The sequence below is a fragment of the Anguilla rostrata genome, chromosome 13 (assembly GCF_018555375.3).
Source record: "Anguilla rostrata isolate EN2019 chromosome 13, ASM1855537v3, whole genome shotgun sequence".
In the NCBI taxonomy this organism is placed as follows: Eukaryota; Metazoa; Chordata; class Actinopteri; order Anguilliformes; family Anguillidae; genus Anguilla; species Anguilla rostrata.
This window is the reverse complement of record NC_057945.1, coordinates 11,608,024-11,661,794: the sequence shown is the minus strand read 5'-3', so window position 1 is coordinate 11,661,794 and position 53,771 is coordinate 11,608,024. Positions and strand designations below refer to the sequence as shown.

General features: G+C 43.5%; 2 protein-coding genes across 4 annotated transcripts; both read left to right on the top strand.

The window, feature by feature from the left end:
- Positions 1 to 4,536: 4,536 nt before the first annotated feature.
- On the top strand, positions 4,537 to 24,149 carry dgkab (diacylglycerol kinase, alpha b). Of its 3 annotated transcripts, none has more exons than XM_064305342.1 (24): positions 4,537 to 4,642; positions 7,337 to 7,471; positions 9,654 to 9,730; positions 9,954 to 10,095; positions 10,648 to 10,722; positions 10,986 to 11,035; positions 11,544 to 11,618; positions 12,569 to 12,685; positions 13,489 to 13,606; positions 13,690 to 13,778; positions 14,161 to 14,280; positions 15,530 to 15,625; positions 15,866 to 15,955; positions 16,476 to 16,549; positions 17,244 to 17,318; positions 18,207 to 18,292; positions 18,900 to 18,989; positions 19,613 to 19,773; positions 19,870 to 19,934; positions 20,235 to 20,325; positions 20,684 to 20,858; positions 21,774 to 21,894; positions 22,422 to 22,482; positions 23,361 to 24,149. In XM_064305342.1, exons 2-24 carry the CDS (start codon positions 7,369 to 7,371, stop codon positions 23,418 to 23,420), a joined length of 2,211 nt encoding a protein of 736 aa, XP_064161412.1. In that variant the 5' UTR covers positions 4,537 to 4,642; positions 7,337 to 7,368; the 3' UTR covers positions 23,421 to 24,149. The 3 variants fall into 3 exon arrangements, with proteins under 3 accessions (XP_064161412.1, XP_064161413.1, XP_064161411.1); XM_064305343.1 differs by lacking the exon at positions 4,537 to 4,642 and adding an exon at positions 5,269 to 5,395; XM_064305341.1 differs by lacking the exon at positions 4,537 to 4,642 and adding an exon at positions 5,274 to 5,630.
- Positions 24,150 to 24,527: 378 nt separating this feature from the next.
- LOC135238182 (general receptor for phosphoinositides 1-associated scaffold protein-like) lies at positions 24,528 to 38,944 on the top strand. The gene is made up of 8 exons (XM_064305897.1): positions 24,528 to 25,420; positions 29,025 to 29,074; positions 30,367 to 30,421; positions 33,424 to 33,526; positions 35,249 to 35,342; positions 36,008 to 36,074; positions 37,336 to 37,402; positions 37,928 to 38,944. Exons 1-8 carry the CDS (start codon positions 25,154 to 25,156, stop codon positions 38,425 to 38,427), a joined length of 1,203 nt encoding a protein of 400 aa, XP_064161967.1. The 5' UTR covers positions 24,528 to 25,153; the 3' UTR covers positions 38,428 to 38,944.
- Positions 38,945 to 53,771: the final 14,827 nt, after the last annotated feature.

Below are 53,771 nucleotides of genomic sequence, written 5' to 3'. Positions count from 1 at the left end.
TGCCTGGGGAAGTGGTATGGCTCCTCACTCTGACACAGGAGTAGGAAGAGTACAACAGACCGTGCACCTGACCGAGTGCAGAGGGTGGAGAAAGGTGGTGTGCCTGTGTAACCTACAGCATGGTGCTGCCAACACGCGTTCCTCCTCAAGCTCCTCCAACCCCTTCCAGTGTACACATTGAGGTGAGGTGCTGACCATTTCTGCTTCAACGATGGATCGAAGCTCCCCAAAGCTTCAGGACAAGCTACCCTTCAGAGATGACATTGAGGACTGGGACTGCATGGACAAACACTCCAGGTCAGCAGTGGTCAAGGTTCCCACTGTGGCTTACTGTGATTGGTAGTGGATGAAGAGGAGACTCTCCTTTTTCCACTGGAACATCACAGCTCTCAGGGTAGGATTGGTAGGAGTGAAGGAGCACAAAGGAACACTTATGTTGAAGCTGATTGTGCCATGGGAAGAGAGGTTTGAGCAAGCCAATGAAAACTGAAGTACTGCTGAAGAACTGCCAATCACTTAAGGATGGGTGTATGGAGTTTGACAGTGCTTAACAATGAAAGTGGGATAAGAACTTTCTAACAGTCGATACAGGGGGAAAAAAAAAACCTATAGTAAAGAGGGCAATATACAAGACTATCTGCAAAACTGCCAAACAGGAGGAAGTAAGAGGATCATACTGAAGAGTGTGGAGTCTGGATTAGCTACTTTGCTCAGACCACAGCAATAATAAGAAAGATGTCCCCTGATGAGGGGGTGTGGTGGTGGGCAAGAAAAATAAAAGTACGAGATCATGTGTAACACAGCTGAACAGGAGGAAGAGGGCAGCACACTGGCTTTAGCTGAAGAGTGCGTAACAGTGGATTAACTACTTGGCTCAGGCCAGACTAAATATAATACAATAACAAAGATGTCCCCCAAAGAGGGGGGGTGGTGGTGGGCAAGAATAAAACCAAAACATGCCAACAAGTATTGTTGAATGGATGACTTCAGATTCAACATGGGTTGAGAATAGATTCAAATTCTTCAAAAAGCCAGTCGGAAACAGTGGCAAGGCATTGGATCAGCCATGCAGTTCATTCTGGGCCTGATAAACCCAGTCTGTACATAATTCAGAAAGTGTGTGTGATAGCACCAGAACAACTACTGATGAAAAGACCTCACCTGAGGATAAAACCAGAGGCAGAGTCATTCTGGTGTGCACATTTGAAGGGTAAATATGTAAATGTAATTTTATTAGGAGGTGAGGGCAGTTTTTTCACATTTTTGTTTATGCCCCCTGTACTAGTTTTACACAAAAATGAAGCTTTCATTTTCCAGTTGATTTTACTGCAGGAATGAAAAACTCCTGCATCACCAGGATCACAGCATTATCAAGTAAGACCCTCACACTTATTTCAGTTTTTATTGTAAGCAATTACTTGTATTACAGTGGCTGAAATGTTTTACATGTGGTATAATCTCATGACATTGCAAATTGTATATGTTTTAGCAACTCTGCTTCTACTTTGACAGCTGTTAAGTTCTTCCATGTTAATTATAAAGGACTCACTAATCTTCTGTGAAAATTCATAATTATTGTGTCACCTGTCAGATTTTATGCTTTTCTATAACGCAGTACCAATCTTGATCTTTCCACCAGAAATTATCTGTAAATGTATGTCTATTAAACATCAAATGGAGCAAATACACCAAATCTCTTAGTTTAGTTATTAATTCACATGGCTTCTCCTATCATTGTTATGCAGACAACACTCAACTCTTCTCTTTCCCCCCTCTGCCTCACAGGTTGATGATAAAATATCTTCCTGCCTGGCTGACATCTCTACCTGGATGGCCACCCACCACCTGAAGCTCAACCTCAACAAAACTGAGCTGCTGTTCTTCCCATACATGACCTCCCTACTACGTGAACTGTCAATCACGGATGCTGCCAGGTTCAAAGTCCTGACCCTCGCCTACACTGCAGCAAACGGGACGGCCCCTATCTACTTGCAGGACATGATTCGATTCTATACGCCTGCTTGACCACTCCGCTCTGCAGCAGCAGGGAGCCTTGCACCCTCTCCCACCCGAGTAAAGGAATCATGGAGCTTCTCCACCCTAGTTCCCCAGTGGTGGAACGAACTCCCTGTCCCTCTTCGAACCTTTCCCTCACTACCCATCTTCCGCCGTGGTCTTCAGACTATACCTGGACTAACTGCCACCACTCTGTAAATTTACACTTTAAATACCCCCTTTCATGACATGTTACATGTACCCCCATTCCAGCACTTTTTGTAATTTGTCCTAATTTTGTAGCTTGTTCTTCTCCCTAGTTTGCCTTGGCATAAGTTAGGTCAGAATAGTGTTCACTGTTGAACTGAACTGAGTTCCTGGCTAGAAATAGCTGTACGAAATGAGTATTGTACCTTATTGAACCTGTGTTTTGTAGTTGTCCAATGACCATGATATGCACTTTTGTACGTTGCTTTGGATAAGTGTCTGCTGAATAAATGTAATGTAATTGAAAGCAATTGAGTTCTTAAACACTGACTTGAAATAAAAAAAAAATAAAATAAAAAAAAAAACAAACATTCTAAAAACCTACTATTAAAAGGGTTAATATGGTCACCTCAAAAGCCACTGAGTGAGAAACCCCATTAAACCATTTAGCAAATATAAACACACATGCGTTTGCACAAATGTGGAAACAATATTATATTCAAATTAGATATGCATGGCTGTGGCAGGATTGTCCCTCTCTTGCCATGCTCCAGTGACCTGCTCATTTGGGCACCTGTGGACTATCTGTGCCAACGATATGAGGTGAGCCTTGACCGCTTGAGTTTGACTGCACATACACACAGTGTCATGAGCTGTTGAAGCTTTAGCTGATTTTCAACCAGGACACTGCTTTTATGACCTTGTACCTTTTATTAAGAGTTATAATCCACATTTCTTCCATGAATATCTCCTGATGTATAAAAATGACAAAGTTACTGCGAAAAAAACAAAGAATGAAATGTTGCAGCACATTTACCACTAGAAGTTTGTGCAGCAAAAACTGTAAGACCTATGAATACGATACTTCACAAGTTTGCATTTTGGCTCATATCTCAAGAACAGTGTGGCCTAAAATTCTTTCTTCATGTCAATCTCTCAAGTCATGTGCATTTTGCTCCACTAGTCTTCTGCTCTGAAAATGTCAATTTTTTTACTTTTTCTCAATTTTCTCAACCTATTTTCAACAACTCGTCAGAAACCATTGGCCCAATCGTCCCAAAACATAGTCAGGATCATTATAGACTTCACTGATCTTAAGTTGTTCAAGAAATTTTGATACGTCAATCCGTTTCCAATATACGAGCCAATCAATTTTTATCAAAATGCTACTAGTACTGTAGACGTCTTGTATCTCTTCAACGCATTGTCTAATTTTCACGAAACTTCACATGTACGATCTTTAACACATTCTGTGGAAGATCCCCAAATTTCGTACAAAGAGACCACTAGGTTTGGCTATAACTAAAAATTGGGGGGGTTTTTTCAGTGACAAATTTTGGTACAGAAAAAGTTGGTACAGTAGCTCATGGTAACATTTTCTAACTTCTGTCAAAATATTGCTTTAATAACTTAAAATTTGATTGGCTGCTGGCATTAAGTTATCAAAGCAATCAAAAAGTACGACATCGCAATTGTTAGATGTTTGTTAATAGTTATCATTCATTACCTTTATTATTCATATTTTTCTTAAGAAATGTTTACGTTGCTTGGAGCCTTCCATTATTGTTAATACAGTAAGCTAAATGTAAACGCAAATTATCTGTGGGAGTCCTGCTCTTCATATAGCCTACATTAAAGTTATGTTTTGATTCATTTGTATATTCATGTGAAAATGAGTCCGTAAAAAGTGCAAAAACTCGCTTGTTGAAGGAATGACAGCATTCATAATTGGATCATTAATAATTTACTGCAGACACAGAAACAACCCTCACCAGTTGACAGCGTTATTTATTTCAGTGCGTCTTAAATTATGAATGAGCAAAGGCAGAGCAACCACAGTATTTCGACGATTAAATTACTCGTGAATCCAGTTGAAATACCCAGAGAATACACGGTTGCAGTGTATTTCGGATGCAATCCTGGTGATGTAGTTGGTTTTGCCGTGAAGTTATTTATCTGCTCCTCAAGATAAATTAGGCATACATCTGACACAATCTTTCACTGAAGAATATATAACATATCATATTGAATGCAACACGTCGCGCAATGTTTCAGGTATTGCCATATTTGAGCATCCTCACCACAAATTCAGCCCTGTGAAGATCTTTCATTTACAGTAGAAGCAATTCAGTAGGCTACGTTTTATTGCGAAGTCAAAAATTCTTCCATCAATACTTTTCACGCCAGAATTTGCTCACGCTCTAACCTTACTGCACACCAAAGGAATATGACTGAAGGCTGGATATCTTCTTAATCTCATCTAAATAGGATGCAACTGGGGAGGTGTCGTGGCCCCTCTATTGCAGACAACTCTCAGCCTATAAATGATTCCACGTCCGCTACGGGTGGTTCAATTCCTGGCCTTTGACTTTGGTGCCAAATATAGGCTACGGTATAAATTCATGATTTTCTCTTTTTACATCTGTTTTGCCAAGTGCAGGTGAGTGGGCATGCGGGTATAGTGTAATATTTCGCAAGCATGTGTATTATTTCACAAACTGTAGCCTGGCAGCCAGCCTCCCGTAAAGGAACTCCACGCTTTGAATCGCGTGGGACGGTATGCGCATTTCCTCGAGAACACTCCCAGTCTCTCGGTCCGTTCTTGTTTATTCGTCACCCGCATGGACGAGGTGATGAAAACGGGAAGCACAAGAATGGAAAATTATGAAGATTAAGAAGAGACTCCTCTACAGGAAAAGTGTAATTTTAAATGATTTTGCTAGAACACTTGTGTTTTCGCTACTGCTTTTTCGATGGGTAGATTTCGCCCGTTGTCACCCCGAAGAAGGCAGTTGCAAACATTTTGGTAATGTCTCCAGTTCCATTAAACACAAACATTTAGTTGGGAAAAGGAGTGTTTGACTTTGCCCTTATTCGTATTTATATTGTATCATAGCATTGATTAATATGTGCAATGCATGCACTTGAAAACAAGTTTTTATATGTAGGTATGAAAAGCATGGTTTAATTTTTCTTTGAAAGGGCTCGATTTCGTGAACAGGTAACATGTGATCAAGACTGTTTAGTGATATTTTGGGTTAAACACAATCCTTCCAATATCCAGCCCACTCTCCGGTTACAGGGCGTGGAATGAAGGCGAGCACGAATACCCAGTTGATGTCATCTCCTGCAAAACAGCCAGCTGACGTTTTTTTTTTTTTTCAAACAAAACAACAGGTTGAAGTCTGCCCAGGTATGAGTCAGAGTTCTCGCAGGTACACTGCGGCGGTGGGTCCTTCTTCTGAGAGTTCTTGCGTATAGGCCGTGAGAAAAGCTGACCAAGATTCAATACAGACGCATTAACGATTTAAGAGAGGAGTAAAGTAACAAATACAGCAGAAAGGAGCTGGAAACCAACAGTGGATTCGCTGTGGCAACTGACTGCGGCCTTTCGTTCTTGCAGATTACGCAATAAGGAGGGACATCTTGTAAGTACAGGCTGAATTAATTTCCTGTGGGTCTGAATGGCCTGTCCTTGTTAAACTTTCTCACTTGCGTATCTTTGTGGTCCTGTAACGGTGAGTCTTCCCGCTGCCTGTGAGTTCCGGTGGTGCGTGTTCATGTGAACAGTTTGAAAGCAGCTCATTTTATTGGCAACAGTGTTGTGTGACACACCCAGGACGTCTCATGCTGGATCCATTTGCAAAAACGCTTCAAACCTTTCTGAGTCTTAACAGCTAAATAGAACAACATGTATGCCAATGCCATTAACTTTCTGAAAAGAAAACCGAAAGTTTCATTTCCTTATTTATCAGACATAAATGTGTATAAACGGTCAGGAAAGAAAATGCACTGGACAGTGTCAGATATTAGGTGTTAATGACTGACAAATGACTATATCAGTATTAGCACAAGGCATATTTCCCTTCATCTAAAAATATTAATATTTCACTTGTATGGTTTTGCCAGAATTTAAAATAATCTGCCGTCCATAAATCTAATCTGATTGATTGTATAACCCCAGTAAAACTTTTGTACAGAAAGGAAACAAGCTGCCTTGCCACAGTTCATTATTTTGATATCATAGATATGTTCTCAGTGTAATTAGTCAAGGAAATTCAATATAAGGTAACAGTAAATATATATATATTAGTATATTGAGCTGTAGTTGCCCAGGGTTCTATAATTTGTTGAAATCCATGTTCATTATAAGATGAATCAAATCTTATAATGATTAGATTTTTTAATCAGCTGAGAAATTAAGACATCGAGTTTTCCTTGAAAACTCACTGTAGATGATATAACTATTCCTGCACACATCAGCTGGATGAATCAAATACACAATTGCACATAAGTACTGTTGTTTCCATGACAACATAAATAGGCGGGAATAAATACACTGTACTTCCTGCGTCTGTCACCCTCCGTTTTGCATTTTGCTCCCGTACTGCCCCCAGATCCTGAGGGGTTTCGCATGCTTCCTCATAGCACCTGTGACAGGTACACCTGTTTCAGAACCAGGATAAGCCTGTTCCATAGTAATAACATAGGGGAACAGTCTTCATGGCGGTAGCCACCCTGCTCCCTCCCTCCCCAAATATGACTTTGTGTCCACTTTTCATGTTTGGGACAGTAGTCAAATGCCTAGATAGGCCCTCATTGTATCCAGTAATTAGTTCAGCTGAGTTCATCTTTCTCACCTGAACTCCCCTGGGTGTGGCAGCACTGCTGTGGTAAAACCATTTCATGTCTGTTTTTTTAATTTAATAATAATTCTAATTTTTTTCTCTCCATGTCCTTCTAATGTGTGATCTCTTTGCACTACCTGTTAAAATTTTTTAAAAAGTTTTGATACTCTGTGTTCTTTATCATATGCTACTTTTTTGTTTAACAAATTGAACATCTGAGTTGAATATCCTATGCTTCTTAAATATTGGTGTCCACAGTTAAGCTTTTGTTGACACATCATTAAATAATATGTAATGAGCTTGATAATAAGGTTAATCTTTAGTAGATGCAGTCGTAATGTTTAGAATTGTGATTTTATGCCTTATAAATGTGTTCATAGTAGTGCTGTTCTGAGTGCCAAATCGTAGACAGAAATGCTGAAGCTAAGTTAGCTGGCTTTGGCTAGCTTCTGCACCCTCAGATCCCCGTGGAGCTGAGTGAATTTGGGCTTCTCTGTTTCGTGCAGGCTAGCTCGGCGCACCTCTCGCAGGCAGTGTGATGGCAGACGGCCCCGATATGAGCACCATGTTGTCCGACAGCAACCACATGGGGAAGGACCTGAGCCCGGTGGACTTCATTCAGCTGCAGCAGTACATGGACTGTAAGCCCCGCTAGATTCCCCCGCCTTTCCGCCCGAGCCTGCGCCCGCCCTGACAACTGCAAAGAGCTTCTAAAGGGTTAAGCACGTGCATTCATTTTTTTCTTAAGTTTTTCATTTAAAAAAAAAAAAAATTCACCACAGCAAACCACTGGAATAAAGAACTGAAGAGAAGACAAATGCAGGCTAAACATGTTGCTCACTGACATCTTGTGAAAGGCGTTGATCCTTTTTTTTTCTGTTTGGTATTATTTACCAGGTGCATAATAGCCTGGTAGTTAATGTGCTGATACTGGTGTCCGGTTTTGTCTTAGCCTGTGTGAAGGTGCTCTGCCTTCTTGTGAAAGACAAATAGTGCCATATTTATCAAGGATTTGCAGGGCTTTCTTATAGACACTAAAAGGACAAATAGCATTTTTCCATATTTAGTAAGGTGCCGCACTGGAGATTTGTGCTGGTAAAATGAGAAAATGCGGCATCCCTAAAATTTGTTTGTTTGGGTTAAAGCATAATTATTTTAGGGTGTTCTGTTGTTAGACCACAAATATTTGACAGGAGAGATTGGAAATTTTTGCATATGACCTGCTACAGCTGATTTATCATGGCCCCTTACCACAAAGGTAATTGTGTCTGTTTTTTAACGCCTGCAAAAAAAAAAAAAAAGTTAACTTCTTTCTAGCACAAGATCGGCATGGCCATTCATTAAAGGAGACATCATCAGCATATTAGTGCAGGGGAGGGTCACCATAAATGCAACCGTTTTCAGGTTTTGCTCATTTATTAAGAAAATATTTAGCTACCATGCACTATGTTAACTTCAAACACCTTTGGCATGTCAGTAGTCATTAGCCGTTTCAATTACATTCATGTCAATTTACAATTCATTGTAAATTTCTATGTCTTGTCTGTGTCTGGTAACCCCCTTCTCTTGTCTTTCTTACTTTTCTGTAAACGGAAGTTTCCTCTTGGGTACTTGATGGTGTTAAAGGTTCATCACATAGAGGGGTGGTAATGAACCCTTCACAGAGAGGGAATGTCAGACATGTAATTCACCAGTTGGCCATTCTCAACCGTAGGAAGCTTCAAAGTGCTCGGCCAGCATAGCCTGGAGATAAAACAGGCCAGGAACTGGGGGGTTACTGTCTGTGGTGTGAATGTGTGTGTGTGTCAGAGGGGGTGTCCATGCCCCTACCCTCTCCTCTTTTAAACTACATAAAATAGTGAGGAATGAGGCAGTTTAATTTATTTGGCTGCGTAAACAGAGATAGTCTTTGTCAGTCAGTCTTTAATGTGTCGGTATCTGCGACCGCAGCAGAGCCGCAATACACCAAAGGTCTTTGCGCTACAACTATTTCCGTAGTTTAATCTGGTCCTGAGTCATTTATTGTTTGACTTGGCTTGGTGTGCGTTTGCAACGTTTATTTAATGGCAGGATCATTTCCCAGTTGCCGTGTGGACAAAAAGCAGTTTACCATCTGACCCTTTCTTCCTCTCCCCCTCGAGCGATTCCTGCGAAATTCCTGGTGGCTGTTTGCTTTTCCTGTTGTCATGGCTTAGTTGGAATTATGGGCTAGTGGAGCACACCCCATACCTGTACAGCACAGAGGGTTTGGCACTTTTCAGGGTTTCCCACATAAATTACCATAATGGCAACGCACTCAGTCCTTACAGACTTTAATTTCTGTGCTCTCTGATTTCTTGTAAATGCACAGAATTTGGGTGCACGCTTGCTTAACCAATACCCCAAGAAGAATACTCCAAATTTAGACGGTTTCACATTTATTCCTTATCATCTCCTTGTTCCTTAATTTTCCTGCCCATAATTGAATCTGATATGCTCCCAATACAGTCCTTCCTGACTAGATACTATCACATTCAATGAATGACAACATCTGTAGTTAATAGTCAATATTAAATGAGTGCCAAAATGAATTTAACATTTTCAGTATGAATACTAAAGTGTATTTGTATTCTTGTACTCTTAAATGTGATGAGGACAACAGCATACCTTTTCACAACCTGAATTGTCTGATTTCTTTCCAGTATTTAAAAAATAGATTTACTATCGAGGCATTTTCCCAACAGAAAACTCCTTATAATAACTCCTTATTGTATAGTTTATTTGTTTCCATTTTGTCACTCAGTATCTTCCCCCCTTCTTATAACTTCTCTGTTCTCCATGCAGACCATAGCCTGAAAGTGAAGGATGTGATGAAGGAATTAGAAACTGATGGTAAATTGTCCCAGTATAGACAGGGCGAGGTAAGTCCTGAACCCTAACCCTGAACCACTTCCCCCTAAACCCTACAGTCTACCCTAACCCTGAACCACTTCCCCTAAACCCTACACTCAGCCCTAATGCTGAACCAAAGTGTAATGTTATACACAGAATTGTTTGTCATTGTTAAGCTCGCTGTACATCAGTGTGTGTAATGCAGCGGTGTTGTGTGCTCTCACGCTTATTGCTTTGTACCTGTTTGATTAGTCTATCAATCAGGAAGGCTTCCGGCTGTTTCTGAGCACCTACTTAGAGGTGGACGACTTCCCCAACGATCTCTGCGACCGCCTCTTCTGCTACTTCCAAAACTCAGAGCCTGAGGCCGACGTGGCCGACAGTCCGACACCAAGTGAGTCTCCTGGTTCTGCGGTAAGGTCCCAGGTCATTAGTCCTCATGGTCATTACAGAAATCAGCATCCACTTCAGCAGAAATCAGAATCCACTTCCCAAATTACTGTCTGAGTACTGGTGCTGGTTTACATGGCTTTGTGGGCCAGTGAACTGAGCCTTATAGCATGTGGCACATGCTACTTATCCAACAGGCCTTGCAATAAGAATAGGGACAATTCATGCTTAGAGAACTCATTTGTTATTAAGCAAATGTTCTACTTCCTAAGATTCATTTCGGCAACTTATTATTGTCCCTTGTAGAGGACTTAACCTCAAGAACCCATATGTTCTACTATACTGAGATAATACACTACAATGGACATTCAATAAAAATAAAATAGGTAATAATTTTAAAAAAGATGTATGAACAAAAAATGCTTGAGCGGAGAATGTGACATTCAGTTAAATAAATACATGTGAGTGTGTTGCCCGTTGTCTGTCTCTGGTCCTAACGGGTTTGTCAGTGTGTAGTTGAAGGTGCCTCTATGTTCGGTGTTTCATTCTCTTTCAGAAAGCGTGTTTCTGAAGGACGTGTCCTGCTACTTCTCACTCTTGGAAGACGGACTGCCTTCCAACAAGCTGGAATGTGAGTCCCGGTGCTCCTCTCGGCCAGTCCCAGCTCTCTTGTGGTCTACTTTGTTTTGCTGGAGGCTGTCAACTCTAGTTTACCTGTTCTTATGCTGTGTGTATGCAGTCTGAAGCCAACCCTGGCCCTGGATAGCTGCAGGGTGTGCTGGTATCATTTTAAATAAAGAAAACCGGTTAGGCGAGTTATCAATGTGTTATCCACTGCTGTAGTCAATGGGTTATGTCAGTCAAACATCTGTGTGTTCTCCCTGTCACTTACAGTTGTTTTCAAACTGTACGACAAAGATGGCAATGGGTTCCTCGACAGCTCGGTAAGTGTGGCAGGTATCCGGCAGTGAAGTAGCCTCCGCTCTGCAGCTTCACACTCAAACGCCATTGGTGGGCAGGCCTTACAGGGTTCTTGGTGTGGTTTGAATGTGTTGTCCCTGGGTTACAAGTTTTTTTTTTTTTAACCAAGATCCAAACTCAGAGCTTGGTGTCGACAGCTTGCATTATTTTTGTCGTTGTTCACTCAATTTCCTTTGGTTTGAGGGTGTGCCAGACTTGTAATGCTGTGCAAGTCATTCCAAAGAGCCGTGCTTTATTGCTTATGAAGTTTAAGGGCTAAAGGGTTTTGCGGTTAGATTTGATTGGAGCGTAAGTGCGTTGCTATGGGTTTGGGTACACTTAAACTCTGCGCTACTTTGTGCTTTGTAAACCCACGTAAATCAGCCTTTCAGCATAATGCCCGACCCAGAGCTATTAACAAAACCCTTCATGTGCAAAGCCGTTGAGAGCTTGGAAGGTCTCACCTGCCAGCCAGTGGTTTTGTTTTGTCAGGAAGTGGACCGCATTATCGCCCAGATGATGAGAGCTGCAGACTACCTGGGGTGGGACGTGACCGAGCTCAGACCGGTGAGGGGCACGATAGCACCCTTCCTGCACTACACGCTGTCTAATTTCACGCTTTACCCTAAAGGGGCTCAGTAAAACTGTCTAATTTCACTCTTTACCCTAAAGAGGCTCAGTAAAATTGTCTCATTTCTGGATTCCAACAAACTCTGTCTCTCCTGTGCCGGTTTTTTTGTAGATGGGTAGATAAACTTCAAATACATATCGTAATTGTGCTTTTCAGGGTGTTCTTCAGTGCTTGTAGTTTTGAGCAGTTTATATTTTATTACTGAAGCAGATCATGTTTATTACTATAGCAGTTCAGGTTTATTATTGAAGCAGTTCATGTAAAAAGCACCCTTTTCAAGCTCCCAGTGGCTGTCTTCTTTGACTGCCTGTAACTTCTCAAATGTGTTGTTATAACCACTCCAGCACACTTTTGCCCTCCCACACCAAGCATATATAAACAAAACATTGTTAAAAATATTTTGCTCTTATAAAATACATGGAGAAGGCATATATTAGAAATACATAACAAAGAAAACCTCATATTCAAGAGGACATAAAATTTGTGACAAATACATAACAATTAGTGCCATTTCATGATCCAAAAAGGAAATATATGTTAAATGTGAGAAAATATTTGGCAATTATTTATACAGACCAATAAATTATATGTTTTCAGGATGTTTCTGGATGCTCTTGTGTGGGGAGGGGTTGGTGTGTTTTATTGTACCTCAGCAAGGCTAAAATTCCTGCATAGTATGCCTTTAAAGATGTATTTTCCTTTCTATGAAATTAAATGTAAATGTATTTTTTTTAACAAAATATATAATTTGATATATTGGAAATATAATTATTCTGGTATGGCCTAAACTGACCGGTAAACACTGCGTGAGGAGTGGGGTGTGACGTGAGAGTGGGTGGGGCCAGCAGGGAGGAAAGGGCTGTGACCTTGTGATGTCATTGGTCAGGTTCTCCAGGAAATGATGACTGCCATTGATGCGGATAGCAGCGGTACGGTGTCCCTGCAGGAGTGGGTGGAGGGCGGCATGAACAACGTGCCCCTGCTGGTGCTGCTGGGACTGGCGGTGAGGCCCCCGGGCCCGCAGGCAATGCAGCAACATACAGTATTTTTACTCAAAACACTGACAATGCACTGTGGTCAATCACAGGGCACATTTGTGGCTGTAACTTGTGAAGATGTTGCCCCCTTAGGGTTGTTGGTTGGTGCATCCCACTAATTCACTTACTATAAGCGTAATGTAGTGTAGCGTAGCATAGTATAGGCACTGAATTCTGCCCCAGTTAGTGCTGATTGAGCCTGGCTGCTCCAGGGGGGTGGGACAAAATTGACTGTAGTGTCACCCAGGTAGTTGTCGGGCCACTCCAGATATGTGGCCTTGTGGGTAAATGAGGTTCAGAATCTAATTAAATGGCACTGTGGTTTAGCTGGACTCCTAAATGTAACATTCACGTATGGGGAAAAAGAAAGAACAAGTCGGAAACAGCATGCCCCGCCCCTTTTCCAGTAGTCCTCACTCATATTATGGTCACAGCTGATGATTGACGTCTCATGTGCCAAATTAAAGGGCAGCGAGAAATTTCAAGTGATGAATTCCACCTTGATGAATGGCACAGCAGAAGCCAGGGATCTACTCATGAGGTTTGACTGCAGCCTTCATCAATAAGCTATCACCTCGATAAAATGGATCCATATATACATGACTTTCATAAAGACTTTACAAGAATTTGTTCTGCTTCCCCAGCAGAACTGTCAAATTGCATGGTGTGGCCGTTTGGAGGTTTTTTTTGAGTCTGTTCAGGAAAAGTTTTGACGTTTCTCCTTCTCACCCTCCCTCCTTTGCTTCTTCTTCATCGCTTCATTTCTCAGATGATCCAGAAGGATGGACAGCATTTGTGGAGGATGAAGAATTTCAAGAAGCCTGCTTACTGCAACGTGTGTCAGAACATGCTCCTGGGGCTGCGCAAACAGGGCTTACACTGCAAATGTAAGCACCACCTCCATCCACAAGGAGTCTCCCTTCATATGTCTGTATGCACACTCTTACTTTATTTCCGTCATTTTTCCTAGGCTGCAAATACACTGTCCATGGACGCTGTGCCAACAAGAATCCCGCCCCTTGCGCTAGCACCTTTGTCAAGTCCAAAGAAGAAACAGGGGTGAGACTGTATAGCCGAAACACCGGCTGTGTTTAATAACCAATTCTTTAATGCTTTCCTAATCGTATTCTTTAGCTCTCATTGCTACAACCTCCGCTATCGATTCTGGAAAGCGCAGACAAGCGTGCGCTCTCTTCCAAAGCATTGTGATGTCAGCTTCTTATCAAACTGCAGTCTACAAGTTTGGCTCCACCAGCGGGGGCGCTGGAGAGCAGTAGAGCGCTGTCATCCAAGGCGCCTGAATACCCTCCCTCCTTTGCCGGTGTTAGCGCCATGTAAATGTCACTTTGCGGGGCTGTCGGCCATAGTCGCCATTGGTGTGGCCCAGATTTGATTCGTCCATCCATCTGTCTGTCTGCCTTATCCCCTCCCCCCGCCTCAGGTCGCTTTTCACGATTGGGTCTCTGGGGGCTGCAACAGCGGCAAGTGTGCCAGCTGCCAGAAGAAAATCAAGAGCTACAGGAGTCTGACGGGCAAACACTGCGTGTGGTGCCATGTCAAGGTGAAGGCTCGTTTACTCCCATCCATTGGGCAGAACCCCAAATCACTAGTGGGCCAACAGGGCTTTTATCGCTGTGATTATTAATTGGCTTAGAGCATTCTAGAATGTTCATATGCATGGGCTGAAGGAATCCTTTGCTCCAAGCTAAGCTTCTTTCAAAAGTTGGATTGAGCGACCTTAAACCATAGTAAAACTAACACCACCTTTTTGGTGAGAACTCCTGATTTGCGAATATTCAAATCTGCTGGCCATCCCTGGGTTAAATGAAGCTATAAAGCCTGGGATAAAGTGAGACAAAGAAAGCTAGTTTGAGATATGCTGGATGCTAGCCCAGTGCTAAAGATAGCTTGAGGTTAAGGATAGCCCAGGGCTATGACAGTCAAGTCTAAAAATCGAAAAAGAAAATAATGTATGAATATCTCTGCTGTCCCTATTCAGTAGTTACAGTCTTAGAAATACAGCTCAGAAAAACCACAAATGCCTGTGGCTGTCTTGAACTATGCTTTCTGGTTGTGTGACATTCATTTGTTTTAACCCTTTATGGTGTAAATGCCAGTTTATAGTTAGGCAATGTGTGATCGAACCAACATTCCACCAACATTACATTATCGCTCAACGTTGGTATTGAACGCTGTTGCTCATGAAATATATAAACACGTAACCAACTAAGAACATGTCACTAAAGTGGAGTCATTAATGGAATCTTTGCAGTCCACCCGGTCGGTAGCAGACAGGCACAGAAACATTGTAACTGTGTTTATCAAACTCTCAACAATTTGTGGTCTTCCATTTTATTATAAGGTTAGGCTAGTTGATGACTTTACACTTCACTAAAGATAATTACAGGAGATGATCACATTCTATAGTAATATTGTCATGACAAGAGAGCTAGCGATGGGTTCAAAGTTCAGTACAATTTAAGTCTCAGCGATGTGGGCGCAATGATGATAGCGACGATGACAAATCGTCCATCGCTCTAGTATAAACTAAATGTCTGTCAAACGTGGTAATCACCAGTGGCAACGATCATACTTTGCCTAATAGTAAACCTGCATTTAGATCACAAATATGTGCTTGCAATCTTTTTAAGTGAATATTCTAATGCTGATGTAACAATCATCACTGGTAATCGAAAACAATGGAGTGCTAGAACACTGGCTTAGAATTTTGAAAGAACATTCCAGAAAGCCTACTCTTCAAAGGGTTGATGGAATGCCCTGTGCCCTGACACATCTCTGCCTCCTTTCAGGTTCATGACAAGTGCGTGTCCCTGTTGCCCACTGAGTGTGACTGCGGGTGTAACCGGGACCACATCTTGCCCCCCTGGGCCATCTACCCCATAAAGGTGCTTCTTACTGTGAGGTTACACTGGGGCAGAAACCCTTCATTACACACAGAGTATTGTGATATCAGTTGGCATTTAACGAATATCAGTGGTTGTTGTCTTGTTTTATAAGGAAGTGGAGCACTTTTTACAGAACTTGTAGTCCTTAGGTTTTGTCTGCTCCATAATGTTTGTGTTCTCTGTTCTGCTCTCTCTGGCTGGTCCTGTCTGCCCCGTCTCTGTCCTCTAATGATCCCAAAGGAGGATCCCATGGCTGTGAAAGCTCACTGTCCCGGTGTCTCAGAAAGCAAGGACGTGCACAACTACACTGCTGATGGCCAGCTCCTGCAGGTAAGAGCACACGCAACACGTACACCTACATGCACAAGCAAACGCGCACTCACGCACACACATGCCCACACACACACACACACGCACGGACATATGCACACTCACAAACACACACACACACACACACACACGCGCACACATACACACACATGGTAAATGGACTGCATTTATATAGCGCTTTTATCCAAAGCGCTTTACAATTGATGCCTCTTATTCACCCATTCACACACACACTCTCACACCAATGGTGAAAGGCTGCCATGCAAGGTACCAGTCAACTCATTGGGAGCAATTAGGGGTTAGGTGTCTTGCTCCGGGACACGTCGACACACCCAGGGCGGGGGATCGAACCGGCAACCCTCCGACTGCCAGACAACCGCTCTTACCTCCTGAGCTATGTCGCCCCACATACACACACATACACACACACACACACATGTGCACACACACGCTGACACAAAATGTGTGAGGCATACTTTTTTCTGTCGGTTCTGGTAACAGTTATTTCCCGTCCCTGCAGATCAGCCCAATTCCAGACACACACCCCCTCCTGGTGTTCGTTAACCCCAAGAGTGGGGGCAAACAAGGCAAGAGGTGAGTGACAGGTCTGTGGGTGGAGCTGGCTGGGGTAGGTGGGGTTTGCTGTTGTCATGGGGCAGGACTAGGGGCAGTTAGGAGAAGGAGCCAGTGTCAACCAGAAGGGGAGGGGCAGGGGTGGGGTTAGGTCAGTCATGGAGCATCTCAATGGGGCTACTGAGTACCTTATCCTACTCAGACACTGTTCCACTGTGTGGATGGGCCCCACTCTCTGGTACTGTATTCAGACTGTGCCGATTGGCTGACAGCCCTACAGGCCCATTTTCCATAGGGTCACTCAAAGAGGGAGGGTTTTTAGTCTGCTGGTTTGCCGTATGTCCACCGGCGCCCCCTTCTGGTTCATCGGACACCTGCAGTCTGTCTGCACAAGCTGCACACAAAGGGTCTGAATGTACCTTGTCTTCGTACAGACATCAAAGGTTTCATCTTTCCCTCTTCATTCAGTGCCTCTGGTTTAACATTGCAGCCAGTTTTGTCATTCTCTTCACTGACATACAGCTCAGTTCCACACATCAATAATGGCAATAGGCTTCTTTCTGAAATCCACCGCCAGTTCTTTCGCCTCACTCACATTAAGCTGTAGGATGTTCAAGTCCTGGTGCCAGAACTCTGTATTTCCTGTGTTAATGAGTCAGTAGCTGGTCCTCCCGTCTATTGCTCTGCGTTTGACATGTTGGGCTCTGCCTTCCAGGGTTCTGCGCAAATTCCAGTACCTGCTGAACCCTCGACAGGTGTACAATCTCTCCAATGGAGGGCCTGGGCCTGGGTAAGGATTGCTCTTCTAGTGTGAAACCACACTGCAGGGGCTAATATGGAGGTACTCATCCTGATCTCAGCCAGTCATTACAGCATTAGCCTGCCCAGATAAGCACAGTCTTTAATATCAGGCATTTCTGATTAATATCGATCAGATACATTTCTGTATCGATCGATTCGGTATAGTCTTACACAGTGTGCATTGGCCTGCACCCGATCATAATTCCCGGTACTCTTTTAACACCCTGACTCTGTGCTGTTACTAGTTTATGGCCTGAGGTGGAAAATCCAGGTCCAGAAAGTAAAAGTCCTCCCCAGTATTTTGTTCCAGTCACCTGGATCTGCTAATTAGTGCATTTCTTCAGCCAGGAGGTAGGACTAATTAGTGAAATCAGCTGGCTGGGTGGGTGGGAGAAACACATGGCAGGACTTTTACCTTCTGAGACCGAGACATTCCACCTCTGATTATTGCCCATTTTTTAACCCAAATTCAAATTTTGTCTGCTGTAAAGTACTTACAATTTCTGTGTAAGCAGTCTCCCCCTGGTGGTGGCTATAGAAAATGCTATGCTGGTCATTCATTTATGTGGGCTGGATTTGGGCATACTGGAGTGTCATATTATATTATTCCCTGTTATAAGAGAATACTCATGGAACCAATAGTGAATTCTCATTGAGGGACACGTTATGGAAGAAAATAATGCTTGGGCCTGTGTCCCTAAGGTTCAGTGCAAACTTTTTGGAGTGTTGGAACTCCCCTTTAATGTAAGAGCCGTATTAATCTCTGTGTGATCATTGTGCGTGTGTGTGTGTGTGTGCATGTGTGTGTGTGTGCGTGTGTGTCTGTCTGTGCATGTGTGTGTGTCTGTGTGTGTGCATGTGCATGTGCGCATGTCAGACTGAAATTCTTCAAGAACCTACAGCAATACAGGATCTTGGTGTGTGGAGGGGACGGCACTGTTGGTTGGATTCTGGATGCCATAGGTGAGAGACTCTTCCCCCCTCCTGTGAAATCCAGTGATGTTCGTGTAATCCTGTTACTCAAATCACAGCCCTCAGGGTCTAAGAACTGCTGGTTTTCCACCCTCCCTTTACCTGGAAGTCAGGTGTGAAGACAGTCTGGCCAATCAAATAGCACTAATTGAACAATTAGTTAATTACCTGGGGGGAAAGAAAACCAGGGCCAGATTTGGATTTGAGTATTTATTGTGTAAACCGTTCTTGTAATCTATGTGTCTACATGACTTGATAAACAGCCCATTCAACCAATCGTGGCCCATCATCTGTATCTAGGCTCCGCCTTTGGTATTTTGGTAACAACTACCCCTCCCTCCATTATTACTGTGTGAGACCTGCCTGTGTGTCCCTAACCCAACCACCCCTCCCTCCATTATTACTGTGTGAGACCTGCCTGTGTGTCCCTAACCCAACCACCCCTCCCTCCATTATTACTGTGTGAGACCTGCCTGTGTGTCTACCACCACCTCCCTACTATACTGGTGAGACCTCCGTTGTCCCTAACCCAACCACCCCTCCCTCCATTATTACTGTGTGAGACCTGCCTGTGTCCCCTGTCCCCCCTTCTCCCCAGACAAGGCGAAGCTGCGGGTGTCCCCCCCAGTGGCCGTGCTGCCCCTGGGCACCGGGAACGACCTGGCGCGGTCCCTGGGGTGGGGGGGAGGTGAGCCCCTGTTTCCTCTCTGCTTCCCCCTCACATTCAGCTTCACAAACTGCGCAGATATGAATAATGTCCGTTATAGAATTTATTTAGAAACAAGAGACCAGTTACTGCTCCTGGGTTTGTTTTATTCAAACACTACACATAATAATATACATATGCTAGGGGAATGATTGAAGCAACATATTGCTTAAAGTACACTGTCAAATTTACCTTTCAAAAACTGGAAAGAAAACAGAAATGAAAACTATAGGTCATATCAGCACAGTTGAAATGAACAAGAAAAAACCCACTCATTTATTTACCAGCCGTATAATCTTCATCATGCCACTCATCATCAGTAACTCAGTGACTAGCCCCTGGTATGGCTTTACCACAAAATACATGCATAAGTACAAAACAGAATTACGTTTCGGTTTTAGTAGGAGTACGTCACAAAGTTAATGTAGGTACATTCTGGAGAAACATACCATTAATTAATTTAAGTTTGTGTTTTAAAACAGCATTTTTAATGTGCTTCTTTTGGTGTGTGTGTGTGCGTGTGCGTATATGTGAATGTGCGCATGTGTGTGCGCCCATGGCTACATGCACGCCTTTGCTTACGTGTGTCTGACCTCCTCCTGTAGGCTACGAAGGAGAGGATCTGTCTCAGATCCTGAAGGAGATCGAGAGCAGCTTGCCGGTTCTGATGGATCGCTGGAGCGTGCAGGTGATCCCTGAGGACAGCCAGGTGATCGGGGATCCCGTTCCCTATGACATCATCAACAACTACTTCACCATCGGAATGGTAAGTTCATACCTTCGAAGCCTGACGTGAACCTGGAACCAGGTGAGAAGCAGACTGGCTGTGAGCCTGAGCCTGTCGAACTTTGACCTCCTGCAGGATGCCTCGATTGCCCACAGATTTCACACCATGAGAGAAAAGCACCCGCAGAAGTTCAATAGCAGGTAAACGCATCGTTCATTCAGGATTTTCTGTCGCGTTTTAAAGCCTCTGTTTGTCACATGGTCAAACATCCTCCTGAGACCCAGCAGAAAATAAAAATAAAAATACACAAACACAGATACACATACACACACGCACACAGTCACACACACGCACGCACACACACACACACACACATGCACACACACCGCACACAGTCACACACATGCGCGCGCACACACTCACGCAGATGTGCACGCACGCACACACACACGCACACACACGTGTGTTAGAATACGCTGTAACTCAAGGGAATGTTCCAGAATGAAGAACAAGCTGTGGTACTTTGAGCTGGCCACCTCTGAGACCCTCTCTGCCTCCTGCAAGAAGCTGAAGGAAAGCGTCAGCATCGAGGTGAGAACCCAGGCCCACTGACAGTCAGGTCTGTAGAGTGTGATCTTTCAGGGCCTGATTTACTAAGTCCCTTAGCACAAGCTCAACCAATAACACCACCAATGATTGGTGCAGAACAAACAACATGACCAGTCATTGGTCATGTTATTGGTTTTGCATGTGCTAAAAGCCTTTGTCAATCAGGCCTTTAGTGTTTATGTTGGGTGAGGTGCGATCATTCTCATTTCACGTGAGCAGTGCGACCCGATGACGCCCCATTTTCAAAATGTGCTGTTTTATGCGAGCATGCTTGTTGGTTTGAGTCCCCTGTCGGGATTTTAAAGGGCTGATAGTGTGTGTGGTTCTGCCCTCGGCCCAGTGCTGTGGGAAGCCGCTGGACCTGAGCAACCTCTCCCTGGAGACCATCGCCGTGCTCAACATTCACAACATCTACGGCGGCTCCAAACTGTGGGGCAAGAGGTCCCAGGGCAAGGCGGGGCAGAAGCTGCCAGAGCTCGTCACCGACCCCAGCGTTCTGAAAGAGAGCTTCCAAAGTAAGCACCAGGGCTGCACGTGTGTGTGTGTGTGTGTGTGTTTGTGTGTATGTGTGTGTGCATGGGGAGGGGGGAGCTTCTGGGTGGCACACCCAGCTAATGCACACAAACATTTTTATTTTTTATTTTTGCATTTTATGGATTTGGCAGATGCTCTTATCCAGAGCGAGTTACTGTACACAACTTACATTCTTTACCCACAATCCATTAACACAGCTGGGTGTTCACTGAAGCGGTTCAGGTTAAATACCTCACTCACTCACTCAAGGGAATCGGACCCTCACCCACAGAGGCGCGAGCACTAGTTCCCTGCACTGCACTGCCACCAGTGACGTGATGTACTGTTGCGCGTGATGCAGTGATGTGCCCTGCCATCCAGCATGTACTCCCTGACCGTGTCAATGCTGACTGTAACAGTGAGCCTCACTGATGAGATGTGATTGGCCTCAGCGTTGCCCAGGGCGTGCTTCTGTCCGCAGGGAATTCCCTCAGGTGCTATAGCGGCACCCTGTGTTCTGCTTGTCCCAATGTGCCAGCTGGCTGTGCACGTTCCAGATCGTGCACGTGTTTCAGAGTGTGCACGTGTCAGAGTGGCCATCCTTAGCTGACAGAAGGTGGAACTGGGGTTCACTTACAATTCAACATTTAAATTAGGGAACGGTTAATGAAACATGAAATTGCTTGTATAAAGATGTGCGTTTGTGTGCGTGCACGTGTGTGAACCTGAGCCTATGTTTGTGTGTGCCTGTGTAAGTGCTTGTATGTGCCTACATATTTGTGTTTGCCTGGATGTGTGTGTGTGTGGGTGTGGATGTGCGTGTGTGTGTATATGTGTGTGTGTGGGTGTGTCATTGTGTGCTTGTGTATAATCTGGGTGTACCATAGCTTGTGTGGTGTGTTCTGCCCCTTCCACAGACCTGAGTGACAAACGGTTGGAGGTGGTGGGGCTGGAGGGGGCGATGGAGATGGGACAGATCTACACTGGACTGAAGAGCGCCGCACAGAAATTGGCCATAACCTCACAGATCACAATCAGGTAGAGGAGAGCGACCCTCTAAACACAGCGCACACACACACGCACGCACGCACACACGCACGCACACACACACATGTACAGGCATGAAGGCCACACTCCGCACGCTTCTACAGTTCCCTTCCTGGCCCACGGCCTCATATCTCCTAATGCGTCGGCTCCCTCTTATTCACTCCCTGTCATCCTGAGTTAGCTAATTACAGACGAGCGTGAAATTTGATTTTAAGGCCGAATTAGCGGAGCGCATCTTCGCAGCGAGCCGCGCAAATTACACGCTGCCTCGAGCTGCTCCGGGGACGCTCTGTCAGGACGGGGGGGGCCGGGCGACTCCTCAGCAACTCCCCAACTCTCAGGAACCCACCGCATCGCAGCCGGCCACAGCGGTTACCTCAGAAGCTGACTGTGAGTGGCGTCGGAGGAGAGGCGAGGTGCAGACAATGTGTTTGTAAAACTCCTTTGCTGCTTTGCTCTTTCCCTCCCTCCCTCCCTCCCTCCATCTCGCTCTCCCCCTCTGTCTCCCCCTCTCTCAGGACGAATAAAGCACTGCCCATGCAGATCGATGGAGAGCCCTGGATGCAGCCCCCCTGCACCGTGAGTGTTGGGCTCAGCCATTACTCTGCGCCGCACCTACACCCATGCACACAGGCAGGCCCGGGATTACATCACACATTAATGCCCCCGTGCATTGTTCACCAATGAAAAGGGAATGCCACCCGCTGGCTGGTCGGGGAAAACCGTCAGCCGGGTCTGGGCCTGTTGGCCTGTTGTAAATCAGGGGCACGTGCTCGCGTTCTGTGGTGTTCTCCGTGGCTCCGGATAAGAGCGCACGCTGAATGACTGTGATGCGATGCTGTTCCCCGCGCTGGTTCCCCGCAGGCTGAGGACGAGGGCCGCCGGCTGGGGGACCCCAGTGCGGCGCGTTTTGGGGCGATGCGCTCGCTCGAGGGCGGCGATGCGCCCTTAAGCCTAGTTCAGACCAAAGATTTGCGACGCAACAAAACCGTTTTGAGTGTTCCTGAGAGGAGTTGCAGCGGTGTGAACCGCTCGCCTCAGAGCATCTGATGCCGGCGCTCGCCACTGCAGCCGATTCAAGTTGTCCAATCGCAGTTGGCCAGTTTTAGAATGTTGCAAGGAATCGCCAGTTGCAGCTGTTCGTGTCGCGAATCTTTGGTCTGAACTGGGCATTAGACCCAAGTCACATGACAAAATCCAGGGCCAGCTGGCTGTGGCTAGCAGTCCCTCTGGATGAGAAATGCAATGCCATGAAATGCATGTGCTATTTTTTTAGTACTGGCTGCACTGTTCTAAGTAGACATGGGCAGTGATTAAACCAGGTTAAGGAATGTAAACCCAATGTCCCACTTCCCTCATTCATTAATACAGTATTAATTATTCTAAATTGATTAGCTTTGTCTTTGTCATTTCACCAATGACGGTGTTTCTCGAATTGCCTTGTATTGCCCCTCCAGATACATATCACACACAGGAACCAAGCTGTTATGCTCGCAGCCCCCCAGACAAGATCCTAGCCTCGTCAGCCACGAGTAAACTCTGCCCCACATCGGAGACCCAAAGATTGACCAAGACTGAAGTACGCGAATGTGAGAGAAGCTGTTCATCAACCAGACTTTTTCAATGGGGGGGTAGGGGGGCATTCTGGGAGATGTTGGCAGTCATGATAAAACAAGTGTTAAGTAGTGGATGAGAGAATCTTGTATTTACTTTGCAAAGTTGCAGTTGTGGGATAAACTGAGTACTGTAGGTACAGCCATTTCTGACGGCACTTCAGAGCCTTGTAACCCTCAGTGTCGGAGATTTGCGCGTGTGCTGGCGTGTTCCGTTTTGCAGTCTGAATAGACTTTAAGGCTAATGAAAAGCCCTGTGTTTTGTCAGCATTTGCTTCAGTTTCAAAGCTGAAGCTGATTTCAGACTTTTATTTGTGCTTCTGCTAGACTCGGCCTGTTCTAAGGGAGGGGATGTTCAATGCTTCTACAGAAATCTATTATTTCAGCTTTCACACTATGTTATGATCTCCAAATGCTTTGCAGATATATTTGTCTATACACTTTTTCAAATAATCACTAATATAGTCATTTCTGTATTAAGTATTCAGGGTTTTTTTTATTCGTGAAAGGACTGTGGTTACTTGAGTTAGCACCCAAGAGCAACATATGCTTTAAAGTCATGTTAACACATTTTCAAAACTGTATGTTCCTGAGTGTTTTTCTAAATAAAATATGGTGAATCCTTCACTGAAACATTTTTGTCCAATTTTTTAACTTGATTATTTTTGTCATAGATCTGTGTACATGCTTTTTTTAAAGTGTATTTTCTTGCTTTTAAACATGAACTTTAAAAGCAAAATACCCTTACACCAGCCATTGTAAAGTCTACAGGTCGTAAAACCTCTCTAAGTATATAAAATATCCTTCCCCATATACAACATGCATTATAATAATATCAATATAATAAAAACACCAAAAAATGAACTATACATTCAAAGGCAAGCCATCGGAGTCTCAGCAAACATGCCTACACAGGTCCCATATGAAGCGAAGGAGCGTGCACCAGATGGCGCCCGCTTCTCCTTTTTTCCTCCCATGGCGGTTTGGACAAATGTTTCTTTTGGCAGATAGGATTGTGAGACGTTTCCGCAAAGATACTCGAAGGAACTGCTGTAGAATTTTGGTCACAGATACTGAAATGAATAGTATCGCGTACGGTCCTTTATCGCCTACTTTTCCTCAACGTTAAGTTTATACTCCTTGGGAGAATTGGGCCTGGAGTAGTGAATATCTTGTCTGTAGCCTGTACGGAATATAGACATCTGGACAGATTCGCTCTAGGACACACGTTTATGATAATGCGTCTCAATGAGGCGGCTTAAACTAAGAAGATGTCCAAATTGAAATAGTAACCTACCATATGAGGACTGTATGTATGTTTTTTTAAATTATCACACAATTTTCATAATGGTAATGCGATTTATTTATTTTTACAAGCAATGTATGAAAAGTTATGGTAAAACTCGAGTCGCGCACTTTCCATGCCTAAAACAATCACACCGCAAACAATAACCAGGAGTGTGACCGCAGAATCTCAACGAACATACAAGTCGCCCCACCCCTAGGCCAGAGCATCTTCTGTGAGATTGGTCCATAACGTTCCCGTTTTAATGGTGCGACCTACAACTGCAACTAATTGGCGTAGTAAGCACAACTTTGTCAGTGCCGTGAAAATTCCCTTCAGTTTCACGGAATAAATGTTTTTACAAGACGAGCAGCCGAGGTGCACACTTTCCACTTACCACTCGCCGGCCATGAAGAACATGTCTTTCTGGCGGCTAGAGAAGCGGAGCTCCAGCAAACCGGATCATGGGACGTCTTGCCCGAGCAGTGCCGAGACTCACTTTCCCACTTCCAAATCAGACAACTACAAAGCCATGGTCTCGATGAACAATTCTTTGGATGTTTACAATTACAAGACGCTGGCTTACTCCGGTGGAACGTTGCCGAGAAACCGCAGAAAGGTAGAAATTTCGTTTTGTTCAGTATATTTCAAACTGCTATGATATTTTCGAAGTGTGGCTGTTGTTTCGGATCCCATTCTGAACAACGATTAACATTAATATGTAGCTTAACGGATATATGCCTGAGCAGGTAGCATCTCATCCTACCACGTTTTACTTTAAATTGCACTATAGGCTACACATAAGAATAAGAACGTGAAAATAAAATTCTTATGATACATAATGCGGTTACTTAAAATGATGCACTACGCTAGTCTAATCAACTTCTTGCAGGTGATATTATAGTTGATTCCGTCTTTAAATACATTATTAACTGTGCTTTCATCGATGCATTGCATGCTAAACACGGTGTAAGCAAAACCTGTTCTATATTTAGTCCTCTACCTGTTTTATGTACATACTTGTCTGCTAACCTAGTCTTATGCGGGAGCAGAATGCGACACGTGCTGAACTGAACATCTGAAGAAAAATCCGCCCACTGTGTAGATATTGTAACATCAGCTAACAATTTGAACGGTGTAATTCAGATTAATGGCCCGAGGTTATCATGGTTGAAATGATTGAGCAACATTATAATTATTGTTAGGCAAATTAAAGTAGCCTGCCTAAACCTATCCCCCGTGCCCAAACCGATCACAGTCGTGTGTATGTGTGTACCAGTGTGCGTGTGTGTGCGTGTGTATGTGGGTATGTCTATAGGCTATGTAGCCTATAACCAATATTGCAGTCTCCGTGGTTACATGCATGGACATGTCCCTGATCAGTATTTCACACTTCGCAGGTAATGTAGCTATTGCAATATCTCGCATGTGGAATTCTTGCACGTGATTTGCATGTGTAAAGTGTTGGCACCTCGAGAAAATGGACGTAATTCCGTGGATCTTTAGCATTGCAGTGACCCAATTAAATTTTCGTGGGTGATCAGGTTGCAACAATGAAAAACGCTTCAGTGAAAGCACTGTAAAGTTCGAACATGGATCCTGCAACCACTGACATCACTGGCTTTGCGTTTCCTGTAGACTACCCGTGAAGCGGCTGCGAAATGCGACGTCGAGCTAACACACATTTTTATTGTTTAAATAACCTGAAATTTTGTGTCACTGTCCACATATAACATGATGTAGCTAAGGTCATTTCGCATGCAACAGTGACGAGCGGGAGCATGTATACACCCGTGCGCTTACCTTTAAATAATACTTCCAATGTATAATTTTAATGTATCGTTGTATATTATTTGAATACCAGTAAGAACAGTTCACATCGAAAGGAAGACGCATGGCTGTGTTATGCTGCTTTTTTCGTTCACAAGTTCAAGTTCCAAATTATTTGCATCCTGGTGTATTTTTGAAACACGTCTTTATTTAGAATTCTCGTGCAGTTGCCACTGGATTGGTATGCCCGGGACTGTAAAATCCAACCACATACAAATTACTCGAGCAATTTTTCCACTGGAAAGAGTCTAATTTACCCAAAATCATCACAGAATATAATTTATTGTCTGTGTTTTATCAATTGTCATAAAAACCTGGTGGCTGAATGAACAGTGAACTCTGAACGCACCTATGAATAACAGTGTAACTGACAGTTATTATTATGAGCCTCTGTTTACGCATATTTTGTTGTATGTCTACCCAACCCAAAGAAGGGGTCCCGAGAATGTTTCAGCATAGAGCCATGTCCCTCCCTGTTTCTGCCAGATGATGATGTCATTCATTGGAACCCTCAGTGTGATATACGGGCTCGCTTGTTCGCAGACTGACTGGGCCGGTGTTGCGCTTGTCCTCGTTTCATCACGCAATAGCGTCTCCTCCGGTTGATCGAGCTCTTGCCTCTTCCAGCTGTGCAGCAGTGTCGCTCGTCTTCGCCCGCAGACTGAACTTAGGCTATTCGGTTCTATGACGTCGCTGTGTGCACTTGGAAATAAGTTCATGAAAACAATACATTTTTGGTATTAGTGGTTGGAAGGCGAGGGACTACTGGGTTCGCCTCAAATTATCAGGACTAAGAACCTTCTCTCGCTAACTTACGTTTTGTAGGACTCTCTTGCAGCTAAGATCAGAAATTCAGAAACAATGCTGATAAAAACAATTGAAAGTGTGAACACTTCTTTTTACTGTGCTTTTATGTCATCTATATCCATCTTACAGAACTGTGCTTTGCCTGTATTTCGTCAATTATTTTGAACTGTTCAGTGGGACAACTTGGTGATTGATTGATTGATTTGTTGATTGATTGGTTGGTGGGTCAAAATGGATAAGTTGGCCACATTTTGGCCCTTGGGTCATAGTTCAGTAACCCCTGATTTAAAGTACATAAAGGCCAGATCTGATCTTCAGAATGTGTGGCTGTTTTTTGCAGATTTGCAGGCTTTATATATCGTTTCCTGCCTATATTTGTTCAGATAGGCTGTGTGTATGGATGGAACATTCCAGCTTACCAGGTCATGCGGCTGATAAACATCAAAAACGAATCAAATGTATTGATCAGAGAGCAACTTCCAAGAAGGACAGAGCAGGTATAATGAGATTAACTGGACGGATCGATTTGATTTAGCTTTTTAGCTTTTAGCTTTTTATTAAAATTACAGGGGAAAGTTAGCCAAAGAGACGTTTGCAAGTCGCTCTGTCTAAAAGCGTCTGCCAACTCTGCCGAGGGGCTAAATTGGAAATTGTAAGAGGGGGAAAAAAAGTCCAGCTTTGATGAGTGATGTGTTGCTTTTCTGCTTGTTGTCCAAGAACAGTGGGTCTACAGATGAAAGGCTTTCACTGTTAGGAGGAGAATAAAGCCTGTGTCATTTTCATGCCCACGTCCCCCACAAGCCCGCCATACAAGCCCAGCCGCGTTGCTACAAAAGACCTTTGTGAAAACCCTTATCAGAAGGCTTGTCAGTACAGTATTTGGTTATTATAATTATTTAAATGCCTCACAGGGTGAGTTCTTACGTAAAAAGTAATATGTTACCGAATTAGTTCTATTATTCTCGAAGTGAACGTGCCAATTTAGAGAACAGTGCGTTGATTCCTAAGAGTTGAAGGGGAAGGGCGTGAGCCTTTGGTGCCTTATGCATAAATAATGAAATGCTGTCCTGCTCCTCCTCTTTCTGTACCTGTGGGAAGAATCAAGGCTTTCTGCTGGCTGTAGTGTGTAACTCCACATGCTGGGGAACATGCCAATAGTGATGACTCCCAATATTTAAAAGGATGAAACCTTTGCAGAAAATGCACGTATCACATGTAATATAAATTGCTGACAATATTCGGCCAGGTCAGTATGAGGAGAAAGTACTGTACGACCGCAAGCAGCTGTGATCAGTGACCAAGCACAAAATGGCCCCCATAGAAGACCTTGAGCTTAAAAGTAAAAGTATTCCTTGGAGAGAGAACTTCTGTTGCTGTTGTTTCTGTTGTTTGAAATAGGTCAGTATGTGACAGTAAATGATAGTCATTTTTGTAGAACTGAAAAATAAAATAAAAGTTCAGCTGGTTAGTGGTTCTGATAGGAGGGCCAAACTGAGAACCAACGGCCTCTTACACAGACAGTCGGACCCTCTGCATCGCCGGTTGGCCTAGCTCCTTCTGATTGGTGCTCTCTCTGGTCCCTGCAGGTGGCGTCGCAGATGTGGAACTCCATGACGCACTCGCCTGAGCAGCACAGGTAAGCCGCCTGCGTTCTTCTGGGTATGTCCTTCAGCCCTGCTGAATTGTCTCATATTCACCAGCTGAGTTCTTGTGCGGTGGAGACCAGACTGCTGTTGGCTGCTTTCCCTTGTGTTTCTCAAACAGGGTGGAGGGAGAACATGGCTGAACTGTTTAATCTGACAGAAATCTCCAGATAATAATAAAATATTTATCAAAATCCAAAAGGAAATTTTGTCCGTGAATAAGCATTTCTTTAGCCAGTTTGTCACAAATTTGGATGCATTTGAGTTTACAGTTGCACAACTTTAATCAGGAGCGCTAGAAGGAAAGCTATATTACACCACTACAGTGCAGCAACCAGCTTATTTCAACACTGACCTATCTCCCAATAGAAAATCAAACGAGACATGTGCTGTTATCATTGATCCGGCCCTGAGCTAAGATCCCTTCCAAAAATGCAACAGGCACAGCACCGAGCTGACTTTTGCAAACTTCTCCCTGACGTGCTTTGCTTCACCCTTCTTTTCGTTTCGAGCGCCGGGTCCTCAGTACCGGGCCAACAGCTGTGTGTCCCATAGAGGGCCTTGTTATGAGCGTTGCGGTTCCTTTTTTTTAAATCGCTCAATACCGCCATTGTTTTTGTTCCTTTTTTTTGCCCGAAGCGTGACGCTAATTGTTCGGAATACATAATTAGTGACGTATATGGAAAGTTTTTTTATTTTTCATTTTTTATCCATGTGTGTTGTCTTTTTACTGTCTTGCAAAGCGAGGAAAGTTTCCCAAAGCATGAGCACCCTCCCTTTGCTCTCCTCTTACCCAGGGCTGCACACAACAGTGAGGAACAGCTGTGATCTTTTTCATTAAAGACTTGCATGAATAGAAATTTTGACTGCGCAATGCGAAAGACCCTCAAAAAACAGCCAAAATGTGGCAATCTCATGTGCTGCTGGGACACGTAATTCAGAAGGTTAGGATTGCATCACAGAGCTGAAGTAACATCAGAAGGCCTCTGGGTTTAGGGCCGTTCTTCAGACACGGAAGGCATTGCAACTGCATGTCTGCTCAGCAGGAGTTTTCCCTGGGTGCAGAGGTGGCCGCAGTGCTCACACAAGCTGCGAGATCGCGATGTCAGCGTTCTTCTGTGACTTGCAGTCGGACACCCTGGTTTCTGTGATAAATGTGTGATTTCAAAGCATCTTTTTTAAACCACGTACTAAACACTCTGTGCATAAGAATTTTTTTTGATCGGTTTTTAATGTGCCTTTGCGTCTTTGCTTACCCTTCTCCATCCTGTCTGTTTGATTCCAGGAAGGTCATTGTTTTGGAGAAAGAAGATGAGGAGGCGTTTGGCTTTGAGATCCAGGTAAGAGGATTGTCCGGTCGGGTGGAGATCCTGTGCAGTTTGGGTCGGATAACAGGGTTCCCTCCTTATCCATATTAACCCTCAGATTTAGGGCATCAGGGACAGATTACGCCGGGTTTCACTTCAGCACTTAATCTGCGCCAGTAGGAGGTCGTGGGGATCATGCAATTCTTCCGTCTGTTTGTTAAAAATCACTGACCCGTGTGTCCAGCAGGGAGACTTATAGAAGTCTAGACTTCCTCTAGTGTTATCGACTGCTGCTATTATCCGTGCTGTTTTCCCGTTGAGGTACAGAGTCATGTTAGAGTCATACTGTATGAACCCACATACCATTGAATCCACAGAAGTTCGTAAGTCAGAATTGGTAAAAAAAGATGGACAAAAAGTAATGGTGCAATGTGCAATGTGCAAAGAGAAAAAGCGATAAGAAAATGTTTCAGTCAAATTACATCAATCTGTGTGTCCAACAGACTATTATTAAAATGATTAAATTATTTAAGAAAACACTGATGACACAAGACAGCATTTATTTTCTGTATAATTTAGTGCAGTGTTATCAACCTGTGCTGGCTGGAGCAGATTTTCCTGCTTCCATGGTGATTTAACACTTTGTTAAATCTTTTTTAAATTATTATTATTATTATTATTATTATTAGTAGTAGTAGTAGCACTAATAATAATAGTAATAGTTTTAGTAACTGTGTTGGCACAATATTTGTTTCTTTGAGTTGGAAAACCCTGTGGTCATGTTTTTTCAGAAGACAGGTTGTATTTAGAATCAAAATGGCAGTCAGTTTTCTTTTTTTTTAGATTTCTTATTTATTATTTAGACAGAGAGGTCAGGGTGCAGTGTTTGTGTTTCCCGCTCACGTTTTGTTTGGACCCGTTCCACGTTGTGCTTGACCATTCGCCTGCCTCGAACATCGAGCCAGTTCCATCTCTGACATGACTGGTCACCTGCCCAATATCCACCGCATTCAACAGTATAAACCATCTACATCTTACGTCATCACATCTCTGTCAGATCTCATCTGACGTCACAGGATGTCAGTATGTAGGCCTTGCGGGTACTACAGGCCTAGAGATCTTTAACCCGTGTTAGTGAGGCAGTTTACTGCTGGCACTGTTTCAGAGGCGTTAAAACCGCGTCCACAAAATGTCAACATGCGATTTGTGGTTGTTCACGGTCAGTGTTCCGCGTTGGTTTACTGCAGCCCCTCCCTTACCTGTTTCACCTGTTTGGTGAATGAAACAGACTGAAACAGCAAAGGTGTAATTTGCATGGTTTTGTCGCTGTCAATGTTTGGAGGAAGTTCCAGCCTGAATGGTAAACTGGCAAACCGCTGAGAGGCAGCTGCCGGTGATTCAGAGATGCGGGGGAGAACGGCAGTGGCCTGGTTCTGCGTAGTCAATCGTCATGGGTCAGCCGAGATGAGCTGTCACTTTCATTCTCGGTGACGTTTTTTTTCTGAGAAGGGATTGAAGCAGGGACCTTTGAATTTCAGTGTGGAATTTACGGTGCTTTCTTCTCAATGTAATGTGGTGGGCGTTGCATGAAAGAGCAAGGGTCATTGGTTATAGCAATCATAAACAAGCAGTGAATGCGGGGTGTAACCATTTATCACAAAAATGTTTTTTTTTAAACATTTCTTAAATTATTGCTACAGAGTACTAAGCCTATGTAAATGTAATCTGTGTGAAGTGTGATTCTTTATTTTGGTGTCTGCTGTCAATAGAATTAGCTTCGCAGTTATAAACAAGTTTTGGTTTTTGTAGTTCAGCAGTCCAAAATTAAGTCAAAATGGAAGGTCAGCAATGTTAAAGCTGACAAGTGCTGGTTGAGTTGTGGCCTCGACTGCACATTGCTTTCTGGTGACGGCGGCAGGGCTGGAATCCTCTGACAGAGAGGCCTTCCTTCAGCTTGTGAGAGTGTAAAGGAAGCGCCACGAGATTAAGGTTTTCACACACACAGGGAAGACAGTGGAGGTGTCCACACACGGTTCTGTATCCGATTTTACCTTTCCTCTTGCTCTGTGTGTGTTACCCCTCTTTTTTTTTTCTCGATAAAATACAAATGTCTTGGATGACAAAACTTGTTGTACTGGAAATGTGTTATTTTGGACGTATTATTTTATTATAGTTTTATGGAATGTCCCTTGTAGTGTAGGTTTCATGGTAGAGTATATGATTCTTGAGAGTAAGATCAGAGGCTCATGTCCCCTAGAGAGGACAAAAATTAATTGCCTGTTTTTAGCATATACATAAGACATGGTTCCTTACATTGGTTCCACATATATACAGTGACAAGAGAAGACTATATATGTAATATATACATGCTTCTCTGTAGGATCCATAGAAACGCTGTTTTTATCCACTGCCAAACCTGCACACCTGTGCAGTCATTACGATTGATTTATGAGGGAAACTCCAAGGTCAGTCTCCTGGCTGTTCCGCTCCATTTATAAAACCCTTTGTTCAAGTGGAGTGCTTCTCAATATTAATCTTAGAAGCAGGTCACGGCTTTGTTGCCAAAGCCTTTGAGGGTTTATAAAATGAGGAAGGACAGCTCGGTGCAGTGTGCCAGTTTTATACACAGTGCTCTTCTTTGTGGAGAGTTCAAAATCCATTTCAAATTCCTCTAATTAAAATCTCTCCCCCATCCTCTACTTACCATGTTGTACTTTCTATTCGTTCTTCCCCTCCAGGCTAATCGCATACACTAAATTTAGAATACTTTGAACTGACTTCTATTCTATGAAGCTAATAGCAGTCTTTTCCCATCGATTCACTGCTTGCTGCAGATACACCACAGAATCGCTACTGATGGCATCAGTGTGTTTATATTGTCTATCGATTATATTAGTTTATATTTAGTCTATCGAGCTAGAGTAGCAACGCTTTCAAAGCATGTTCATTAACAACTGTAAATGAATTCCACACCCACATCTGGAAGCGATGCTCGCTGATTGGCTGCTCTAACTTTTGTCTTCATTTTGTTTCAGACCTACGGTCTCCATCACACGGACGAGACGTCGGTGGAGATGTGCACGTTCGTCTGTAAGGTGTGTCCTGGCAGCCCCGCCCATCGTGCGGGCCTCAGAGTTGGTGAGCATCTCCCCGGTTTTATTGGTCATTGTGGTTCCAGCAGGGAGCTCTGTGTGAAAGTACAGGTTTACACTCAACGCCGAGCTGAGACAGGCAGACTGCAGGCACCCCGGCAGCCAGGCGGCTGATTGGCCGGTTTATAGTGCTTTATGAGATGGGAGAAATCTGACTGGCCAGACCTGCCTCCCCAGGGGGGACTCCACGGGCAATTATTCACTGCTGTGCGTGGCTGCCGGCCAAGCCTGGCACAGTCAGCACATAATGCCAGACCTCCGGGCACCGCTACACGCTGGAGTCTGAGCGAGGAGAGGAAACTTAAAAGCGCCAAAAACAGAGGGGCGTCTGACAGCAGGCTCCAGGAGGGCGGAGCTTGATGTCAAACCCCACCCTTCGACATCCAACCCTACCCCTCCTGCATCCTGCAGTCGGGTCTACTTGCAAAAACAACAAACTTAAGACCAAAGGCCTTCTCACAAATGCACGCAGGCACACGTGCATGCTAGTAGAAATGTATAAAACATGCATTAGTATGTATGCAAATGTAAATGATTTGAAATATACAGAAAATGGTTGCCAAATGGCCACAGCAGTGACTCCGCCCATGCAGGTGGCAGGTGAGGTGAACCGATAAGCTCCTCCCCCCATCTTGTTTACCTGCTGATAGCCCGGCTGTCTGAGTGTCAATAAGACCCAAAGCTGTGTTTTTTTCTGCCGTTGAACTGTTGAGCGCACTGCAAACACAGCAGCGAGCTTCCCCATTTCCAGCCTATCAAAGCACTGGGAATATGAGCAGCTGCCGTCACCTGCAATAGCAATATTAGAGTCTGAATACCCTTAAGAAAATGCAATATACTGACAATATATGCAAATAAAGTGTATTTTTGTGATATTGCACCGTGTCAATATATAAGGGCAAATATACAACTTATTTCTGGTTTTAGATATTGCAATATATTACATTGCCCTGAAACATATTTGTTAGTGTATTTTTTAAAATTCCATATATTTACAATATATTGCAGTATATTACTTTTTTTTTGTTGGAGTATCCATGTCATTTTATGAATTGTTAAAAACACATTGTATCTCTCTCTCTGTAACTGATAGTTTCACTTCCTGTACTGCTGAAGTGCTTTGCATTTCATGCTTCAGGAAAATGCAAAAACCCACCGTGCTATTTGAGGGGCTTTTTGGCAGCTGAATTCCAGGGAGAGGAAAACACTGTCAGTCTTTAGGGCAGAAACTCATTTTTCTGTTGCAGTACTTAAATATCACCTGAGTAAAACATTAAAGAAACTGTGTGGCTTAAAAATTCAAGCTGGAAAAAGCTCGAATTTCTCACGACAGAAACAGTACGAATAAATAAAGAATTAGAACAGTAATGATCTTGTCAGTGTTTTATGACCGTGTTAAAATGATTGAATACATTTTCCCCACTGCGTTTACGAAAAAGGAGAGTAAGAGTAATATGCCAGGTGTTGTTTATTAATATTTCATATGCATGGGGTGTAGCATAGTGTTCAATCATCATTATTTTCAATGAGGTTTTGTTGTGACTGAGCTGACCTACATAGTTAAATAAGGAAAATAATATACCCATTAATCATAAGCAACATTTACTACCCCAGAATGCAGTAGCAGGTAACTGCAACTGACTGCAGCAGTAATAAAAACTCAACGATTTGTTGATGTAAATATGGCCTTTTGATTTATGTGATACAGGAGACACCATCTCAGGTGTCAACGAGGCCAGCGTCGATGGGTTTCGACATAAGGAAATCGTTCAGCTGATAAGATCCTCTGGCAACACCATCAGGTGAGTATTCCTGCTCGGAGAAAACAGGTTATAGAGGCAACAGGATCTGTTAGCAGAAACCTCTCCCACTCCATCGCTTGCACACATACACAAACACACACAGACGCGCCGACTCCTGTAGAGTTCTGCAGCGTTTGACCTTTGACCTCATGACAGTTAGTCAAGTTGACATTCCCCCTATTTCTTTGCTTTGGTAAACAATCACCTGTGTCAACAGTATGGTTATAGGGGGAAATACATATTCCAGTGTTTGCTGGAACAGTTTAGGAGTGAACAATGATCTTAGTGAATATCCAGTGTTGTTTGCTCCAGTGTTGTTTACTGAAGTGTTGTTTTTTCTCCTTCAATGAAACAGAGTTGAAACGGAGTATAATCACGTGGCTTTGAATAATAGTATTAGAAATAATAAATATGACCATTCCATTAATAATGAAAAAAACCAAAAATCTTCATAAAATTCAGAAAACGTATGACAAGTTTGTGAGTGGTTCAGTTTGAAATACATCTGCCCGTTAGATCCAAATAGTGAGACCCAGAGTATGGGTGATGAATGTTGTTCCGTTAGTCTTAGGAAATAGGAAGTGAAGCAGGTACTTCACAGCAGGTCTTCTGTGCGTTCTGTGAACCCGCGGCACCCGCACTCACACAGGCTGTCTTCCCTCCAGGCTGGAGACGGTGTACAGTGACTCCTTACGGAAGGCTGAGCTGGAGGCCAGACTGCAGTATCTACGGGTGAGTCACTCTGCAGTATTTAATGAGTCAAAGTAGTCACTCTGCAGTATTTACTGAGTCAAAGGAGTCACTCTACAGTATTTAATGAGTCGAAGGACTCACTCTACAGTATTTACAGAGTCAAAGGCGCCTATTTAATGAGTTAAAGATGCCACTCTGCAGTATTTAATGAGTCAAAGGAGTCACTCTATAGTATTTAATGAGTCAAAGGAGTCACTCTACAGTATTTAATGAGTCAAAGGAGTCACTCTATAGTATTTACAGAATCAAAGGCGCCTATTTAATGAGTCAAAGGAGTCACTCTACAGTATTTAATGAGTCAAAGGAGTCACTCTACAGTATTTACAGAGTCAAAGGCGCCTATTTAATGAGTCAAAGGCGCCACTCTGCAGTATTTAATGAGTCAAATGAGCCACTCTGCAGTACCCAGAAAGTCATTCTACAGTCCCTGCAGAGCCATTCTACTGTATCTACATTATATTGTGTTTATTTAGCACTCTCATTCAGTGAGACTTACAGTGAAGGAGTACGTTCACCTGCTTTACATAAGTAGTAGAGCCAGACCTGACGAACAACATTCCCAGACCAACGTATATAAAACATCACTACAGCGCTAATGCAAACGAGCTATGCTCAACAAGAACCAACATTCAAATTCTGAACGCATGTAAATGACATCCATCTCAAGCCCTAAGAAGTAAAACCTGAAAAAACCATAAATTGAACTTAATGAGTGTTAGGGGTAGGGAACATAAGGTATGAGTGTTAGGGGGAGGGATAAGAGCGTAACAAAAATGCTGTGTCAAGGGGTGGTTGTTCTGTTTGCCTTCTGCTGTCTTGACCACCTTGGGAAGTCCGTTCCACCATTGGGGGTACAGACAGGCTAGGATGGGATAGCCAGACTCCCTGAGGTTGTGGAGTAGAGAGGGCGAAGGGCCTGAAGATTGATTGGTTCGCTTGGTTTACTACAGTCTGACTGATTTAAGTGGCTCTGCAGAATGCAATTAGTCATTGTGCAGCAGTTAGGCATGGGCCATTCTACAGTATCGACTGAGCTACTGAGCCAATCACATCTGACGGTAATATTAAACTGGAGTTTGTCAGTTTCACCAGTTTTTTTCTTTAATTTCCATGACGACACATCTCAGTCACCAGCTGCAGCGTGGTCTTGTTTTCTGGCAGGACCTCCTCATTGGTCAACGAATGACTCAGTCTTGAGGGAGAAACAGGAACTTACTTTGTTTTTTGTGTCTTTAAATAGCAAACCTTGCAGGAGAAGTGGGATGAATATGAGTCTCTTATGAAACAGGAGCAAAAGCTTCTGCATGGTGAGTTCGCCCTCTGGTCACACTCTATGTGATATGTTACCCAGTGCATTGTTTGGTCACTATGAACAAACAAGTGTCTTATTTAAAGGCATAGTTCACTTTCTGGGGCTTTTCATATTTGTCTCATATTATTTTTGTGTCTCTTTTTGATTAGGCATTAGGATGTTTTAGATATTTAGAGAAGTTTCTGACAACCTGCCGGCTTTATAATGGCAGGTAGAGGGTCTGGCTCAGTCAAAAACATACACTAAAACTGAAATAATTTGCAAAAAAACCCCAGAAAGTCAGCTATACCTTTAATTTGCAAGAGATCTATATCTGCTGAACTGTGTACCAGCACCCAGAAAACTCAGAGCATGTGTCTAACATGAAGCCTGTCCCACCCTAGGTAGCACCCAAACTGTAGGAAATGTCTCTCCCTCAATGTCCTGTAGTCTCCCTCAGTGTCCTGTAGTCTCCCTCAGTGTCCTGTAGTTTCCCTCAGTGTCCTGTCTCACGCACTGTCCAAACTGTTTTTTTCTGTAGGCATTCTAATGAGCGATGAGGCGGTCTCAGAGTCCAAGGCCCTGGCGTGTTTCAACGTGGGCAACCCCAGCCCCGTCCCCAGCCCCGCCCACCTCCACCACCACCAGCTCACCCACCATCCCGCCCACGTCCCCACCAGCGCTAGCAGGAGCGCTAGCAACGTTAGCACCGCAACAGCAGCTAGCCCGCACAGCCACGCCTCCCCATGTCCCAGCAGCCGCCCCAGCGCCGGCTCCACAGAGGAGCGGCTTCCTGGAGGCGCCCACAGGGCCAGCGGCCTCTTCGCCGCCGCCAAGACCAACCTCACCCGCAGCGCCAGCACCCGCAGCTACCTGCGGGGGGCGGCGGGGCACGGCGCGTCTGAGAAGCCGGGCGGTGCCAGCCAGGGTCTCTACGGCTCCCTGCCGCGGCGGGCCAAGCAGAACAGTTTGTGCAGACATCTGCTCAGGTTCATTCCAGGACTCAACAGACCCCTGGAGGAGGATGAGAACAAGCTGTGACAACCAGACCGCACCTTACCTCATCTCAAATCTTACTCCCGCTCAAATATTACCATGTCTGAAATCTTAACCCATCCCAAATCCCACTCCATCCCAGATCCCACTCCATCCCAAATCTTACCTCAACCCAAATCTCATCCCACCCCAAATCTTACCCTATCAAAAATCTCACGCCATCCCAAGTCAGACCTTGCTCCATATCCAACCCCATCTGAATTCCTGCCCCATTTTAAAACCCATCCCTTCCCATACCCTGTGGCAGGGTCTGTAGTGACCTCTTTGGCCTCAGTAAGGGTTTGTAAAATTACTTTTGTGCTGCACATGCCTTTTTCCATTTTTTATGCAGGTATTTATTTATTCCGTGTTTTTGTAGAACTTTTTTTCTTTTGTAATAAAGACAAAAAATGCCAGCTGGTCGTGCTGATCCTGTAAGAGTAACCTTGTTATGAGATTATGAATGGCTCTTTTTTTTTCCTTCAAAAGTGATGAGCAAATTAAAGTGGATCACTGGAAAGTTTTTATCTTGTGACTGTGGATTTTCATCATTCTTGTAGCTCTGCAATGCAGTGGCCTATATCATTTATCCCAAAGACAACTTCACTCACCTTCAGATACCTCCGTCCTTAAAATGCATGTGAAGAACTGTCCCCACTGGTTTAAGCTTGCTCATTTGAAAATTAGAGACCTAGTGAAAATGAGAAGTAAAAAAAAAGGGGGTCATAGCCCCTGATTAATAATACAGTGTAATTGTGAACATGTGCTTAACCAGTTTTCCTTAAATACCATATCGGTTTCTCTCAACTCTGAAGACCAGAAGGAGTCAACAGTGAATTCAGCTGTGAAGTAGACTGACTCCAGAAAGTATGGGCCAATATTTTGCTGAAATTTGGCGTTTCAGTAAGCACACTGTTCCACCCATAACTAAGCTTAGCAGAGCCACATACAACAGCCGCACTCAACACATTTGGATGAAGGGTTACCCAGAAATTCCTGTTTGGCTCAAAGGTATCCAGTGTATCCAGGTATTGCCATTAGACACTGATGTAGCTGACGTAATGTGAGAATTTCTTTGATCTGCTTGCAAAATATACAAATCTTTTACTAATCTCTTATAGTATCTGTCACATTAGGACTAAATAGTAGGATATACATTTCCCTCCCTTATACTGTAAACAAGGATGAGTTACTGTGAAGTAATTGCTGTGCACTGAGCCATGAATAAATAAGAGGACTCAAAGTGTGTCTCTTAACCTGAAGGCAAACGTTCTCCCTGACAAGCTATGCGTTTGTTTTTGCAGAAGATGTGCATTTGTCTCCTGGTTTATGTTAAGTGGTGAAACACTTTTGTGCTTAAAAAGCTTTATTTCTAGTGTCTGGCATGGTTCCTTTATCTGTTTGTGTGAGACACTTGGCAGTGACAGCCGACATCTCGCGTCTCGTTTCCTCCACCATATTTAGATTCAATTTTGCTACATTACATTACACTTCTGGCCTTTAGCAGACACTCCTATCCAGAGAAACTTAACTCTTAACATGGTGTGCAGGCTAATGCCTTTTTTCTTCAAGATGGTGGGCAAACCCATGAGGCTGCCAGGTTGCTCACTGGGTTCTGTAGAGATGGGCCCCACAGACTGGCATGGAACTCCCGGTTAATCAGGTGCCAGCAGTCTGTCTGTGCCCACTGCTCCTAAATTGTACGCCTCTGACACAATGGCTGCTCAGTCCCGCATTGTGGACTGGGGAGTGAAATGACATGGCTTAAAGTAGCAAATTAAACAAACAGGCTTTACAATTGATCTGCAGTATTTTATTATTTTATTATCAACAATGGCATGTTGGTATAACGGGACGCCGCTCCCAGCCTCGGTGCAAGGAGGCGCCCGATCTGGGGCGTGCGTTTGTGGCGAGGCCGCGCTCGGGCGTCGGGCGAGGTTCGCGGAGACGGCGGCAGAAGCATTCCAGCAGCGCTGCGGCCTGGTTCAGTGGGAGGTGGGTGCGTGGGGGGCGACTTTGATTCTGAGAGAACAGGAGATCTCTGTCTCCGCTCTCTCCCTCTGCTAATTGTAGAGCCGGGGGGAGCTGGAGAGGGACGTCCCGGGCCGGTTCCCTGCTGGGTGCTGTGCAGCCGGAACAGCGCTGCCTCATCGCCATAGAGCGGCCATCTGCGCTACTGCCTCCAGACTCGGGGAAACTGCAGCTGACACAGCTGGGTTTTCACTTCCTTGTAATGAAAAACCAACTGGCTTGATAAACGTATTAATAATGCATTCTGTGGTAAAATGGCTAAATGGACTTGGTACCTCTGCGAGTGGTTTATTGCGAGAAAGCCAGTTAGTATTTTTTATGTTTCTGTCTTTAACCTTAATGTGCATTGTTGTGGACATTACAGCAAATGCAACATGCAAGTTATTGCATAGGTAATATTTATGTTTCTACAGGTGTACCTATGGCCATGAGCGCTTATGCTTTTGGCTTCGTTTTGGTAGAAAATAAACCCTGTCGGCTTTGGATGTCAGATAGCCATTAGATATCACCCTGTGACTTTACAATCAGTAATATCTATGTGTGGCAGCGGCTGTGGTGAACACTTAAAAGGTGTTTCTCTTTCACAGAAACGTAAGAAATAACTCATTTAAGCTGTCGAACAGTGATGAGCCTTGATCGACTAAATGCCCCGTTCTACTTATTTAAGGAAAAATCCATCACACTAAACTCAATCCATATGCTGTTACCCATATTTGCCATACTAGAATACAGCTTGACTCATTCAGTTCAATTCATAAATCATACTTTTTTCAAATTCTGTGGTGCTCAAAAAAAAACCAATATTCTGTTTTTGCATTTGAATACAATTCCCATCAATTATGTCACAGACATCTCATAGATATAAGCAATGACTCTGCAGTGAACTATGGGGGCTCAGGCAAGAGAAACAGTATAATGACTGTATATATGCTCTTAAAAGATACATTTTAAAAGATAGAAATATCAGATTTATACACTACTCATCTGGCAGAGCACAAGTAACCCGCAAATGCCTGGATAATTCATTTTGAAATTGCAAATATAATGACAAGTACCCGAGAGCATGAATATGATTTATTGTACTTTCCACATGAAACAGTGGTGGAGCTCCTCCCACCTATTTATACTGCTGGTGTAATTTGTCTAAGTCTTTGGAGCACATTTCGTTTAAAGCCATGCTAGTATTGTGACTTTTTTTTCCCATAAGAGATTAGAATGTTCAGCTAAGTACATTCTGATCACATACTTGTAATCTCGCACCACAGAGGGCTGATGCTTCCTCGTGGGTCCTAATGTGCAGTAAGGCCTGTTTTTTTTGTTTTTTACCGCTCCATTTTTCTTCAGGATGCTGAAGCGTGCTAAACGGGACAGAGAGCTGAGAGAGCAGAGCTGGTGCGGACTCATCTGAGGACACATATCACACAGGCGCTCAGCTGTCCTCGTGAATGATGCGTTTTCCGTTACAGTGAGGAGACGAGGCTAGCTATAGGAGAGTGTGCAGCTGTAGTGAGCGATGACACGTCTCCCCTCCTTTCGTACTCACTGGTGTGACAGGTGCCGTGTGTGGGGTGGGTTGTGGGTGTGGTGTGTGTGTGTGTGCGTGTGGGGTGTGGCGGGGGTGGGGCACTCTTCAGTGGCTTTAACTGTGAGCCCGAAAGACGAGCCAGAAACCCGACCTCCGCTCTAGCCCCACTGCCTGCGGCGGCGCTGAAACTTGATAGCCCCCGAGTTTTTATTTTACGAAAATCAGACGACAAATGCTCAAAGCAGAAGTTCAAAGCTCTGCAGTTTGCCGTTCTCCTGACTCGGCTGTTCTATTTGTGCGACCGCTCTTTAATCCGCGCAAGAAAAAAACAGATTTCGGCACGTCAGCATTATCCCGGTAAAGACGTTCAAAAGTTTTGCGTTGCTAGCGCGATTTACACAGGTGTGGCACGGACAGGTGGGCACTTTTGAAACTTGTGGAAGAGCCGCGCCCTGTCTGTTCTAATCTGAGGAGGATTTGGCTTTTGTCGTGTGTGCGAAGCCCTGTGAAGCTACAGCTGCCCGTGGTCAGGTCTGTACTGTACTGTACTGCAGTCTCCCTCCTCCTGTGGTGGTCCTGGGAGGTCTAAGAGGGAAACCACGTCTAACATTTATAGACTGAAGATCGCTGGCTCCCTGGGTTGATTGGCATCGAGCAAGTGACGGTCAACTGACTGCTGCTGCTTCCAGTCAGATGAAGAGGTTTCAGTTGGGTACGGTGTGGAAATGTATTTAAACATACCCAGATAGAGACCCGCATCATGCCTGCTGAGATCAGCTCCTTTTAACGGCCTCCACCTGCTTTTCGGCTGTCAGGGGAGGGGAATCACTCTCTCTGCCCCCTACCACTAAGGCATGCGTGTTGGGTATTGGTATGGTTCCTCCTGGAAGGAGGGGCAGGGGAGCAAGTGCATTGCAGGGTGTGTGTGTGTGTCTGTGTGTGTGTGTCTGGGTATGTGTGTGTGTGCGTGCGTGTGTGTGTGTGTGTCTGAGTATGTGTGTGTGTGTGTGTGTGTGTGTGTGTGTGTGTGTATTTGGGGGTCCAGGCCTGGGCTAAATGTAACACTGCCATGTGGAGGTTTCACATAAATGTCCAGATAAAGTCGTGTTTTCAGAATCTCCTGACTGACTCGTTTGTCAGATCACACCGAAACAAAGTGCAAACAGTGGCCAAAAAACAAATATCAGCCAATAATCTGCAACCGTTCTGCAGTTCCAGGCAGATGTGCAAATATTGACCTCCCTGCTTGTTCATGCGTTGTCCTTTTTTATGGTTAAACAGGATGAAGACAGATAAGACAGATAAGACAGATAGTTTTCCTCACGAGTTCAAATATATAACCTGATAAATTCTGTGTATACCGCTTGCAGCTCTGGAGCAGGTGATAGTGGGAACTCAGATTATAGTAGCAGCAGGAGGTTTATCGCTGAATCACACACAGGATAGAAACCAGCTCAGGTCCACCTGTTGGAAGGAGAGGAAAGCCAATATCTCCCATGTGCTGTACTTACCATTAATCAGTTATGCATTTTCTCCATCAAGCTTTGTTAGGTATAAAACTAAATTTACAACAAAACCAAATCAAGCCCAGGTGCCTGTCTGAGTCATTAATCCCCGTCTACCCTCAATACACACACACACACACACACACACACCATCCTCAGAACCAAGAACACATTTCAAACAGTGACATGAGAAATGTTTTGCCAGAATATGAAATGGTAAATATATTAACATATGACATATAAGCATATACTCTGTATTAACGATGAACTTTTTCATTCCTCCCTTTTTCTTTCTCTCTCTGGTTTTCTTCCTCCACCGCCGTTTGAGATAGCCACACCCACAATCACATACCAGGACCACTATGACTATGAAGTCAAGTCACTGATTGGCTAAAGTCTACACCATGTTTCCAAGGCCTAAATTGGCTGCTGATTGACAGGAAATCACTAAAACCAACAGAGAATGTGGCCCTCCAGGACTGGGGTTTGAGCTTGAGGCCTTCACAATTTTGTGTGGCAAAATCCTGGTTCTGTTAATCAACAACGTTCTTCAAAACAGAAAACCTTGGGCCCCGAATATTGTTCTGAAATACAGAACCAGCAAGCTATTCTAGGGGGCGACATAGCTCAGGAGGTAAGACCGATTGTCTGGCAGCCGGAGGGTTGCCGGTTCAAACCCCGCTCTGGGCGTGTCGAAGTGTCCTTGAGCAAGACACCTAACCCCTAACCCCTAACTGCTCTGGCGAATGAGAGGCATCAATTGTAAAGCGCTTTGGATAAAAGCGCTATATAAATGCAGTCCATTATTCTGCCTGCTCTCAGTGGGGTCCCCTACGATAATGGCAATATTACAGGAATGGGATAGCCCCAGATGGAGATGTGTCTGTGACTGATGAAGGCTGGAAGCCTTTAGGAGCCTGGTGTGTTTTTGGGAGGAACTGACTCAAACCAACCCCTATCCCAGGCCGGACGAGGCCTGCTGGATCCTGACGCAATCGCCCATTAACTACTAGAAATATTTATATTTCAGAATGACATCCTTCGCCTTTTGAGTTGGTCATATGCTGGTTTCCCAGTTTGTTTAATTTCAGGACAGGCTACAGATCACTATTGAGAATAGACTGCATTGGTTAGGTTTGATTCAGATGCATATGCCAAAGATGAAAAGCAAGCGAGGGAGCGTGACTCTGTTAAGAGAATGATTGGGCACTGAGCTGACTCCAGTGCAAGAATAACAGGCAAGAGCAGGACGCCTCTCAGGGCTGAAGTTGCATGATCCACATAGTTTCATCATTGCTAATCATTGAATTATGAAGGTAATCACTTTGGCATCAATGTCAGATTAAATAAAGGTTTGTATTTTGTTATGTAAAACAGAATACCTAGGACCGTGTTACATTTGTCCTTGTTTAACCCCTCCATCTGGACACCCCATAGCTTCAGTCAGCACCCATAAAAAACCTTTTTAAAACCGCCTCACAAGTCTGTCAGTAGCCGTGTGCTTCACCCTGTCCAGGAATCCTTAGAACAATGATGCTGCTGTTCTGTTTAAAAATGGTGGAACAGAGGGAATTTCATTGTGAAGCTAAAGAAACAACTTCTGAGACGTGCAGACATGGCTTTTGGTCCAGCCTTGGACAGGAGTCAAAGCAAGCAGACGCAGTCCTTGGCCTGGGGCCGTCCTCCATTGCCCGTCATCCTTCACATAGCTGTAGGGAGGACGCATTATCACAATGCCATCCTTGTGTTGGTCCCTCACTGCTTAGAGCACAGGTGACGGACTCCTGGAGGGCCGCAGTATCTGCTGGTTTCTAGGGTGTTTCGGTTCCAGTGGTTAATTTAAGTCACTGATTGGCTAAACTCCACACTCCTTGTTTTCAATGCCTTATTTGGCAGATGATTGAAAGAAAACTACAAAAACCTGCAGACACTGCATCCCCCTGGGACTTTAGATTGACACCCCTGGCTTTAAAACTGTGGCATCATTCTCTGTTTCTGTAGGATGATGGAAAAACCAAGAGAGAGGACTCACCACTTCATTACTGGCTCAGGTTAATGTCATCACAGATCCAATAGCCTTTCTAGATGCTCAGCTCCTTTTGCCCTCTTTACCTCCTAACGACAGATGGTTCCAGTTGGTAGCAGGAGATTCTGGTGCTGTATTCCAGTACGGAATCAGACTGGCTTCAGCAGTCGGGGGGACATTCAGTGCTATGAATATGCGGCTGAGAAACCTGTGAGATGTCACAGAATCTGTGTTGTCACAGTTCTATCAACAGAATGATGTGCAAGTGCGTGACAAAAAGCAGCAAAAGGGAATTTTTAATTATTCAGAAGTTCCACCCGAGCGTCTCTGCGATGTTTATGGCATCGCCCCGATTCTGTCAATCAACGAGGTCTTCCTTTACACAGAAGACCTTGGGCCCTGAATGGTGTTCTGACACAGAGAACGAGCTGGCCTGCCTGCTCTCAGTGGTGGCGGTTTTCGCACAGTTTCCCCGTGGGAGGATAATGCACCAAATGTATGTCAGCTGGATCTTTCAGAGCACGTCTCTGAAGCGTTCTTTTTTGCCCCAGAATGTGCACAGACCGCAGAGAATGTGCCAGTGGGTGGGATAAATAGGAGCATTATTGCGACCCAAAAAACAAAAAACACTGCCAACAACTCCCGGGCCAATAGGAGCAAGAAAAGAAACAATTCAGCAAAGGGAACCACAGGGATCATGGAGTTTTATATTAATGTATTAACTGATTTTTAAATTAAGCTCAGTGATGTAAACATCCATAAAAAGCAGGAGCATACAATGACTTCTGTTGATCATCTCAAAATGAAGCTTTGGTCCTCAGATTGTCATGAAAATGCATGTTCTGAGATTGACGCATTCACTTGTTGCTGGGACATTCAAGTTATAAAATTAATATAAATGACATAAATCAGGCTTCAGTTTAACTTGCCCACTCAAAAAAAATACTATTGGTGAGAACAATGTACTCAGAGAGAAATGGTAGGAAAGCTATGGTGTACGTTTAGACAATTATGAAATAAAATGGGGCTTACTTCACTGATGCTCAAGGCTCTGTTGCTGGGGCAAAGGTTTAAGTTTTTGTTTTTTTTCTGCAACGTAATTTTTATAGCAACGTTCTCCTGGGGAGTTCTACTGGCCTACAACGTACTGTTATACTATAACAAGGCTTTAACTGTACTCTCCAGCTGGTCTGATGTCTATTCTCAGAGAACAGCCGGGTGATTGGGAAAGGTTAACATTCACTGAGTAGGTTGTGTGTGAAAAATCATCTATTTATTTATTTTAATTTAAAAAATGTATTCATGTGAAGGCAAGGGCTCATCTGCAAAGCTCTCTGATTTGCAAACCATTGTATAAGAAGAGCTTAAATAATCATTATCATAAATATTATGATTACTTCATCATTATCATTTCCCCTTTAGGCATTTAAAACTCACTAAATATATGGCTCTACTGTTCAGTCCTAGCCAACATTAGTGTCCTTTTTTGATTCCAAACCCACCACTAGTTTGCATAGCCAAAAAGCTCAATTTTGTTCTCATCAGGGCATAACATCCATTTCCAAGCTTCAACACTGATGAATTATGGTGGGGAAAATTTGATGCTATGGGGTGTTTTGCATATACTGGTCCTGGGGCTCTTGTTAAGGTTAATGGAATCATGAACTCTGGCAAGTTCCAAGATGTTTTGGCCAAAAACCTGGTTTTCCCCAGCAGGAAACGCAAACCTGGCCACAAATGAAACTTTTTGCTAGGCAATGATCCCAAGCATACCTCAAAAACAACCAGAAGTGGTAAACCGACCACAAAATTACTGTTTTGCAATAGTTCAGAATTACAGTATGAGAATCTCAGCCTCCAGACTTGGACACAATTGCAAATGTGTGGTTTGAATCGAAGAGGGCGGTCAGCAAGAACAGGCCTAAGGATCTTGGAAAATTCTGTATGGAGAAATGATACAAAGATACAAAGATCCCCCAAATATGTTCACCAATCACCAATAACAACTCAATAGGGGTATCCTTTTGAAAGGGGAGGGAGCACAAAATACTGAAAGCAGGGGTTATAATGAAGAAAAAAAAATTTGGGAAAAAATATTACCTCTTAAAATTTTCTACTCTGAGCAATTGTATTTGCACAAAATAATATTATTTAGTATACGATATAGCTCATTACCGGTACATATGTTTATTTTATCCTGCCTTCTTTGCTCGTCTTTATGAAGGATATATAATGAGCATGTATTAATGAGGAGAAAGGCACAGAATACTATCAGGAAACGTGCTGTTTGAACTTGGTGCCTGAGCTATGAACTATGGTACAGAATCTTGTACCATATAGCAACTATATGGTAAAGAAAAGGAATATGACTATTTGTCTGTGGCTTGGGAGTCCAACCCTCCTCCTTCCAAGCACAATATACATTTGAGAAAATGAAGTTTTAAACAGAAATATGTCACTTCCATTCTGCTTATTTGTTTATTTATTTATTTTTTTGTCGGTCCATGTATAGCTGGTGCTTTGTCCAGTGCACAGTTTACTCATTTATAATACTTCTTCTGTCCTTTGTCTTCCAGAGGGTATGAAAATCTACATAAACCATTTAACTGTTCCATGTGTTTTGGAGCTCGATCGCTCAACTCGATTGCTTAACTTTTGGTCATCATTTGGTTAAGAGGACCAGAAACTGCTTTTGGCACGTGTACACGATAAGCACAAATCTTGCTTGCTCACATCACCATCTGATGATCTAAGTTTGAATTACAACATGTACCTCTATAAGCTTAACATTGTGAATCAGTAGAGGCATAGCTTCATAAATAAACATTTTTTAGAAACAAAGTATTTTTCGACCTTACCCATGTCTTATTCAATTCTATCATTCAGTAAAGATAGTAAAGAGATGTGTTGAATGATTCTTTTGTTTACTAGAAAATGAATTGGGAGAATTGAAAGTTTACCAAAATTTCTCATGGTTCTATATACACCCAGGCAATAGTAACTTTCACCTATTCCTGGCTTATCAGAGTAATTTAAAAGAGCTTAGACTTCAGATAACTTTTGTTGGACATATACATTTTTAAAATTGTTTTTTCCCCTTTTGACTTTCCAATAACACAGTCGTAAAAATACATCATTAGTAACATATAGGGGAGACTGTGGCTGGTTGGCTCCAAACTTGGAAATATTGGAAATGTATTACTTCCAGTTAGTAGAGATAGGAATCTGCTACATGATAAAATATTTGAAATGTTTGTGAAGAGTGATGTTAGCTGGGTAACATGATATTATCGGAGATAATCGGAGATGATATTATAGTTAAAAAGAATGAGGTAACCAATAGAAAATGTTTTCAATTAAGAAAACATGAATATTCAATGAAATAAATATACATATAATAAATAAACCATAGCATGTATAATAAATACATTCATCATACATTTACAAAACACCCACAAATACAAAGATAAAAGAAAGATAAAAGAAGAGAATAATAGGCCTATAGGTACATGGAATGTCTATTGATGAACTGGGTAAAAATGTTGTTTGGTTTCAACTCTATTTGATATTATTCCGTTAATACTTTTAATATTTTGTATATTTCTTATATTTTTTATTTATTCCATTGCTTTATTCTTTATAACTATTGCATTTTAACATTGTGCCAAACAACCCCATAACGTGTGCCAACCAAGCCTGTGTTGGGGCTGGTTGGCACAAGTGCACGACACGACTTTAATCATTAGTCACCTAATTGTATAAAACATTTGTGGACATTAAAATACACTGATTTATTCCTGAGACCATAACATTTCATTTGCTAATGGTTGGAATATTCTAGCATACATTTTGCTGAAGAAATGCGGCAAAGAGTGAAAAGCGTGCCAACCAACGCCGGTCTCCCCTACGTACATAATGCAAACTACATATTGTTGGAATATAAAGGATGTGCTTTGAAGTAAGAGCATGACTCAGGCTGCTGAATTTCCGTCCTGAATATTCGGAACATTTCTTAATCAATATATCGACGTTGGTCAAATTAATGCTTAACGTTACCTATAAACGTACTTTATAGGTAATTCTCGCAATCTGCATGGACCAAAACCGAATTAAGGCAAGGAATATGGAAAGCACATTTGAAACTACGTTCATTCATTTTACCTGCAGTTCTTTAGTTCGCCCCTAGAGAGCGCCTGCTCCCCATAGAAAAAGTTAATCATCAGACGCTGAATGATACTGAATATAACCATAAGGTTTTGTGAAGACATATTTTAGTGAAGCTAATTGTTAAATTATACCAACAATATTCAGACTTCTAAAACATCTTATTTTTATAATGAATCTAATTTATTCAATTATAATGCATATTGGCATTACACTCATTGCATTACATCATAAGTCAATCACAAATCCTGAAAGTCAATTTTGTGCACCACTAATTATACTGCAGAATCAGAGCATCCTGTCAAAGTTTTTCTTCCAATAAAGGTAATAAACCAGACCTTTCAAAAAGGCTAAAACATCTGTGACACAAGTCACTAACAGAGATGGAAGAAATGTTCAAAGGAGGCTACAGCATTGGGATCCCAAATGACCTAAAAGGAAAGCTCACATCTTGTTATCAACACATACTTAGGTGACATGATTCATTTAACAGCTTTAACCCTTTAAACACCCGTAAAATTCCTGCCAATTATCAATGTCTTTTTAAAATATGTATCTATTTCCACCAAAATTCAAAAGAACTTTCCTCTCATTTGATTGTTGGTCAACAGCACAGTTTGTTGACCTGCAGATACTCATATTTCAATACGTATTTGGCCCAGATCTGCACTTTAGTGCTTCTGGGGGAGTTGCACAGCGGAGTTGTAGATACATGTGAAATGCACTTATAGGCCACAAACCATGCCATATGAAAAAGCTGGCTTGTGATTGGCGTGATATGATAGTTCAAAATTCTAGAACAAACTGGTGGAGGGAAGCCATATATGGGGACACAACCTGCTGTCTCTGACCTACAGAGAGTGTTATCATTCAATAAATGTGAATACCATTCTCAAATTTAATGGACATGTGTTGTCAAGTTCTGGGATGTAAGCAAATTATTCATTTTATCTGTTGGGAGATGTGCAGTTAATGAGCCACTATTTGTCAACATTTGCTTCACTACCTTCACGACCGGCGCCAAGACTTGGAGTGTGAAGACTGGGGTGCAGAGATGGACAGACGCTCATGTTACTGGACCTAATTTTAACGGAAGCACGTGGAGGAGAGGCTGTTCCCCCCTGAAACTGTTATTGGTCTGTCTCCCAGGGAAACAGCCCACCGGCCCTCCCCTCATATGTGCACTCACAGACACACACACACACACACACACACACACACGCACACACACACTCCCTGGGTAACTCCTTGGCATGGTGCACACACCCAGCAGCTGCCAGCACATGCCGCTGATTCCAGGCTCCCTTTAACCCATAAAATGTGAGCCAGGCGTTCGGTAACAACATACCATTAAATTACAGTCGCTTATAGCACCCTGATGCGATCAAACCTGTTTTCCATCCTGCAGTGTCCCCTGATGTGCAAGATGCAAAAGTGATCAGGGGACTTTATTACCCGTTGGTTCTGCTGAATGGGAAGATAATCTTGACACCTAAGACAAGTTCATGGGAAACATGTCTCTATGAAAAATGCACGTGTATTACATTTGCAGCTGAATATGCATGGTCAAATACATCATTACTCTGAGTATGCTTGCCTGCACAAGCAAACACATAAATATATGGATATTTTCTGTTTACAAGACTGACTAAGCCTTTGATTTAGGTTGAATTTTTTTCCATATGCTGACTTGTCTGAATGAAACATTGGTGCCTGTTCCCATGTCATGTTTAGACTTGAAAGCAAAAATCAGATCTCTTCTGCTGATCATGTAGCCTCAGTCAGGGCATAATTGATCGCTTCTATGTTGTAAAAACATCACGGTATCAGTAACACCCCGGTGTTACATTTCAGTAGCAGGAAGACAGATACGTTCGCCGGAGAACATAAGTGGAAGACTTGACTATATCGAGAGTGGATATTTGTGCAAACGTGCACATTAAATAAATAATACAGCCATATCCTATGGCCCAGGAAATTAATAGACAATTTTTAACATTAAAAACATAGACGAAGCGACAATGACATGTTAGCATTGCTGCTGTAATTTTGAATATGAAAACAGGCACTCAGAATTGAGGGCCCATTTTCACCCCTTCAAACTCTCCAACTCTCGAAAGTGACAAGTGCCCTGACTATTCCATATCATATTCAAAAGGCAGCGTCACAAAAATGGCTATTTCACTCTATCACAGTAAGAGTAAAATGTTTTCTGTGTCTCTTGTTTTTTTTCCTCTCTCTTGAACACAAACAGCCCTTGCTGGCAGGGGTAATACCCATTAATTAGATTCCATTTGTTGGGATAATTGAATTTTTTCTCAGAGCATTTTTCGGGCAAATTAAAGTGGTTCTTTACGATCCATGGTGTCAACAGGGACACAAACAAGGAATGTTAAACATTAACACATCAAAGAAAAGTTTTTTCTGGTCCCCACATACATTATCACGTGCATAGCCTCCAGACATCTGGATGAATTTGGCCACCATACATGAGCCCGTTAGCCATGTAGCGTGATAAGTGGCCGGTGGCTTTCAGAAAGTTCTGGAATTCCTGTCGCGGGGTTGAGTCTCCGCTATCCTTTTCAAGTTTCACTCTCCCCGCTCAAAGGAAAACATGCAAATGCACTGGAGTCCAGCTACTTCAAAATAGCTCCGAAGTGCTAATTTACGGACGGGGGAGTGGCTGTGGTCGCAACGTGCGAAAATGACTCTAAACTAGACCTCGATATCGAGCCATCTGCTGCTGGCGATGACCGCGGCGACGATGACGACACCGATCGTGAGTCTCCCGATGATGTGATCCTTCCAGCAGAGGATCTCGGAGTAGCCTACCTCAGGGGGGGGGGGGGGGTGGAGCCAATGGTGAGCTTGGTCTGTTGAGTCTCATTACCTGTGTTTGGTTCTGCTCATGCCTGCAGTGCCTTCCCATCCCCATCCAAAAACAGCAGGCGGGGCATTACATGAAAACAGGTCAGAACAGAAACAAGATGGAGTGTAGCCTCACAGCACGACGGGCGCCAGCCCAACCCAATGAGACAAATGACCACCAGGAGGCCCCCTAATTAACCTAAAACATAGTCGATACATCATTTATAATATTGGGTTGGGGAGGCCCCCATATCAAATCCTGATTTGGCCTCTGAAAGAGTAGGGCAGGTACTGAGCTTGACTGTGGGATTTTAATATTTTATATTAAATCTGATGCTCAATTATTGTTTTCCTGTGCTTCATTTTGGTCAAATATATTCCAAATATACAACCTGTTCTTCTAGGTTGGTGTGCCCTTTTCCTACTTTGAGCACTTTCCCCTCAATTGGTCTCAGCACAGCCCAGATAAGCAGGACCTCATTCTGCCCTGTGACAGACGGACAGAAGCCATTTTTAAAAAGCACAACCTCACAGGGTCAGGTTGGACATGCTAACCACTGAAACCAGAAAACTGAAACCAGCCCAGCCAAATAAAGACAGGCTGGGATTGGCTGAGACCTAACCTGTAATGTATCATCGTTGGACCGTGACCGACAGAAATATGCCAATATGTCTGCTGGTGGCACTTTGCTGAAAAATATGCTGTCCTGCGTGCCGTGACGTGTGCATAGACAGAAAAGACTAAATTAAGATGGTGAAATCAAAGCGGCCTCATTTTGATATAGCTAATGGCAGAGAACCGTTTCTATGCTTCACTGATACAACAGCCAGCGGCAATCCTGCTGTCCAATGAAATTAATGGTCTCTCTTGCAGCTGCCTGGTCTGACCTGATTTAGGCTTCACAGAATTATTATGGCTGGAAGCAGGCCGGCACCATGTTTTATTTGGTCTAATGTCGGTTGGGGTTTGACTATGCCACACTGAGTGACTCAGGTCAGCTGCAGGAGCTCGACAAGGTACCGCTATGTGGTTCAAAGAACTAACCAGGGATGGTTTGTTTATACGGCTATGGAACGAGTAAAACCTAACCGGACATGTTAGAAATCGCAGAACTGATATATCGCGTAACGCAGCAGCCTGCAAGACGAAAGATTTTTCGTGTTTAAAAAAAAAAAAAATAAAAATAATTTAAGTGTCCGACAATACAGAACTTTTTATTTTGATTAAGAC

Excerpts from the sequence above, each read along its gene's own strand:
- dgkab (XM_064305342.1), top strand. The coding sequence starts at position 7,369 with ATGGCAGACGGCCCCGATATGAGCACCATGTTGTCCGACAGCAACCAC. Across the intron at positions 11,036-11,543 it reads ATGGGTTCCTCGACAGCTCG|GAAGTGGACCGCATTATCGC; the intron begins GTAAGTGTGGCA and ends TTGTTTTGTCAG. Across the intron at positions 17,319-18,206 it reads AATGGAGGGCCTGGGCCTGG|ACTGAAATTCTTCAAGAACC; the intron begins GTAAGGATTGCT and ends TGCGCATGTCAG.
- LOC135238182 (XM_064305897.1), top strand. The coding sequence starts at position 25,154 with ATGTTTTTACAAGACGAGCAGCCGAGGTGCACACTTTCCACTTACCAC. Across the intron at positions 30,422-33,423 it reads CGTTTGGCTTTGAGATCCAG|ACCTACGGTCTCCATCACAC; the intron begins GTAAGAGGATTG and ends ATTTTGTTTCAG. Across the intron at positions 37,403-37,927 it reads GGAGCAAAAGCTTCTGCATG|GCATTCTAATGAGCGATGAG; the intron begins GTGAGTTCGCCC and ends TTTTTTCTGTAG.